A 72,089-nucleotide genomic window follows, 5' to 3' on the forward strand; every position below is an offset into this window, starting at 1 on the left:
AAAGCTACACAGAGAAACCCTGTCTCGAAAAACCAAAAAAAAAAAACCAAAAAACAAGATTTTGCTTTAGGAAAGAGCTCCACACCAGTCAAATTTTCTTTTGTTTCCAGTCTTTATTTCCTTAACTGTTGAATGCAAGTGTACATGATTGGCATCTCACAACCTTGTCATTGCCATCATGATGTAATAGGATCAAGTATACAAAATTTTTACACACTTTGAGCTTCTTAAGTTGTTTATAAATTATAGATACCACTATTTTTACAAAACTAAGAATCCCATTAGTTTATTGAATACATAATGTCATTTGCTATAAAATTTACAAAAATCTCATAATGCTTGAGTGTTGTTTTCAGCCTACTCTCAAATTGATCAGATAAAACTTAAACACAAAAAAGTACCACAGAAGTGAGAGATACATTCAGGGAATCATCGGTGCTAGAGCCACTGAACTTAAGTATCCATCAAGGAGGGCAAGCTAAACTCTTCTTGCAAATTTTTAATGTGATAAAATATTCACAATATTAACCTTGCTATCCTAACCATTTTAAGTGTGCAGAATGGGGGTGTCAAATACATTCACTCCATTGTAAATCAATTATTATCATCCATTTCCATATCACCTTTCATCCTGTGGAAGCAAAGTTCTACATGCATTAAACAATAGCCTTATTCTTCTTGCAGGCCTCTGGGAATTACCATTCTACTTCTTGTGGTATAAGATTTTGATGATTCCCAGTCTTTCATATAAATGAAACTGAGACATGTTGGAGGGTCCTACCCTTCCAATTGGCATTTAGTTAGGAGTTCAGTGCTGTTAAGTGAGTAGACAGTGTGATAGTGTTGATGACATGTCTATAATATAAGCACTCTTTAATGCCAGTTAAACTGTTAAGGGCTGGCCTAATCTGATCTTTTGACTGACAGCTGTCAATCCCATATGTCTGGCTATGAGCAGGAAGATGTCAATTGAGCATATCAGACAGTTTTGATGACTATCCACACTGTTACTATGGTAACATGCACCTTTAGAAAACTACACTTCAGCTGCAAAGAAGATTCCAGTCTTGGCTGATTTTCACAACTTCTGCTTCTGGAGGCCTTGTTCATCTCATCACACTTGCTCTAGATGAACTGTACTGGCTTTGAAAGACTTTTCTATGGGCAACATGTGCTTTGATGTATTCTGATGACCCCACTCAAAGTGCAGCTAATTTCACTCAGCTTAGAAGAGGAGGCTCAACATGGACACAGAGCACTAGGGCCCTTCCACTGATTACTCAGTAGAAGGTTTTTGATTGGAGCTGTGTAATGGCTGTGATTGCTCTGGGTAAATTGGAAGAAGTGATGTGACTAGTGAAATGGAAAGCCTGTACTTACAAGCTATACTTCATCTGAAGGTAGAATCTAGCCACTCACTACACTTTCATGTCAGACAAGAGGACTCCTTGATGCTTCCTCTTGGTGCTTTAATGTAAAGGCCTTCAAAATAATCCGTACAAATGGAGCAGGTTCTTATTTGGATCATGTGCTAGTTTCAATTGGAATGGGCATCACAAGCTCATATATTTTCTATGCTTAGCCACTAGCTGGTAAATTGTTTGAAAAGGGTTAGAAGGGTTAGGAGGTGTGGCCATGTTGGAGGAGGTCTGCCCTTGTTAGAAGTGATATGTCACTGGGCATGGGCTTCAAAGTTTCAAAAGTCTACACCAAGCTCAGGCTCCCCACGCACTCTCATCCCCTCTTTGCCTGCTGCCTACTGAACAGGATACAATTCTTTTGGCTACTACTCCAGAGCCACGCCTGTCTGCTTCTGTTTCCTGCCATGCTGATCATGGACTAACTTCCAAAACTGTAAGCAAGGCATCAAGTAAATGCTTCCCCTTAGAAGAATCACCTTGATCATGGTATCTCTTTGTAACAATAGAACAGTGACTAAGACTGGTGGCTATGGGAGTAAAGATTGATCGTCAAAGTGACAGTATCTCGAGTGACTTAGGAGACAGACTTCTGGGATTATATGTGAAAGAGTTTCTGTATTCTAATAGAGATGGGAAGATTCACTGTACATGTAAACAACATTAATCCATAGGCTCAGGTCCAGACTGAATGAAAAAGAGAAAGAGCTGAGTAACAGCATCTTAATATTTTAGTTTTCAGCTATTACTCCAGTGTTATGTCTGCCTGATTGCCTTTGCCATGCTTGCCACCATGATGGTCATGGACAAACCCTCTGAAACTCTAAGCAAGCCTCCAATTAAGTGCTTTCTTCTATAAATTACCTTGATCATGGTGTATCTTGACAAAAATAGAAAAGTAAGTAAGACAATCATTGTCAATAGTTTTCAAATTTTTAGGATTGAAATTACTCTAGTTGTCTGATATCTACCTTTTGTATTTTTTATTTCAATTTGTATAGAAGTGTTTTTCTTTTCTTTAGTTTTCATCTATTTATGCCATTAGACTTTGTATTTTACCGTGTAAAACTGGCTCATGTTTTGTTTGTATCTGATTGGACAGTTTAGTCCATGTATATTTACTATAAATCTTGACAAGGAAAAGCTAAATTAGCTTGTATTATTAATACGTTTTTATGCTTTGCGGCATTTTTGTTCCTTGCTTCCTGAATTATGTGTTGTTACTTGCTGACATCTTCAATGATATGTTTGAATTTTTCATTTATCTTCTAATGTATCTTTAAAGCATCTTGTGTATGTGTGTGTGTGTGTGTGTCTGTCTGTCTGTCTTTCTGTCTGTCTGTCTGTCTCTCTCTCTGTATACACCACGAGGTTTAAATTTAAGTTCATATAACTTTACTACTAAAATTTGGAATTCTGCAGGTTCATTTCAAAACATAACAAATTTTGAAGTTTCATTTTCTTACAATCACTAATTTTACTCTTTAATACAATAAAACTATATACCTTCAAAATAACTTAAAAGTTGGACAGACCTCTGCAGCTAGCCAGCAGGTAAGAGACTTGAGGGTAAGCTGAACCACCTGCTCTGCTACTCACTGGACTCTTTTCCCACAAGACCCAATCTGACACCCAAACCCTCCTACCCTATCATCCTCCCCATGGACAGCCCTCCCCTGTAACATCAGCAGACCTTATAGGCATAATCACCCCCATACCAGTTGGAAGAACAGGTGAGTTACTGGCATCCCAGCTGAACTACCCCAACCTCCAGGCCCTAAGCTCCAAGGCACATCATGTGCCCCCTCTTCTTAGCCCCAGAAAAGAAACTGAGCCCTGTCCTCAACTCTGGTGGAACTCCACTGCTCTAATGTAGACCCCAGAAGCCAGGCAGCAGGTGAGAAACCTATTGGCAGGCCACACCAACACTGCTGCTACCCACAAGACAAACTCTGCTGCCCAAATCTACCTACCCTGTGGACAGCTCTTTACCACAACATCAGCAGACCCCATAGGCACAAGCAACACCTACATTAGTGGAAGAACAGCAGCACTTATAGGCACAAGCACTAGATATACCAGTTGGAAGAGAAGATGGGTAAGCACCAGTGTAAGAATACATTCAACAACATAAAGGGCAATATGCTACCATCAGAACCCAGTGGTCCTTCAACAGCAGGATGTGAGCATTCCAAAATAGATGAAGCAGAAGAAAATGACCTTAAAAATAACTAAGTGAAGATAATAGAGGTCCTTAAAGAGGAAATGAAAAAATTCCCTCAAAGAAATCAAGAAAAAGACAAATAAAAAATTGGAAAAAAAATCAATAAATCCCTTAAATAAAGCTAAGAAAAAGCATTCAAACAGGTAAAGGAAACAGTTCAAGACTTGAAAATTGAAATTGAGGGAATAAAGAAAACACAAACTGAGGGAACTCTGGAAATGGAAAATCTGGATAAATGAACAGGAACTACAGATACAAGCATATTTAGCAGAATACAGGAGATGGAAGAAAGAATCTCAGACCTTGAAGATATGATAGAGGAAACAGATATATCAGTGAAAGAAAATGTTAAATCCAAATGATAAAAATTATCCAGGAAATCTGGGACACTATGGGAAGATGAAACTTAAGAATAATAGGAATAGAAGAGGATGAATTCAAGCTCAAAGGCACAGAAAATATATTCAACAAAATCATAGACGAAAACTATCCAAACCTAGAGCTGGACATGCTTATGAAGGTACAAGAAACTTACAAAATACCAAATAGACTGAACAGAAAAAAGTCTCCTCACCACATAATAATCAAAACAATAAACATACAGAATAAAGAAAGAATATTAAAAGCTGAAAGGAAAAAGGCCAAGTAATATATAAAGGCAGACCCAAAAGAATTACACTGACTTCTCAATGGAGACTCTAAAGCCAGAAGGTCCTGATCAGATGTTTTACAGACACTAAGGGACCTTAGATGCCAGCCCAGAGTACTATACCCAACAAAATTTTCAATTATCATAGATTAAGAAAATAAGACATTTCATAACCAAACCACATTTAAACAGCACATAATCACAAACCCAGCCCTACAGAAAGTACTAGAAAGAAAATTCCAATCTATGAAACCTTTGAAAACACAGGCAATAGATAACTTCATACCAACAAAACTCAAAGAAGGAAAATACACACACACTACCACCACCACCAATAACAAGACTACAGCTACCCTGATGCCCAAACCACACAAAGATGCAACAAAGAAAGAGAATTACAGACTAACTTTCCTAATGAATATTGATGCAAAAAGACTCAATAAAATACTGACAAAATAGATCCAAGAACACATAAAAAATGTCATCAACCATGATCAAGTGTGCTTCATCCTCGAGATGCAGGGATGATTCAACATATGAAGATCTGTGAATGTAATGCACCTTATAAACAAATTGAAAGAAAGCCCCACATGATTATCTCATTAGGAGGTGAAAAATCTTTTGACAAAATCCAACACCCCTTCATGATAAAGGTCTTGGAGATATCAGGAATACAGGGAACATACCTAAACTTAATAAGGCAATTTGCAGCAAGCCAACAGCCAATATCAAAGTAAATGGGGAGAAATGCAAAGTGATTCCACTAAAATCAGGAACAAGACAAGGCTGTCTGCTCTCCCTGTATCTATTCAATATAGTACTCAAAGTTCTAGCTAGAGCAATAGGATAACAAAAGAAGATAAAAGGAATACAAATTGGAAAGAAGAAGTCAAACTTTTGCTGTTTGCAGATGATAGGAGAGTATATATAAATAACCCAAAAATTTCTACCAGGGAACTTCTATAGCTGATAAACTCCTTCAGTAATGTGGCAGGATACAAGATTAACTAAAAAAAATCAGTAGCACTTCTATATACCTGATAATCAGGCTAAGAATGAAATCAGAGAAATATTACCCTTTTTAATAGCCATAAATAATATAAAATGTCTTTGGGTAACCCTAACCAAGAAAGAGAAAGACCTATGTGACAAGAACTTTAAGTCTTTGAAGAAAGATATTGAAGAATATATCAGAAAATGGAAAGATCTTCCATGTTCATGGATAGGTAGGATTAACATAATAAAAATCACAATCTCACCAAAGCAAACTACAGATTCAATACAATACCCATCAAAATCCCAACATAATTCTTCACAAACCTCGGAACAATACTCAACTTCATATGGAAAAACCAAAAAACCCAGGATAGCTAAAATGTTCCTGTAAAATAAAGGAACTGCCAGAGGTATCATCATGCCTGACATCAAGCTCTACTATAGAGTTATAGTAATAAAAATGGCTTGGTTTTGACAGCAAAACAAACACATGGGTCAATGAAATCAAATCACAGACCTTGACATAAATCCACACATCTATGATAAACTGACTTTTGACAAAGAAGCCAAATCATACAATGGAAAAAGTAAAGCATCTTCAACAAATGGTGCTGGCATAACTGGATGTCAGCATGCAGAAGAATTCAAATAGGTTCATGTCTATCACTCTGCACAAAACTCAAGTCACTGTTGATCAAAGACCTCAACATAAATGTAGTTAAACTAAACCTAATAAAAGAGAAATTGGGAAGTAGCCTTGAAGGAATAGTGGTATTTTTACACAGTGGAGTACTACTCAGTGGTTAAAAAAAATGAAATTTACAGGCAAATGTATGAGACTAGAAAAAAAAATCATTCTGAGTGAGGTAACCCAGACCCAGAAATACAAACATTGTATGTATTGACTCTTAAGTGGATATTAGGAGAAAATTATAGGATAACAAACCTATAATCCACATCCCCAGAGAGGCTAGATAACAAATAGGGCCCAAAGACAGATGCATGGATTTCCTTGGGAATGGGAAATAGAAGAGATCTCCTGGGTAAAACTGGGGTTGGGGCAGAGGAAGATGGGGGGTGTGGGAAGTTGAGGGAGAGGGTTGGGTAGGCTGGGCTCAGGAGGTGGGTTTAAGGTGGGATGGAGGGGGAGAATAATGAAAAAAACATATTTTGATATGGGGGGCTATTTCTGGGTTAGGGAGAAACCTTGTGTCAGGGAAACACCCAGGAATTGAGGAGGATGACCCCAGCTAAGACTACTAGCAATACTGGAGAGGATGCCTGAACTGGCCATTCACTGTAATCAGATTGGTGACTGACTACCCTAATTGTCTTCAGAGACCCTTCATCCAGTAACTGATGGAAGCAGATACAGAGATCCTCAACCAACCACTGAACCAAGTTCTGGGAGTCCTCCTGAAGAAAGGGAGGTCATGGTGGTGGAACCCACAAAGACAGCTGACCTGAGCATGTGTGAGCTCATGGACTCTGGACCAACAGTTAGGAATCCTGCATGGGACCAACCTAGGCCTTCTGCATGTGTGTGACAGTTGTGTAGCTTGGTCTGTTTGTAAGGCTCTCAGCAGTGAAATCAGGGCCTGTCCCTGGCACTTAGCTGGCTTCTGGGAACCCGTTCCCTATGCTGGATTACCTTGCCCAGCCTTGATACAGGGCAGGAGCTCAGTTCTACCTCAACCTGATGTACCATGCCTTGTTCAAGCCCATGGGAGGCCTACCCCTTTCTGAATGAAGATGGAAGAGTAGTGGATGGGGAGGTGGGTAGACAGGAGTCCTGAGGGTTCAGGGGAGAAAACAGGAGAAGAAGATGGAGGGGAAACTGCAGTGGGTATGTAAAATAAATTTAATAAAATAAAAAATTAATAATAAAAACCTAAAAGTTGTTTTACATAATATAGTCCCTTAAATTATATAGAAAATGTAATTACCAAAGTAATGCTAGCAATAGCTTTTATAATTCTTCATACAATTATAAATTAGAGGTTGTGCAAAGACTAGATTGAACAGTAAAAATGGAGACCTCCAAGGGGTCCCTCCCCTTGGAGATTAAGGAATACTGCAGAAAATGGGGAGGAAGAATTGTAGGAACTTGATGAGTCAAGGACACTCAAGGACACAAGGAGAACACAGCCCACAGAATCAACTAAGCTGGGCTCATAGGGACTCAGAGACTGAAGTTGTAATCAGGGAGTCCACGTGTGTCTGTGCTAGGTACTCTGCATATATGTTATGGTTATTAGCTTGATGTATTTGGGGACTGCTAACAGTGGGAGTGGGGCTATCTCAGAGTCTTTTGCCTGTTCCTGGGACCCTTTTCCTCCCACTGGGTTGCCTTGCCCAGCCTTGATGAGCCCTGTGCCTAGTCTTAGTGTAACACTATAACTTGCTATGCTGTGTGCAGTTGATATCCCTGGGAGTCCTGCTCTTTTCTGAAGGGAAAAAGAGGAGGGGCAGATCTGGGGGAAAGGGAAGGCGAGGGAGGACTGGGAGGACTGGACGCTAACAGTGGTCAAGATATATTGTATGATAGAATAAAAAATAAACAAAGAGTGTCTCACTAACATTGTGATTACCTGAACAAACAGGTTGAACCAGGGTTTCTCAAACACATCGGTACAAATCTTTGCATTGGTGAAAGCTTTGTTAGAATGGGAGCAAAGACCAGTCCTGTATGCTAAATGAGACTCTAAGAATTTGATCTCTCTGGGCCAGAGACTCTATCTCTGAATTTTGTTAGCCAAAAGCCAAGTTTCTCCATTGTCAAAACAATACAACTAAAAAAGTTTATCACAGATTTTGCAAATGCTTTATAAAAGGTAAGAAAAATTACCTCATGCTAAGAATCATTGCATTAAATCAAAGGGATGATATTAAGAGTTGATTCAAAGAGAGGCTGGATTCAAATCAAAGAAGTTCCCTATAGATGACAGATTTTCTGTAGACTTTGTGGAAAATCTAAAAGCAAGTTTACCAAGTAGTACCCAATATATGTTTTCGATACATGTAAACATGGATATATATAAATCCTAAAGAATATAAACTGAAGTTTTTCTTACTTTTAGTTATACTGAAACATTTTGGGGTAAATGGTCTCCATGAGGGTCAGTGTTCAGCAAGCCAGCAGAGCAGATAGGAGTAGACACACATCTACTTAGAGGTAGCACCTTATATTCACTGTCGTAACTAGACTTTCTTTGCCAGAAACAAAGAAAGGGCATGTGTTGCTCTCTGCTGCCTTAAATGCATTTACACATCAAAGAAAAATGATACAGAAATGACTCAGTTCTAGATATAGACTTAAAATTCCATTATCAAAAATATATACACGCATAAAATCTTTTCATAGTCAAGCAGTTTCCTGTTTGTGTGCAGTTTGCTTGGACTAAGTAAACCTGACCTTGAAAACTGAAAATAAAAAAAAAAACCAACAACAAAATGCAACTGTATATTTAATGTAACAATCTAAACACACTTTGGAAATACTTCACACTAATATATGTGATGCCAAGAACTGCAAATAGCTTTATTTTTAATTACCTCATGATAACACAACAACCATGTACCCAACAAATTAATTCACAGATAGAAGAAAAATCCAGTATTAAACATCATTTGAAAAATTGCTGCTGAACAAATTTTGAAGTGACTAAAACCTAGGGCCCATGAGGTACATCTCTCTTCTACAGTTTTGTTTTCTTTTTGAATGCACAAGACCCAAAACAACTAATATTTTCATGCTTTTGTTTGGTTATTTACTTATTTGACAAAAATTAGTTCAATATTTAGACAAAGTTCAAAACAATGCCATTATTAAAATGAGTCATCTAAAAGCAACATATTCTTCTTGAATTTGATTTTCTCCTTGAATTTTATTCTTTTACAATAAAACTCCTTTGGAAATATTTTCCTGTTCAAATCTCCCAAAATATATTTTTAAATTTATGTTTTATTCAATTTTATTGAGGATACATGTAAATTATTACTAATATGTTTATTAATTATATACATCATCTAAATAACAAATATCAAATAATAAATAAATATAGGTTTTAGTTATAGATAGTTGGTGATAGAATTTCTTTTATAATTTTAATTATATCATTTTGCCCCTTACCTTTCTTACCTCTGGAATATTTCAAGTCTCCTCCATTCAATGCATTCCTTGACCCACTCTTTTTTTTTTTTTTTTTTTTTTTTTTTTTTTTTGGTTTTTTGAGACAGGGTTTCTCTGTGTAGCTTTGCGCCTTTCCTGGGACTCACTTGGTAGCCCAGGCTGGCCTCGAACTCACAGAGATCCGCCTGGCTCTGCCTCCCGAGTGCTGGGATTAAAGGCGTGCGCCACCACCGCCCGGCTTAGAGAGCTTTTTTTTTTTTTTTTTTTTTTTTTTTTTTTTTTTTGGTTTTTCGAGACAGGGTTTCTCTGTGTAGCTTTGCGCCTTTCCTGGAGCTCACTTGGTAGCCCAGGCTGGCCTCGAACTCACAGAGATCCACCTGGCTCTGCCTCCCGAGTGCTGGGATTAAAGGCGTGCGCCACCACGCTGGGCTCCCTTGACCCACTCTTAATTTGACAGCCTTTTTTCCCCTTGTGATTATTATTTTGTGGCATTAAAACATGGTCCTTTTAATGGAACACGTTTTAATGTGGCTTATTATTATTTCACAAACTCAAAGTAAGAGCAATAAATTACTTGCACTTTTGTAGACAAGATATTAGGCAAGATGCTTGAAATTTCAAAGATAGAACTAAATGGATTAATGAACTGATGAAGAAGATGTGTCTCTAACACACAATCTTTTAAATTAAAAACACCATCTTTCTAGTAGTCCAGTCTCTCCTGAGTTCTAGATAGTTTTTTTTAAAGCTATTTATAATTGAAAGCATTAGAGGACATAGTAGTGTCTTCATTTCCAGAATATTCTGCCCCATATGGAGGTGTAGAGACTCCTTTGACAGCCATGTTCCCACAAGGCAGGTAAGAAATGCCAGTACAGAACCACAAGAGTGCCTTGCTGAGGGATGTGTCTGCAGTAATTTTTTGATAGATGCTTTGTTTATCTAGGTTGCACAAAGCAAGCAGTACATGAAAATAACTTTTATGATTAAATTACTCCAATTTGCTTTTATTTACAGTTGTATACTTCCTGAGGATAGCATTTGAGCAGAATGCATTTTGACAGCTCAACAATGCGATTCCTGTGTTCAGTGCGTGATTACATATGGCTGTGCAGATCTATTACCTGTTTTATATGTCTTTCCTCACATCTGGCTATCCACTATTCACTATCCAGTAGATAATTAGTATCTTACTACACTTTTCTTTTTAAAATGGAGCAAGCTAAAGACAGCCATGGACACAGAAAGAGAACCTTGACAGCTTGGCTTATTTGAATTACAGTGGAGCAAGTTTTTAAGGTCAGGAAACATGTGCTTTTAAAAATCACTTCGATTTAAGTACTAGTAGATGGCAAGCAAAAGGTAAGAGCAAGCATTTTATAGTACTAAAATAGTTTATATTTAATTCCTGTTCCTTTCAACATCTTTTCAAGTTCCTTAGAAAATTTTATAATAAAAATACTCTAATCCCTCATACTGTCCAAAACACACCTGAAATAATATTAATGACTTTTGTGGGTTTTGGGGCTTGTTTTCCAAGCATCTGAGTCCTTTTGTTTTGAGCTAGAGGGAAAACCATACTCATTTACCATGAGGAGTGACTACCATGCCAGCTACTTGATGTTTGGCTTGCTGTATATAGTGCCAGAAAGAAGAAACCCATATCCTTTCTTTATTAAGCATTTTTGGAATACAGCCAGACTTCTCTGACTAAAGTACCCTTGATCAGGCCAGAATTTGGAAACAACCAAGTTTTCCTCTATTTGGAGGTTTCTCCTCTTGTCTCCCCCAATTGCAAAATATCCATCCTTTGTCACACTCCTTAGTTATTAGTTTGTAGCATGAATCTTAAAAGTTCTTACTAATAAAATCAAACCTGAGGCCAGTTATTGGAGTGAACACTGGAAGATCAGAGAGACAGAACAAGCCACAGCTAACCTCACCTGGCCAACTTGTCAGCTGATCTTGTTTCCTCAGACTGGAAGCCTCTGTGTCCTCATATCCAAATGGCTCTCAGCTGAACTGTGCTGCTCAAAATCTAAAAGCTTAACCAGCCAAATGCTTCTAGTTTCTGGTCTCCCTCCACACCTTATATATCTTTCTGTTTTTGCTATCACTCCCTTGGATTAAAGGCTCACTTCTTGGGATTAAAGGCATGTGTCACCATGCCTGGCCGTTTCCAATGTGGCCTTGAACTCACAGAGATCCAGAGGGATTTCTACCTCTGGAATGCTAGAATTAAAGGTGTGAGTGCCACCAATTTCTAGCCTTTGTATCTGGTGGCTGTTCTGTCTCTGACGCCAGATATAGGGTGCACAATATTTTGGAGAACACAATACCACATTAGTTTCTCTGCTACAATGTGCATTTATTACTAGACTAATACCTAGTTACTAATTGTTCAATCTATTTACCCATCAAAAAGGAGGAGAGGAGAGTTTGGGAACTGGGTTGAGCAGAGTATATTTATGGTAAGTGATCATCAAAAGTTGAGTCATTTTTCTGGGGCGGAAGATGTCCTGGTGAGATATTCAGAAGAGAGGGTCTCTGTAACCCCACTACTCACATATATCAATTGACTTGTGATGTCTGTATGCTGGGGAGCAGGACACACTCATGCCTAGTGGGAATACATGGTTTTTCCCTAATAATTTATGTTTCCTTGAATTCTCCTACATTTCTAAGTGACTAAATCGGAGTAAACACACCCATGATTGGGAGTAAATAGTCCTCAGAGGGATACAAAAAAAAAAAAAAAAAAAAAAAACAAAGTAAACTAATCACCAGGACAAAGTAAGGTACAGGTCAGGCACTGGCATTGCCCAGAGTGAGAATGCAGAGAACAGATTATCACCAGGAAAGCGTGGCTGCTCCCTCTAGTTCTTCATCTTCAGAGGATAACAGAAGAGTAACTATTATACCATGTGTCAGCCACTATTCATATGTAAGGATCTTTTCAGATTCATTCTGTAAAGAGGAAAGATGATAAATGCATCAGAAATTCATTTGCTGACAGTGAATCCACCTGCGGCAGGGCAGATTGAATGGCCCAGAGTTTCGGTCTGATGTATACATGTCACCCGGCCTCACCTTGTAAATAGTAAGGAACACCGGCATGTCATGCCATGCTTCTATCTCCTACACCTTTTAATTCTTCAGTGCACACAGCATTTGTCATGCTCTTAACTGGTAAGTTGGCATTTAGACCTTCAAAAAGACTAGGAATCAACAATGCATTGCTGAGACACACATGACTTACTTTGCTCATGCTACTGAACAGTTATTAATGAAGCCAAGTTTTAAATGCAGGCAGGAAGGAATCACCCGATTTTAAGGCATAATGAGTCTTTGGGACTTGGTTCAATGTGTTCTCAGTAAAGGCTCTTGATTGCCCTTAAGTAAGTCTACACACTGAAAGAGAGAGCACTGGGATGCCAAAACTATCCCTGACACCTGAAATCTAAGACTCATTCTAGTGATGACAAAAAGACAAAACAAAACAAAACAATTGTCCTATGATCCTTTGAAAGATCTAAACAGAGGTCCTGACAGTAAAAATATATCATTTTAATATTTACTCCCAGGATACACCAGCTATAAAGACAATATAGCTGAATAACACACACACACACACACACACACACACACACACACACACACACACACAAACAAACAACATATAAATGTGGTATATAACAATTTTATCCATTTCCTTGTAAGTGTTAATAGGGAGAGAATAAACATGGCTGAACAAGTACTCGTGCAGTAGGATGTTGATATCTTTGGGCATAAAATAAGGACTGATATGGCTATGTCGTATGATAGATTTATTTTTAACTTACTGAGAATTCTCCACACTGGTTTCCTTAGGGGCTGGACCAGTTTACAATCTCACCAACAGTGAGTGAGGGTTCCTTCCCCCCTGAAGGCCCCACAACATTTGTTTTTGTTTTTGTGTGTTTTAAACTTTGTTATCCTGACAGGAATAAGATGAGATCTCATAGCCATTTTGTTTTGCATTTTCCTAATTTCTAGGGATGATGACCATATTTGAGACATTAATTAATTAATTATATTTCTTCTTTTGGGAACTCTGTTCAGATCTCAAGCCCATCTTTTGAACAGGTCCTTTTTCTATTTTTGTTTGTTTGTTTGTTTGATTGGTGTTGACTCCTTGATTTTGAGATTTTCATATATTTTGGAAATTAATCTTGTTAGATGTGTAGCAAAGATTCTATCCCACAGCCACTTGAAATGTGTGACTTGGGTTTCCTCTTTATTTTATTGAATGCTTCTTTAGCTGTACAGAAGTTTTTCAGTTTTATGAAGTTCCTCCATTATTGGGCAAATGGTGTTTTATTTAAAAAATTCTCCCCCAAACCTTTCTCCTTTAGGGTACTGTCTTCTGGGATAATGTTTTTTTTTTTTTTTTTTTTTTCTAGAAGTTTCAATGTTTTATGTTTCAGGTTTAGGTTTTTGATCTATTTAGAGTTCATCTTTGTGCAAGGTGATAGATATAGGTTAAATATCATTCTTCTCAATGTGGCCATCTAGCTTCCCCAATAAAATTTGGTGATGATATACTGCCTTTTTATATTTATGCTCATATCCACAGAGAAGCACAGTCTCATCAAAGAAAGTCTTACAACAGACAGAGACCATTATGTGTAACCACAACCAATCAAAATGCAGAGAACCATTTTCAATTTGGTGCTCAGCCTCAACTGGTACAGCTCCCACCCAGTGCCTGCACTCAAGGCTCAAGGGTCACAGTGAGAGGGCAGGCAGAACAATTCTAAGAGCCATAGGAACAAGAAAGTCAGATGTAGGAAAAATCTCCTAGGGCTCTAAAAGTCCAAGCCAAGAACTGCAGGCTACTAAAGTATGTTAAGAAAACTGAAAATATCCTTTAACCAGGGAAGAGCAATGTTATTCCAAGTATCAGCCCTGAGATATATACATACAAGTAGTAATATTAGGCAGAATAAACACACACACACACACATTTAAAGAAATAGAGGTTGTGATTTTGAGAAGGAGCAAAGGAGTGCATGGGAAAGGTTGGAGGGAAGAAAGGGATGACGGAATTGATGTAATTATATTTTAATTTCAAAAGTATTTTTAAAAAGCATCCTATTCACAAATAAAACTTATAGGCTTATTTGAAAGGAATTTAAGCTACATTCATATGTAGTCCTAATTCCCAAGTACTTCATGTTTCAATCATATGAATACATATGAGGAAGGAAAAGAAGAAAAAATAAGGCAATGTATGACCAATAAGCAAGCATGCGCAGAACTATCTGTTAAAATATGAAATTTAGGAATATTTTTCACACCTAACACAAGGAGATTCATACATATTGTGTTTTTATTTATATGATGTTTAAATAAACAAGCAATAATACCCCAAAAGCTGGCAGTGTAACAGCAGGCAAAAAATAAGTACTTATAAACATATGGAGTTATCAAGATAGGACAGTGTAACACAGATTTCTGTATATGTATGGATTTAAATGTATGACCACAATTCAAAAATTAAATACTTAAGTGTCAGTTTAGTCATTTAATTACATGTCACTGGTATGCCCAAATATCTGCCACAAGAACTGTAGTTACAATTAGGAAAATAAAATACTTTGAAATAAAATATTAAAATAAGATAAAAATATATCAAATTTTGGAAACCATTGTCCCATTTGCCCCCCTTATTCTCTGGTTGTCTGATAATATGGTTAAGATCCCACAATTTGCTTTTGCTGGTCTCACAAGAAGCAATCGATTGGAAAACTTTGGAAATGTTATACCTTTGAATGACAGGTATTTTCTTACACAATGAGTGTATAACTGCCTATTACATATGCCCTGAAACCTACTTAAAGAGTCTGTGCAGTGATATTAAGCACATGGCCATCTCATAACAATGGGAATATCACCTAGCATGTTGTTTGTTCTCAATACATTTTAAGTCATAAGATTCAATAAGAATAATGAGGCTATAAAGATAACTGGAGGCAGAGCTACTGAGGGATCTTTATGAGTTCTTGAAAGACAAATCAAGTTGAAAACAAGACTGAGAAAGCCATAGTATTCATCACACCATACCTTACAGAACAGTCTGTGATACAGAACCAAGCTTGGGTATGCATACATATAAGCCTACAGTACTGGTTTGCCATTCTAGGATAGGGACTATCACAAGGAGAGCTGAAAGAATCTGATTGTCCCTAATCAACTCTGTTTATATTTATATTATCCTGACACGGATTGAAAGATCTGATAGTGTCAGAAACATTTCTTGTAAACTTTAGCCATGGTTAGTTCTCTTTCCCCAGGAATCTAATACTTGACATCCTTCCCATAAAATTCCAACTTCATTGTTATAGTTCCTACACTTGCCATGGCTTTATTAGGGCATTCAAATAAATACATGAAACTCTGTTCTGTACATTGAATAGACTGTTGCATTTTTCTTTCTATAAATTCTTTTGAACTTTTTAACTTTGCAATGATGTCCTGATTTTTTTAAACCTATCCATAAACTGACTTTACAAAGCAGAGCTCCTTGAATCCTAGCACTGCCTGCTTATAGGAACCATTAGTGGAACTCTTGAGAAGCTATTGTTTATTTCTTCTATTATGTGACTTCTTTCCTCACTAGGATGAAAGCTGTATGTAGACACAGATTTATTTCATTCAGAATACAATCTTAGTAATTGGAGAAGTATCTGGAATGTAGAAAAGATTCAGTAAATTAACTGGAGTGAAAAAATAGATTTTGAAAAATGTTGCTCTCCCCGAATCACACTTTGAAGTTTATGAGTGACCTCCTTGGCCCCCAAACCTGCTGATAGAAGAACATTCAGAACAATGGCACAATTTTCCTTGGACTTACCAAAAACTGCAATAAACTCATTTTCTTTCCCAGCCTTTGACCTTGACCCAATTACATCTTGACACAAAATTGTGACAGATGGCCATGTTTCTTTCCCATCCTTCATTATACTTTGTGATCCAAGATATTGATTTTTAAGCTTGTTTAACCTCACCCAGCACAATGGACCAGGACAGGAAAATAACATCATAGGATTGACCAAATGGGGATTTTCCTTGAAGACCTGTTGTGTTAAATGAGATAATCTGTTTGCACACCTGCCATCCTGGGAAGAAACTCATGGGTATAACACACAAAGTGAAACACTTTAATGACAATTGCTGTTTTTAGTAATTCCTGTTTCCACTTACACACAGGACTAAGATTATGTACTTTCAATTATGTAGCAGAAGATACTAAATATGAGATAGGCATATGTAGAAAAATTAAAATTGTTCAGACTTTCCCCTTGACATCTCCTTGTGGGTTTTGCTGAAATTTCTAGTGTAACCAGGGAATTCAACAAATGAAGTACACGACCAAACAAAATTCAGAGTCAGCTGTCTATTACTGAAATTCCCATCCTTAAAGGGAAAATTCATATATTCTGACATTTACTCATTTATTACATTATAAAATGTCTGTTTATGTATGCATGCATGAAGGTTTGATTGACCATGTATGAGTGTTCATGTGTGTCCATGTGCACATATATATTCATATGTACATTTATGCTTGTGTGTGTCCATGTGTATGGATATGTTCATGCATGTTTATGTTCATATCTGCATGTCTGTGTGTCCATGTGCATTCACACATATATATGTGTGTATGCTTATGTACAAATGTGTTTGTGTATGTGTGCTGATATATGTATGTATGTATTCATAAGTGCATGTGTATATATGACTGTGTGTCTATGAGCACATGTGAGTGTGATTTCCACTGAGGTCTTTCCATAAGTATAATTGTTTGCATTGAAAAGACTTGCAGGAACTTGTGACATAGATGCAGGAGCAAATGCAAGTGTACCTCTGATTGGGTGATCTGTGTTGAAAGTCACTGAGCTGAGCAATAGATGTGTTCTTCTTCTTATTCTCAAAGATTGGCTGCTGGGATCTTCAACATTCATTCTGAAGTGCTCAGCCAAGTTCATTCTGCAAGGTCCTGGTCTTGAAACACTAAGTTCATTTACCTTACACTCAATAGGTGGTCACTTAACAAACTCTAGAAAAACAAAATTAATATAGGAATTCCAAGTCTATTGAGTTTGAGACAGCAGCAAAAAGAGGCCCATGCCCAGCATAGGTGAGTTTTAGAAAACTCAAAATCAGAATGCTATCCAGCCTGATAGCAATTTGATTAGGCACCATAAACTATCATCTTCTATGTGAAAGAAAATGGGCAGGAACCCTGCTTTTTACCCACACCTTTTCCACAGCCCATTTTACATCATGTTTTCTTAAAACACTCAGAAAGGAGAAAGCATGTAAGCTTGCAATGAACCTGGACTGATCTGTTCTGCAAATCTATCATCTGTCCTCCCCAGGAAAACACAAAGGAGCCTCACTTTTTTAATTGAGAAGGTAATAGTACTATAATTTTCACTTTCACTCATTCACTTATTGGAGAGGGAATTCAGGAAGGACTTGGACATTCCATGGTTAATCAGGAAAGAGGAAAAAAACCCTTTTGGGGGGATTTTATCACCTTCTAATTAAGCATGGTGGGAGGGAGAGCTCCTACAGCAAGGCAGCAGGTTTGGAACACTGACAAGGTCAATTATCTCCTGATAAGCCCTGCACCAGCAAGGATTAATAATATGACTAATATTAATTGAATGTGAGTTCATTGAGTTTTATTTCTTATTTTAAAGTTCTCTTGGTAGGTGTGCACACCGTGGTGCATAGAGAATGATGGATGGAAATGACGGAGTCACTAATAAGCCCTTAGACCTTTTTGGCCTCCTGGGCACATGAGGATGCAAGTTTGATTGGCTTTCTTGATTTCAAGCCATCTCAGCTCTGCTAGAGACTGGCAGGGAACTAAAATGGGCTAGTTCAATAGTGAGAGTTCTACAAATAAAGAAACTCCAGAACTATGAATTTCACAATTCTAAAACAAACCTGGACTAAACCGAACAGCATGAGGTCTCTTAAGGCAAACTCGAAGTAGATGGTTTGGACAGAGAAAAATGGTATATATTCTGTGGCGTTGAACTGAGTCACCACAGAAATGTTGCCTATTTCATGCACATGAAAAATCTGCACATTTACCTTTATTTTGAATTTTTTTCTTTTACAAATATAGGGACATGTATTCGTGGGTAAAATTAATCACTTCTGAATTACTGGAGAAACAGAAGCTAAACTCCCAGTGAGAACTGAGATCTTGTAGTGACTTTACTGATTTGAGAATTAGAATGTTGTCATTTCTGTACAGTTTCTTTCTTATATATTAGATAACAGATATCTGGAAATCCGTGGCTTTTATTCACTGCTACAGTAAATTCACACCTCTTCTTGAAGAGATGGAAAGAGATGGAGAAAGTTACAAAATTCTAAAACATGCAAAATACCAATACAGTAATTCTTTGTTTTGGAAGCATCAAGTACATATTATAACATAAAGTTTTATTTTGTTGACCATTTGTATTTAAAAGGCTATTTTACTCAAATTGCTGTTACTCATAAAAAATGACAAGAAGAAAGCCATCAAAGGTATCTACAAGTATGGCAGGAATCCCAGAGGACCATGAAGAAATGTGAGGCCGGTTTCGAATCTCAGGGGAAACACTGACACAAGATTTTCAATACAATGTCAACCTCTAACTTAATTCATCTTTGAATTTTTCCTACCCATCACAGCTATGGAAAACATCCTCATTACCAAAACTAATCATTGCATTTTATTGCAAGTCCCATTTGGCAACTGGACTATGACTTTGTAATTCTCGTTTACACTGGTTTTTCTTTTCTAGGAGTAGAGTATTTGAGTACAGGGTCTGTTTGTTTATATTTTCATACTCAAGTATAAGGCAAAGCATAGACGGTATTAAGTAGCCAGTATTCCTACCATTCAGTACTTGTACTTTAGTGGAACTGAGAGAATACCATATGTGAATGACCTGGAGAGGTGTTTTTATTCACATGTGCCTTATAGCTTTATAGCATGAATGTCTAGTTCATGTCTCACATGCCCCATGTGGCAGAGGATATCTAAGAGTGTGTGTAACACAAAATCATGACTAATTTTCTTAAAACATTTCCTCCTCTTCCACTTCCTCCTCCTTTCTCAACCTTCCCTTCTTTTTCAACAACTGTAATTTAATTGTTTACCTCTCAATCATGAATTCATTAGCCTTTATTTCATGTTTTGATGTTAAAGTTTGGCTCTCCCAACTTTCAAGGACCATGTGAATCTAGCAAACCTAGTTCAGGTTGAGGATTAGATACAGAACTCCTATTCAAAACTCACACACAAAAGGTAAGTAACTGTGGGAAGGGTGGGAGAAGAAGTGAATTGCATAACAAAATAGGAAAGGGAGGAGACTCATTAGTGATGAGTAGAGCATAGCTAGCCTCCCCCAGAGGCACCTGAAGTTAAGAGCAGTGGACACGACTCGGGACAAGGCAGTGCCATCTGTAAGCTTATATGTGGACACTTTATACCAGAATCAATGACAGTTACTCAGAAATGCTGATGAGAAAGCTCATGGTTATGGGAAATTTAAATGAATCTAGGTCATTGAAGATATTCTGTTTTGTTCATTTTCTCTTTGTTATTGTGATGTGTCATCTACTGTGATGATTCAGTATCTTCCACAGATGGTTGATGTTCAGGACTTAATAACACTAGCTCTGATAATTCTGCCCAGTGATTGGCCTTCTTACTTCCCTTCTCTGTGATGGGGTTGACACCCACATTAACCATGGAGTGACAACACCCATGAGTGGAATATGAAAGGCTCAATGACAGTCCATCAGGAGGATGTACCCTTCCAATTTTAATTGTGGACACTGTGCTATGATTTTCAAACCAAAATAAGTAGAACATGTTCTGCCCAAACATGATGTCCTTTCACTGCTGTCTTTAAGATCTGACATTATTTTTCTGTTGAACACACAGCCTATATATTAATTTTACACATTTTATTGTGAATACAGTTTATATTCATTTGAATATTGTGGCCATATATTTGACTTCTGCTCTCTATTAATCTGGTTCTATGAGTATACAGGATTTGGGGTTCTAGCAATTCAAATAGAAATCCTTCTATTGCCAAAAGAGAAAAAAAAAAGATACATTGGGATCAGTCACAATGCTTACATTTAGAAACATAAATGCTGACAATGAATTTCACTTTTTGCTTTATTTTTATATAATAGTCCTTATAGAATGGCTCTGCACCCTATTCTCTCTATTCTGTTTGATACTGTGGATCTAACTGACATTATGGGAAAGCAGACTATTCTATTTTTTGACTTGTTATTTGAAACGTGATGATTTATCTTGCAAATGGTCAAATTTCTTTTTCCTGCAAAATATACTATTCATTTTGAAGTTCCTCTCCTCAGAAGGGGATCAAAGACCTATCTCTTGTTATCCACAGTCCTCTCATGCTATTGTTTTATTCCTCCCCTCTGCAGCAATTCACATATAGACTTCATATGTTGGTAGGTAGATCATTGTTTACTTTGAATGGTATGCAAAATATTGACTTTTAATCACATAGTATCAACTTCTGATGGATGTTTTGTGGATAAATTGGATGAATTATCTGTGGATCATTAATCTTTAAATTTTATTATTAGCCTATATTTAGATTTCAGAAAAGAAACTATGCAAAACAACTAAAGGAAACAGATGTAGGGGTAGGAAGCTCATCTGGAATCTGAGTTCCTTTAATTAGAATAACTGTGCCCAAACAACTAACATGAGCCATACAAGTATGTTAGTGAGTCCTTAAGAGTAAATTGTGAGGGATGACCTAAAGTTCAATGGTAGAGACTTCCCTACTTTGGGTAAGACCCAAATTGAATCACTAGAAAAATAATCACATGCAGAAAAAAAGAGTCTTAATTTATGTAGGATGAATTCACAGTTTTGCAGTCACCAGCAGAGAAGTCAGAGAAATGAGGCTGAGCCCTGTATATATGTCTCTCTCCTACCCCAAGCTGTACTTCCAGCAGGTGGCTATTGGTCACCAGCTTCCTGAGAACAACTTGCTTACTGCTACTGGAGTCACAGATATTTTTCAGATATTAATACATCAACAATGAATGTGACATACTACACCAATGAACTGATCACATTCAGGCCCACATGGACATTAAAAGATGGAAAATCTTTTATTGGCAAATTTTATAGCCAAGATAGCCTATAGACTATGAGAGTGTAATGGGAAAGCAAAGGCTTACTTCCCATTGTGGGGGGGACACACTTAGGACACATTTAATTTATGCTACCCAGAACACATTTTTCATGTCTATGGTTTGCTTCATTTGCAGTGTTGTAACTTATACAGTCAACCAAGGAGCAGGAAAGCTTCTGAACAACTATAGTTGCCACACTTGTGTGCCAACAGCCATGGATCTCCTATAATACAAATATCAGCTCTTCTCTTCTGCATTCTAGGAGCTGGGAAGGAATGACTGACAATACAATAAAGCAATAACCTGACCCTTTCTATTTTTGTAAAGCAGTGGTTCCTTACATCACGGGAACAGCCCCCTTGGTTATTCATGTTGGGATATAGAGAAAGGAAGCCGATCAGAAGCAATGAGGAGCTGACACAAACTGGGAGTGGCTGATGTCATTAGGCTGAACAGGAAGACAGTGGACATGCTAACATGAGACAGTGGTGTAAAGAATGCAAATCCAGGGTCATTAATAAAGGTGTATGGTTGGGACTATCTAAAACCTTGATTTTACCTATAGCAATGACCAAAACAGCACAAAAAAAAGTGAAAATTTGATCATATATACCCATTGAAAGCAGCAATTACTTACCACCAGTGTTTGTCTATTTGTTTACAACTGATGTGTTCAGAGCAATGTCAACTGTTACCCCCATCCCACTCCATCCCACCCCCACCCCACCACCCAAAAGTAGCAGCATAGACATGAAACCACCCAAATAGAAGTCTTAAAAATTGGGATACAGTTGTTGAAGTGTAGCCCTCTACAATTGAGGGCTTCCTGAAGGGGTGCAGGGAGAGAAAGACTCAGTTTTCTTTAAGGGGCTGGCTACTGGGAGTTTGACCATGCTCTGGTGAGTATGTAGGCAACACAAATTGGACTTGTGTTTTTTATCCTCACTTCTTGTTCTTTTTGTGTGTGGGGGGGAAATCACAGGGGTAGGGGGCAGACCAGGGAGGACTGAGAGGTGAGTGTGATCTAGGTGCATGATGAGAAATTCCCACATAATTAAAAAAATCTCATGAAAAAATAATAAAAAACAATGAAAATTGAGTTATCAGTGGGTAAGAAAATTCTTTTGACTCTGGATGGCAGGTGATGACTTGCTGATGGATATCAGATGCTGTATGGTAAGGGTAAGATTCAGTGCAGTGAAGGTATGTGTCTGTAAGTAGCAGGCCACATAGAGGATCCACAGCAAATGCATGACTAAAGAGCATTCTTTAGAAGCAGGGTGTGGTAAAGAGTGTTGCTGCCTTACACTAGCTTCCTTGTTTGCATGCCACTGTTTGCGTGTTCTGCACTAATAGTGACTAACCAATGGGAGAAATGGCACTCTCTCAACATTTCAGTCAAGGGACTGTTGTGTTACAATCCATGTAACCTCCCAAAAATTGTCCTTGGGTTGAAAAGACTGAGAATCTCTGCTGTCTATAAGAAGTATGAGGATTACAGGTGAAGACATGCTGCCCAGGGTCCCATATCAATCTGGGTCTGTTACCTATTCTCACTGTTCCTGACACAATAAGTGTAGGAATTTGTTTCTGCAGCCCATATTAACAGTTTTCATTAGAATTTTTGGCTTATGCCTCCAAACACCTCTTCAATATTTTGATTTTCAGAAGTGTACAAGACACATTAATATGTAAGATGGATAAAGTTTGAAATTATCATCAAATACTATTTTAATTTAGCAAAGACCATTGAAAAAAGGAACACACATCAGACAAGATCATACAAGAACAGAATGTACATGGGTCAGAGAGAGGAAAATCACCACATACTTACTGAGTAAAATTCTTACTTTGCACAATGGAGAAATTAGTGTGAAAAATATTGAGACCATGAGGACAGAGGCACCACACATGTAAGAATTGTGGTTTGTATCATTCTAAAGTTGCAATTTTTCCCAAAATACTAATTTATAAATAACTTTCTTGAACCCTCCTGGAATCCATGTGATTCCCTGTCTATAATACTGGGACAAGAGTAATAAACATGTGGTTCATTAGGAGAGTTTGGAATTGTGATTTTTATGTTAGAAGCTCAGTTCACAATCAGTCAGGTTCTATCATACCCCCTCCCTCTCCTAATCTTCAAGAAGCTTCTGAATTTATCCTCACTACAAGGATTATTTCATCAAACTGCTTCCCAGCAGCTGTGAGCTCAGAGGCATGAAGAAAGAGGAAGTATTCATCTTTTTCCTCATTACCCCACATCCTTACTGCCCATGTAGTGCAAGTGCAAGCATTAAGAAGTGAAACAATTTGCAAACAGATGAAAATTCCACCAAATAAGATGCCACCTTCTTGAGTACACATTTCCTTTCCTTAGTGAGACATCTCAGAATTTTATGGAAGGCAAAATACTACTAGCTCTTTGTAACTCCTTAAAACTAAAAATAATAATAATAATAATAAAAACCACAGTGTTTCTTTAATGTCACCATCTGAATTATAAGCAGAGAGTTGGCACATTGCTCATTTTGTTCATTCTAATTACAATTGCCTTGTCACTGAGATGCCAGCCTGACGAAGAACAAATCAGGTAGAGAATCCCCAGGGGCCGCTTAGTAGCAGGAAGGCTGTCTCCAGCGGAATCAACGTGACAATTTCTTCTCTCCCTCTTCAAAGTTGAGAGTCCCTCTGGACAAATTCACATTTGATTATTTTCACTAGGCTTTCTGTCTTCAACTGCTTGATTAGCATCTCACTCACCTAAGAAATTAGACTAAAGTTTGTGACCATTAAAAGGAAACCAAAAGATGTGCATGGGTGCCTGCTCATGCATGCACACCCAAGAAAAACCATTTTCTTAACACTTTCAATGAAGGCTGCTCTATGACAGCTGCTGTGTGGGGCTTGTGCTTGCCTGTGTGCTTCTGTTTATGCTGTAAGCTGGTAGTCTTCTAAATTCCTCCGAAATATGAAATCAGAAGTTTGGAAAATATGAGCAAATGTATGGTAGTAGGCTCCTAAGAGCCTTGTTTTCATACCTTCAACTTTCCTACATCTGTGCTTAGAGATAAGACCAATGTGCCTACTGCTACTAAAATGCTTATTATTAATCTGAATTCTCTCTGGTAAAACACATGTTTGTAGAATAATGCAGTTAGCTTGAGAAGAGAATAATTAGAACCTATAACTGATACGCCAAGCACAGTTTCTCTGTTAAATAAAAACATTAAAAGAAAATTTTCAGGATATTTAATTTTAGGCATACCTCCAAAGATTGGTTCTGAACCGTTAGTGACCTAAGACAAGAGCAGAAAAAAATACATAAGGAACCAGACATATACATTGGAATCTATCATCTCTTCTCTTCCCTGAAGACTTCTGTGGCTACTCTCCTGGTAGCAAACATTCTATCTATCCCATGACTACATTAAAAGCAGATACCTGTAGGTTATAGTTTTGACTTTTAATAATCATCTGGGGTGACAGAATCTTATGATAATGACATCTATGTCATAGTGTCCCACTAGCTCACCTAGAGTAGAAAGTGACTTACCACATGTGTGTACTTCCTGTGTAGTGTCCAAGTAATAACTGTTTCTAAACACTTTTTATTTGAAATGCCGAACTCTCTGTGTAGCAATTACACAGCAAATACTTGCTGGTATAGATTTACTTAATGGAGAAACTGTTTTCAAGTTCCTTTTGCCCTGGAAGCAAGTTTCATTTGTCAACACAGGGACTGTCTTCCTTTAGAATTCTAACTTATTTCCAAAGAGCATTATTAGTCTTTTCAAGGATATTGGCCATGGATGACTAGTTCTCCCATGGGGCAGCAGATTTCTCGGTGCTGGCTCCAGCTCAGGCGAGGTGAAGTGATTCAGCGCTGTTTCCGTCCAGTGCACTGTTGATGGCCCAGCTCCGCCACTCATGGCCACCTGAGCTGCTCAAGCTGAAAGAATACACCTTTCCCTAGAACTAGAAGGTCAACCAACAAGAACAGAATTATATCAGGCAGTACAAAGATTAAATACCATAGCTTTGGGCCGTCATACCAAAAAATAGGTTCATATTCTCCTTCATGCTTCAAGAAGATCAGTAAATTGAGTTATCAGCCACTCATGTGCCTGGTTCCTTTGTGTTCAGGGACTGTAGAGGGGTAAGTGAGTCCCTATGTGTGACATCTGTGTCATGCACAAAGCCAGCATTTCACAGCACACCCCCCGCCCCTGCCATCATCCAGTTCTTACATACTTTCCACTTCCTCATCTGTTCTCTGATACTTGGAGTGGTTTTATAGAAATGCCTCTTCCATGATGAGCACATTATGACTCATTCAAGGGTCTGGAGCTAACCCATCTACTAGAACTGTCCTCTATGATGAGAGGTCCACTCTTTCTCAACTTTTTATCTTCATAGTGTTAACAGCAAAACAATTAATACATGAAATAATAAGTGATAGAGTGATGTTACATGCTGGGTATGATATCAGATGTAACCATCATTTAGGAACTCCCAATTATAAAGGATATGTTTTCTTTTTTTGTTGTTGTTAAGAAATTTTTTATTTATTTTACACACCAATCACAAGTATCCCTCTTCCTTCCTCCCGTCCCTCTAGCATTCCCCACAACACCCCCCCCATTCCTTCATACAAGAAGGTAAAGTCCCCCATGGTGAGTCAGCAGAGCCTGGTACATTCAGTAGAGGCAAGTCCAAATCCCTCCTCGCTGCCTCAAGGCTGTACCAGGTGTCCCACCACAGGTAGTGGGCTCCAAAAAGCTAGCTTACGCACAAGGGATGAATCCTGATCCTACTGCCAGGAGGCCCCTAAAGCAGATCAAGCTACACAACTGTCTCACTTATGCAGAGGGCCTAGTCCAGTCCCGTGGATGCTCCATAGGTGTTGGTCTAAATTTCATAAGTTCCCACTATTTTGGTTTGGTTGTCTCTGTAGGCTTCCCCATCATGATCTTGATGCCCCAAGCTCATAGAATCCCTATTCTCTCTCTTCAACTGGACTGACTCCTGGAGCTTGGCCTGGTGTTTGGCTGTGAATCTCTCCATCTGCTTCCATAAGTTACTGGATAAAGGCTCTATGATGCTAGTTAAGGTATTCACTGATCTGATTACTGGGGTAAGCTAGTTCAGGCACCCTCTCCACTACTGCTAGTAGTATAAGCTGTGGTCATCCTTGTGGATTCCTGGCAACTTCCCTAGCACCTGGTTTCCCCTATCCACACAGTGTCTCCCTCTATCACCGTATCTCTTTCATTGCTCTCCCACTCCATCCTTGTTCCAGCTCAACCATTCCATTCCCTTATGTTCTCATCCCCTTTCTCCTACTCTCCATTGCCCCTCCCCAATCCCAGTTTACTCATGGAGATCTTGTTAGATAGCTTCTCTGGAGTTGTGGGTTGTAGTCTGGTTATCTGTACAAAGGATACATTTTCAATAAGACAGGGGCAAACCTTCAGGTGACTGCAGGGCGGTGATGAGTCAATGCAGAACCCATCCTCAGCAGGACCAGATGTCTTCTCAAGTCTAATGAGGGCAGGAGTTGGTTTTGTTTTCACTACTTTGCTTTACTTTCCCTCTTTGTCCTGACACTCTATCAGAGAAAGTGCTCTTTCTTCTCATCCTCCTGCTCAATAACACTGGCTTCCTTTTGCTCCTCAAGTAATAGCGTTTGAACCTTGAAATTTGAGCCCTCTTAACTTTTTACTTCCAAGGCCATTGCTCAATTACATTCAATGCTAATCCCATCTATCATTTTCCTATTATACTTTGCTCACATATGCTATCCTTCAAGCAAAGTCTTTTGTTTTTTCTCTTTGACTGCTAAAAACCAACTCTCCAGATTCACATAAAATGATTTCTGCACTCTTAGAGGTTGAGAGGTGGACCCTTTGCCATGTGGCTTAATCAATTGCATGTGTTCATGTGTGTGCATGACTGTACAGTACTTGAAGAGACACTCATTATCTCAGCCATAGGATATTGAACATGAGTGATTTCTGTATTTGTTTATGGTGGAGGGAAGAGCATGTTGTTGCATGCATGTAGAGGTCAGAGAATAGCTTGCCTTCTACCAGATGGGTCATAGAGACAAAAACAGATTATCAGGCTTGGAGGGAAGTACCTTACCTGCTGGGACATGCTCCAGGCCCTGATAAAAGTTAGTTTTTAAATCATCCTTAATATCTCAAGTATGATGTGCTAGAAATTTTGTACTTTGATGTATGAATACTTTAGGAATAAGGACTAAAATAAGTTATTTATCTAACAGTAAAGCATGGCATTTGTACTAGTTCATTTTCTGCTGCTATGATGCAGGGACACTTGGCTCAGTCTGGGAGGAAGGGACTGGACCTCCCTGGACTGAGTCTACCAGGTTGATCGCAGTCCTTGGGGGAGGACTTGTCCTGGAGGAGGTGGGAATGGAGGGTAGGCTGGGGGTAAGGGGAGGGGGTGGGAGGGTGGAGAATAGGGGAACCCATGGCTGATATGTAGAACTTAATGGTATTGTAAAATAAATAAATATATATATGATACCATAACCAAAAGCAACTTGAGGAAGAAAGGGTTTGTGTTGCCTTGTGTTTTCAGATGGTTAGAGTCCATAATGATGGGAAAGTCATGGCCGAAACAGGCACTTCCCTGATCACATACTGCTTCACACATACAACACAGTAAAGGTAGCAGCTGAGACTCAGACGGGTTTGAAACTCTCAAACCCCATCTGCACTGATTTCTCCAGCAAGGCTGTACCTCTTAAAGTCTCCATAACCTCCTCAAACAGGACCACCAACCAGGGACCATGTGCTTCAATACATGAGCATGCAGGGCCCATTCTAATTCTCATTTAAACTTCTGTAGAAGCTCATTTGTGCTTCTGGTTCCAGGTTGGCAGGAGTTAGCTCCTACAGAGGAAGTTCCATCTCTTAACCACATCCTGGTTTCCTAACCAGTGGTTCACAAACCACGACTTTGTGCAGTGGGAAGAGAAATAGAATATGCTTCAAATGTTGCCCCTGCCCAGTGACAACCTACAGAAAAAGCCCCAGGAGAAGTATAAAATGCAAGAGTGCAGCTTTTTATAAAACCACTATTATCTATGTCCCACCCTCCACCCCCACCCACAGAGGCTCAAACAGACAAAGCTGACCTAGAACTTTCTAGATTCATAATGGTATGGTTAACTTCTGATCTTCTGGCCTCTACCTGCCAAATTCTGGTATTGCAAGTGTGTCCACTGTGACTATAATCCTCAGTTAGGTTTGTGATGACTAGACTTCCTATAAGGAGGGATTAATTGGCACGAAAGAAATTATCTGTTGTTCAAATCATGCTTTCTTATATATCTTAAATGCTAGATTATGCAGTTTAGTCTTCCTGAGTTTAGACAATAATAGTCATGTATAGAGAACAGTGAACACCTCTGCCGTCAATCATGGCTGCAAAGGAACCTTTTTTATGTATTCAATGAAATCATCTAATTATGAGCAGCAAGTTTACTTAAAAGGTCACTTGCTCAACAATGTTCATAGCAGCATTATTTGAAATAGCCAGAACCTGGAAACAACTCAGATGCACCTCAAATGAAGAATGGATAAGGAAAATGTGGTACATGCACACAATGGAGTATTACTCAGCCTAAAAACCAATGACATTGTGAAATGTGTGGGCAAATGGATGGAACTAGAAAGAATCATCTCGAGTGAGGTAACCCAGACCCAAAAAGACAAACATGGTATGTACTCACTCTTTTTTTTTTTTTTGGTTTTTCGCGACAGGGTTTCTCTGTGTAGCTTTGCGTCTTTCCTGGGACTCACTTGGTAGCCCAGGCTGGCCTCGAACTCACAGAGATCCGCCTGCCTCTGCCTCCCGAGTGGCAACTCACTCTTAAATAGATATTAGACACAAAGCAAAGAATAACCAGGCTACAATCCATAATCCCAGAGAAGCTAGGTAAAAAGGAGGACCCTAAGATGGACACACATGGAGGGCCCCAGGAAGGGAAAATAGTTAAGATCTCTTGGGTAAACTGGGAGTGGGGGTAGAAGGGAAGTGGTGAGATAACATGGTAGAGGGAACCATTAGGGGGTTAGGGAGAAACCTGGTGCTAGGGAAATCCCCAGAAATCCCCAAGAATGATACCAGCTAAGACTCATAGCAATAATGGAAAGGGTGCCTGAACTTACCTTTTACTATAATCAGATTAATGACTAGCCTAATCGTCATCATAGAATGTACATCCAGTAACTGATGGAAGCAGATGCAGTGATCCACAACCAAACACTGGGCTGAGCACTTAGACTTCAGTTGAAGAGAGGAAGGAAGGATCACAAGAGCAAGTGAGGTCAAGATCATGATGGGGGAAACCACAGAGACACCAAACCCAAGCTGGTGGGAGTTCATTGACTCTGGCCTGTCAGCTGGGGAACAGACATGGGACTGAACTAGGCCTCTGAATGTGGGTGACAGTTATGTGGCTATATTTGTTTGGGGATCCCCTGGCAGTGAGACTGGGACTTATCCTGGGTGCATGAAGTGTCATTTTTGGTATGCATTCCCTAGAGTGGGATACCTTGCTCAGCCTTGACAAAGGGAGGAGGGTCTTGGTCCTGCCTCAACTTAGTATGACACACTTTATTGACTCCCCAAGGGAGGCCTAACATCTCTGAGGAGTGGATAGGGGGTAGGATTGGGGAGGTAGGAGAAGGGGAGGGAGGAGGAACTGGAATTGATATGTAAAATGTAAAAAAAAAGTTTTTAAAAATTAAATAAATATTTTTAATTAAATAAATTAAAAAAGAAAAACTATGGGACAACTGAAGTATAATAGAGATCAATTGACTAAAAACTTTCAAACGGGATGCTGAATTGGTTCAGTGTTTAGGAGTATTTGTTGCAGAGGACCTGTTTCAATACTTAGGAACCTCATCTCATGGTGGCTCACAATCACCATAACTTATAACTCAGTTCTTGGGATGAGATGACTGTTTCTGACCTCTGGGTGCTCTAGGCATATATGATACGTATACAAAACATAAAAGGAAAATGTTCATACAGAGAGAGTGGGGAGAGGAAGGGAGAGGGAGAGAGAGGGGGAGAGAGAACACATTTCAGAAGATTAGTTCTTTTCCATATACCACAACATCAAATATGAAGATCAGATCATGCTGTATAATTTCCCACAATCTTAAGAGATTGAAGATGTCAACATCTTTTAAGAAAGGCACTAAGGGGCTGGAGAGATGGCTCAGTGGTTAAGAGAACTTGTTTATGCAGAGGACTCAGGTTCAATTTCCACCATCTATATGGTGGCTCACAACCATTTGTAATTTCAGTTCCAAGGGAACCAAAGTTCTTCTCTGGACTCTGGGATACCAGGCATGCATGTACATACAGACATAAATTCAGGTAAAATACTAATATACATAAAATAAAAATAATAAGTCCAATAGAAAAGCATAGATATGAAAATAGTACTAAAAATGTTGAAACTAATCCAAAGCACATGCAAGTTTCCCAAAGCATTCTTAAAGATGAACCAATGTTGCTTCAAACAATGTTCAAATAATATGTACATTATAGGAAGAAGAGCAGAAATTAAGAGTACTATAATGATAGTGAAAAAAGAGGCCATGACTCTGAAAAACAGCAAGGAAGAATAAATATATGGGAGCATTTGAATGGAAGAAAGGCAAGGGAGAAATTATGTGATTACATTATAATTTCAAAAATTAAAAGGAAAAGATTTACAAGCAAAATTAATTAGAACACTGAACAGGAATAGAATGTTTTCTGTGCCAAAAATTGTTACTAGGATTAATTCAGAGACAGTAACACACATGAAGAAGGCTCAAGTTCTTCAGGACAATGAACACAGACAAGGTGGGGTGTTTGCTAACACACAGAGAATTTTCATAACATAAACTTTAATTCAGACTAAGAAAACAGACTTCCTGTGGGAATGATCCCTGGTCTAGTAGCAGAAACCTCGAAAATGTGTTACAATAATGTACAGGGTCCGGTTGAACTAGATCAAATGATTAACGGCATTCCATCTGCTTCCTAAATAGTCCCGCCTTCCACTAATTCCTCTGAAATTTTGCCATTTCAGTCAAGCTGAGATTTATTAGCAGCCACTTACTGTGATTTACTTTCTGAATGATTTGCGTGCCTCTTTCCTGGGCTATTTGCATGCCTCTATTAGGGATGCAGCTATTTGGGGCATATCTGATTTATACTCATTTGACAAGTCTGCCCTTCTATTCACTTACCCCCATTTTGATTTATGGAAGGACAGAGCTATGTTCCTGGGGCTCATTCATTTCCTAGGAAATTAACTTTTTAAAACTGAAATCTTCCCATAGAGTTAAAAACTTAACAAATTAAACTCAATGCCCTTTTGGTTAGCTGCTACAAAGGTAGTCCCTGGAATCAGGCATTCTCCTTAGCAAAAGTTTGAACTAGATCAAAATTTTATGTAACATCTGGGAGCTCTATACAATGCCTTAGGCTGGCCTCGAACTCACAGAGATCTGCCTGGCTCTGTCTCCCGAGTGCTGGCACAAAAGGCATGTGCCACTGCCACCCAGCCTTGTCTTTCTTTGACCATGCCTTTCTGCTTCTGATAACAATGCAAGCAATATACATCTTTCCTCATTGAAGGCATTCCCAAACTTTGCTTCTGTATTCTTTTCCCCATTTGTGGAGGATCATTTTTCACTGGTTTGTCCTTAACTATCACAGGGAAAATGAACTAATGAAAATATGCCACTAGTGTGTGCATTGTGAGCTTCCATGAGACAGCTGGGATTTGAAATGGGACAGTTAAAGAAACAATGCCTCAATTATAACTTCATAATTTATAAGAGACCATTCCCACGTATTACCTAATTTTATCCTTTAAACATTCTTCAATTTAATTATTCCACATATTTTAGTTTTACGTATGGGAAAATTATGATCTAGGTGAGGAAAAAAGTAATAATTTTGAAGAAGACAGTGTAGACAACCTCATTATCCACCCATTCCTCTGCTTGTCACCGCTCTTCAGGTCTAGTGAATTTGGATTCCTTAAGAACTTAGGTGTCATAAGATATGTTTTCTTCTTGATTGGATAATTCTGTCTGTCTTTCAAATCAAAAGACCTAGAGACCTACTTATTGCCAGAAAGTAAACCTTGGAAGAGGAGGAGATGGAACCAGACTTAGAAGGGGCTGGATGAAATGGCAGTAGATTTTGGACTAGCTCATTGTCTCATTGTGGCTTTATTTCCACATGAAACCAGCCTCAGCCAAGCATTCTGAGTATCTCTCTCCAGTCAAATTCCACTTTTGTCTATTGCTGTTCTGTGACTATGTCCAGGTTATCAGAGGAAAAGCAGCAGCAGCACTCAACTAATTATACAATTACATATGAATTCACCTCCAGACACTAAAACTTTTCCTGGAGCCAAACAAGTAATGGCTAGATAGAATCTTATTTTGAAAAATCGTCTTACCTTGAGTGCCTGCAGCAGATCTTCACATGGTACTGAGGGTCATCATCTCAGTGCCATCAGTGAGAATCAATAGAAAAGGGAAGTTCTGGGATGCATCTGTAGTCTCTAACAACCTGATCAGATTTAGAAATTCATACCCAAGTGTCTACCATTTGGCAAGTTCAGTTTGATAAGTATAAGCCATTTCACATCTGCAAGGCACCCAAATACTCTCCTATGTAAATAAAGTATCTTTAAGAATAATTTGTAATATTGACTTTGTTATTGTCTTACTTTATGCTATATGTCTAGAAGAAAAGCTGACAAAATAGTGACAGTAGAAATAAAAAGAAAGACAGGAATCATGGAAGAAAGACCAAAAAGAAGAATAAAAGGGAGAAGAAAGAAAGGGAGGAGAGATGAAGGAAAGAATAAAAAGGAAGAAAGATAACAGTTTACAGAGTATTTCATTTAATTTATCTATATTAATTTTTATAAATATGTATTTTGTTTTGGGGGATTATAATTACACCATTTTTTCCTTTCCTTTCCTCCAAACTCTCCCATATGCCCCCTTACTTATTTTCAAGTTTATGGCCTTTTCTTCTTTAATTTTGGTTTTACACACAAACACACACACACACACACACACACACACACACACACACACACCACATATTCGTCATTACAAAAGCACAACCTGCTTAGTCTATATGATGGTTTATTAAGATTTAAAAGCATATTAATTCATAATAACATCCCAAATTGCCTTTGCTATTGTCCTGTGTTTCAGCCTACTTCCTACTCATGTAAAATACCACCATGGATAGGAAAAATTATAAACAAATGAAACATATTTGCCTTGTGGTTCTGGAGGATGAAGATTCAAGAAGAGACATTATGAATGTCTGTCATCTTGACTGAATCTGGTACCACCTAGAAGTCTGAAGTGCTCCTGTGTTCTTATGAGCACGATTCCAGTAAAGACTAAATGAGAAGATATACATCACATATGGGCAGTACCATTCTTCAGGCTGAGGGACAGAAATGAAATCTAAGAGAAAAATGGAAAACCAGCAAATTGTCACCACTTCCTGTCTCTGCTTCCTAACCAATCAGGATGCACACTGCTCTACCTCATCTTGTTTTCCCCCTGTGGTGGGATGAGCCTTGGCTACCATGAGGCAAAATAAGCCCTCAGCTCATTAACATGTTTCTGTCAGGTATTTTAGTGACAGAAAACCGGAAAGAGGCAAATGCAGGCTAACAGTGACATCTGACTGTGAATATGAGTTTGAGAGATCATAACCCCCTGCATGTGTGTGTTGTTTCATCTGTAACAGGGCTTGGAATCCATCCATAAATACTTAGTTTTGCAAATCGCCTAGTCTGTCTCAATCAGATCTGCAGCTACAGAAACCAACCAAACAATAATAGCTATGTCTATATTACAATAAAACTTGATTAATAAAATTATTGTTTGTAGCTTGCCTTCACCGCCAATGTATGCATCATGCACCTGTGTTCCAGAAGGTACTCATAGTAATATATTTTAAATGGCAGTAGACTATGTTCTATTTTTGCTATTTTCAAAATTTGTTATAATAAATTAATTAGAGAAGTTTAGTGAGTGCAGTATATTCCATAGAAATCCTAAACTTTGGTATAAAAATGTCTCATCAGAGTAATGCTAAACTCAAATATTTTCACTGAGAAAATGTTAACTAAGATTAACAAATTCCTGAGATACCTAATATCAGTAAAGGGATATATTTTTTTCTTTTTTTATTATTTTTTTAAATTCATTTTACATACCAAAGATCCCCCTCTTCCCTCCTCCTGCCCCTCCAGCTCCCCCCTCCCAACGCACCCCCCATTCCTTCCTATGGGGAGGTACATTTAGGAAAGGCAGATCGGAGCCCCTCCCCCCCGGACTCAAGGCTGTATGAAGTGTCTTATAATAGAAGTGAGCTGTGGATACTAGATGTAAAGCAAAGGATAACTAGACTATAACCCACAGCTCCAAAGAAGCTAGCTAACAAGAAGGACCCTAAGAGGGATGAATGGTTCGCCCTGGGAAGGGGAAATAGATGAGATCTCCATGAGAAAAGTGGAGATGAAGGGTGGGCAATGGAGGGTAGGGAATGGGGGATAAGAGCATAAGGGAACTCGATGGTTGAGCTGGGACAGAGGTGGAGTGGGAGAGCAATGAAAGGGATATTTTCAACATTCAATAATATTTTAGTTGGGCCCATACACACTTTTGATATATAGTCATAGACAAATGTCTACATCTACAAAGAATGCCTAGACTTCTCAGCTGTGTGCATGTGACTGCTCATCCAGTGCCTGTCCTTCAGGAGTCATTCCTAGACTACATCTCTGTCTCCTGCCAGACCCATTTTAATCTTCAAAGGTTAATCCAATTACAACTTTTCTTACAATGCACTGTTAGTACCTCTTCTGTCCATTCTTTTTTATATATTCCCTGTTCTGACATGAAGGTTTCAAATCTCTGCAATGTCTCATGTCCCCATGGTCTCCAAGAGGTCATATATATCTTTGTAGGTTGGTTCTACAAGCAACACAAGGAGCCCCAATACCACTTTAAGGAACTGTGAGAGTGGATTCTGCATGGGGTCTTCATACTACTACTTGTATTTATATAAGCATAGTAGAAATCTCTGAGGTGAGAATAGGGGCCCATGCACATTCATATAGCACCAAGTGGACTCAGTAAGGGTTTTGGTTGTTGTTGTTTAGAGAAAGACCACGGGAAGCTGGGAGAAAGAGGTACAAATAGTACAGGAGGATGGGGGAAGAACTGGAAATTCCAAAGGACAGTTTGTTCTTTTTAAGGACAATACAATTCTTACAATCAGAGCTGAAAGACCAAAGACAAAATTGTTTTCCAGAAATAGTTTGCAATGAGCAAAAACAAATGAACTAAATCTTTGTAGTAAAGGATGTAATTCGAACAGGTGCTTCCTCACAGGCATTTTGCAAAAGTGCAGTCTATTTGAAAATGCTTATTACAGTCGCTTAATCTCTCTCTCTTCATCCCTTAATAATTAAAGAATGCATCCATGGTGATGCTAACAGGACCCCATGCCTTAAGTGACCATCCCCATCTGCTCCTTTTTCCCCACCTGAAGCTCTCATCTTCCTTTCAGACCATTGCTTAGGACAGCTGGAAAGCTAAGAATGAGCTCATAAATATGAGTTTTTGCAATTCAGCCAGACAGTTGCAAACACTCTAATGGACTAGGGGTTTCTAACTCCTGGGGTATTGGCTTCCTTTCTTTTTATGAAGATGTGCTTTCATGTTGGACCTTCCTGCTGCTGCTTTGAAAGTATGCTGTGTGGTTTGCTCCTCCAGGATGTGGAGAAGGCAGATCTCACCCCCTAATTCTGAATGCCTGAATAATGAGGAGAGAAGTGTTAGCCCCATTTTCTACCTTATCAGCTTGACAACAAATATGTGTATTTTCTATGTGTATGGATTACACATATTATATGTTGATATGGCGAAAAACTAGATAAAGGTGCTAAGTTTAAAATTTCACAAAGTTTGTTACCAAAGCAAAGAGGAAAAAAAACAAAATGTCAATGTGTATTTTTGAATCTTATAAAGCAATGCTGTAGAAGGTGGAGGCAGGCTGTGTTTATGTGTGGAAGCAATGTCATGATGTAAAATATAAAAAGAAGATGAAGAGAGAACAGAAGGAAGTGAGCAAGTCTATGAGTGTTATATGTGTAAGAGTAGAAGATCTCCACCTGGAATAAACGTCATCTCTGTCAATCTTTAAGCAACAAGCTATGCTGACATGGATGAATATTTTAAGCATCTTTGAAATTTGCTATCCTCTTGTGTCATGATGTCATGTAGTATTATCAATAACTAGTGTTTAGTACCAAACTAGAAGATCCCCTGCCACATACTGTTCGTTGCCTACAAACAGCAACTTTACCAATTGCCATTTTTTCCTTGCTAAAGATCTCTAACCTTATTTAGTATTGGATGTTCATATACTCCTTGGCTTTTATTCCTGCCCTGTGATGAAATGCAATTAGTCTGAGCAATCATAACCATTTATTCTACTTGGAGATCACTCAAGGGCATATGACAGAGCCAAACTTCACCAATGACAGGGAAGGAGACTGCCACTGGGAAAGCAACTTGTCCAAGGTTACACATTTGTAGGCAGCTCAGCCAAGATTCAAACCCAGAAGCCTGATGCTATCGAGAAGCAAGATAGAATGAAGGTCCTTTTCTGACTCAAATTTTTCCAACCTTCAAGGTAAGGAAGAATGTTTTGGACAACTTGTTAATTCAGATTCTATTTTAATTTTAATTCTTAATGCCATACAATAAATTAGACAACACAAACTATGTCACCCGATAAGATTTTCTGATTTTTGCTTTGTGAACACAACAGCGAATGATCAGTTAACTTTGATCTGCAGTATGTAGTAGTGTTATTTAGTTTGGGTAATTACATTCATCTTTATTCTTTAGACTCATGGAGGTAAGGATATGGCTTTTAAATGGCTTATTTGGTGATGATGCTAGATTTCTGTCCTTCATTTAGGCAAAGCACATATCAAGTGATTATTAATTATGCATCTGTGTACCTGATATAATTGCTATGGTAATTTCATTATTTGTTCTGCATAGTAGTTTGTGTTCTGTTATCTGTGGTACCTAATGTTAGGAGTCCCTAGTCGCAGGTGACTATGACAGACTTGAAATACATTAATAATTTTATTTACCTTTCATTTATCCATATACAAATGCCCAGTGGAGCTGATGACTCTGTATGCAGCTTTGAAGTAGCTTATGCATACATAGATATGCAACAAGTCTGAGATACTGTTTTCTTGTTGATGTATAATTGTGGAATTGTATGGCCCATGAACTTCCCTTGAAACATTACATGATTCTAAGCTTTTATATCTATGGTAATAACGTGCCTTTTAGCTTTTCAACTCCCCAGATGTCTTTTTCTCTGAGTCAATGTCATCTCAATGTCATTCTTGTTTAGGACCTTGGCCCCATTGAATCCTGACAGACTGCAGACTGGCACTCTTGAGCTACCACAGGGCCCCCACGGCAGGAACCACCTTTTCAGAGACTGACTCATTCATTATTCTGAAAGATGAAGTACCCACCACCTCATTAGCAAAGCTGCAAGTTGAAAAACAGAAAACAGCTGGAGAAAAGGAAAAAAAGTCCTTTATGGATGAGGGAGTCACTAGGGTAGGACTAATTGGTTCTGCCCTGAAGGGATCTGGCTTCCTTTTCTTATCACCCAGGGCCATATTATCCCAGAAATGGTTCCCACAAGTTTCCAGGTTTTTGCTGTTGTAGCCAGGTAGCTCTTACCATTAGAGTCCTAATGGAATTCGTAGAAATGACAGATTGCTCAATAAATCACACACTGGTTTCTTCCATCTGAGTTAGAATTGACTGGCACAAATGATTGATTAACTTTGACAATACCATATGGGTTCCAATCATATTCCTTTGGTTCATACTTTTAAACAATTCCAATTACATTCTCCTTTAAGCTCCTGCATTGACTGGATTCTTCATTTGTCTTCTTTGTTTTCTTCCATAAGAGCATTGTAGGAAGAGGGATTGGAATGATTCTCTGTTCTAACATTTGAAAACCCAGTAATGTGGAAAATGCTTAACCTTGATGGTTCTCTTTCCTAGAGTGTAGAATACTTTGTTCCTGTACATTATCTTCCTCAAAAGACTATGGCTTTCAACAATGGTGCCATCACTATCATCAATGTAGCTTTTCCAAACATTTCCAGTTTCACCCACTTAGAGCGTGTTTTGGGCTACTTTTTGGTTAATGTTGTGTGTCATGTAGATTGAATTAAGTGATGCCCAGATAGCTGGTGGGGTCTTTCTGGAAATGTGCATAAGAGTGTAGGAAGGATATGTGTTTGAAGTAATTAGTTTCACTCTTAATCATTTTGCAGGGAAGTCACACAGCTGATCAATCAAGGCTCAAACAGAGATAAAGGAATTGTAATCTCTCTCGCCTTCTCTCTCTCTTCTTCTCTTCCTCCATCCTCACTCCATTGTTACCTTCTTTTTCCTCCCTCCTCCTTCATCTCTCCTTTGATTTCTCCTCTTCCTCATACTCCACTAGCAACTCTGGTTTCTCTCTGTTCTCACTTTGTAGATAAATCTCTCGGTGCTTTGGTACATAGGAGGTCCTAAGGCTCAGTCGTTTTGACTTGAATTAGGACTTACACCATACCTCAATGTCCTGTCAACATCCTCCACCAGCATCTCTATTCCTTAGACCAGAAGATTCAGACTTCTTGTTCTCCAGTTAGAGATGGAAGAATTCCTTAGCCTCTATCATCACATGAGCCAACTTCCTTCCCCATGAAATCTATTCAATGCTCCACTGTATATATTCTTCTGATTCAGTTTGTCTGCAGAATTCTGACACTGACTCTCCAGCACATATGTGTAAGATGTTCCAAAATTCTGATTTAACATTCACCTCTTAGAACTACAGGTCCCTTGATAGCAGGTAAGAACAAATCCTGGTTGTGAAACTTTCATAACATTTGTTTAGCAAAGCATAAAACCTATTTATTGTCACAGTAGGTGATGCCTTTTGGTTTATTATTATTATCATCATCATTATCATTCTTATTCTTTTTATTTGAACACCAGTCACAGTTTATGCTTTCAGAAGGGCTGGATTGTTGAGAGAGCTTGTAAAGATGCATTAAAGAGTCAAAATTTGGGGTTCTTTGTGAGACTCAAGGAAAGTAGGTGGCATTCACAGTGAAGGGACAATGAGAAGAACAGTATTTATCAGGGACTTTTTACCAAGGTAGCAAGTGCACTTTCTTTACTGCAGATTTATAGGGGGGTGGGGAACAACTCAAGACAAAGGAAGTTGGTCCCTCAGAATGAATTTTGTTGTTAGGATACAATTTTGATCTTAGAATTATAGCACAGAACCTAATAAGATAACCATTTGGAGTTCAGGATCACAAAGGTTGACTTCGGAGGAATGAACCAAGACTAAGTCGATGTGGACAAGGGAGATAGGAGGGCATGTGGCTGGGTTTACCTTTGAGGACTCAGAGAAGAAGAAAAAACAAGCTTTGGCCAGAGTCATTAGCCTAAATTCCATTAGCTCAGAGAGCAAGAGCTAAAGGACAATGAAAGGCCAGGGGAAACACAGACTTGGCCTTGGCTGCTGCCTTCTCAGTATGAGCTCAAGCTAGATGCATCATAAAGCCTTCAGGCAGAATTCATCTCTGGGACTCTCAGCTGTGAGTTCTTGGGCAAAGTACATTCAGATTCACATGGTATAAAGTAAATGCTGTCTTCAGTGGATAAATACAAGTCTCCTGAGAACCTGGAATTTGTCCTTTAGAGATGTTTTCCTCCTATATACATGGGATATGGCAGATGTAGTTAGCTCCTACATATGCAATACTGTAGACTGGCAGGAATGAGGTCATGTTATAGCATCAGATTAAAAGAAGAAAAAAACATCTGGACTAGCACATAGGTCATTCTTAGGTGTTGATGAGGTGGACAGATCTGTAGCTGTTATGAGGGGATTTGCAACAAAGACCTGTCACCTGGTGAACTAGAGAGGAGCTGAAAGTCTGATGCACAGCATCCCAACCCTATCAATGATTTTAATCCTATCCCAAACAATCTGGTCTGTAATTTTGAGTTTCTGCATTTTTTTTCTGATTTTTTTTTTTTTAAGTCAGAGGGTGTTTGGATTCCCTCTGCTGGCTTCTAGCTTCTGCTCTGATGTTTTCCCCTAGTCACAGAGCAGTTCTGTGAAGAAGTCTGCCCTTTCTTATTAAATCCCACTCCAGGCACTGAAATTTACTGCATCATCAATTTGTTCTTCTCCAGGCATAAGTTTCATTCCAGGTCACTGTAACTTACTATTCCACTACACACACACACACACACACACACACACACACACACACAAAGTCCCTTTTCCCCATACATGAATTTGACTATATCTGTCCATTCCTTACTGACACTGTATTTTAAAGAATGTTTTGTAGATTTTATGGTAGCTAATATCACATTGTAGAGTTTAACATTCTGGGAAAAATCTAGTCCACTGTTTAGTGGAAGTGTTCATTGAGCACACTGTTAAAACACATATGTGTGAGCCTGCAACAGCAATTGGTGAAATGGGAGGCCATGAATTTGAAGGAACACAGGGAGAATTATATGGGAGGATTTAGAGGGGAAAAGAGAAGGGAGAAATGTTGTAATTATATTATAATCACAAATAATTATAGAAATCCGATTCTTCTTTTTATAAGGAAAGAACTGATAACCTAAGTCAATGTGTAGCTTAACTCTCCTGGGTAGTCAGCAACTGCTCAACTAATGCCCTTCCCTCCACTAGTTTTAAAATTACCACATATTTGCTTCTATTAGCTTCCATTTCATAGGATGGAGAGGACTTTGTTTAAATTTTTTCTAGCAAATACATAAATAGAGAAATAAATAAATTTTCCTAGCTACTAACTTAAAAAAAAACAAACCTCAATCTCTGTAACATGATACTCCATAATGTGAAGTATCTTTACCTCTATGAAAATCATGCCACTACTATACATGATGAACAACTTTGACTTATTTAAAGTGTTATATGGGACCTTCTTTATATGTGTTCACTACCCCATCATCGTGAGCATATACATCTGTGGTACTTCTGCTTTGCAGGTTTGATAGACTATTCTTTGATCCAAAGTGAAACAAACAACCAAACATGAGTGCAATGATTATTTTTTTCAGTACTTCTCTGAGCAGTTATATTAAAATCATCCTTGCCCTATAGGGTACATAGTAGTTTAATATTCTACTTCATAACATTTTTCCTTAGGTTGAGCCACTCTTATGTGGTTCACACTTATAATTTTGGCATTTACACAATAAGTAATGAAGTAACTAAGTTATGACCTGTTTGTCACACACACACACACACACACATACACACACACACACACACACACACACACACACACACAAAAGGAATGTAGGTACTGTGGGACAATAGCTCTCCACTAGATCTGTCACTGCTGGTCCTTGATTACACAGTAATGGTATTGTCTTCAATACTGAGACTGTTGCCTTGAGTTAGAAATTTGGAAAAACATATTCTCAATAAGAAATAAGAAACCAAAGCTGCTTTCGCAGTATCATAGTGGGACTCCGCTACATAGAAAAAAAATGCCATCTGAGTGATGTAGCATCGCCCCATTCTCTGTATTCACTCACCAGTGCTAAGCACCATTGATGCACAGTTTCTCAGCTGCACCCCTTTACCAGTTGCTTGCCACATCTAAAACTCTCAGTTAAGCTAATCTCAAGCATGCCCTGGAAGTTCTGAGGAGCCATCTTTATTTGATTACATGTTTGTAGGGATTCCCTCTTGTCCTGCAGAGGGTCTCTCTTGCTATCCCTGCTTCACACTTATTTGTCTGGGCACTGCATGAAGCTCTGTTCAGGCTATGCCCATTCTTCTCTGTCCTTCACTAGACTTCCTCTTCTGTTTTGTAATATAACTTACCTTGCAAGCACCCTATCTCTCCTTTCCTCCTTGTCTTGTTGAATTCTCCTAATTCCATTTCTGGCTTCTAAAGCTCCCATCAACTGCTTCAAGATCTGTCCTATTTTCTTTATTTCTTCCTTTCTTCCTCAAGAAGTGGAAACTATTTTTTAGCTTTGTTTTCATATAATACATTCTGATCATGTGTTATATGATCATAGTGCTAAGCACCATTGATGCACAGTCTCTCCCAGGTGCTCCCAGATCCTTTCCACTTCCCCACACATCCAAATCTATGCCTCTTCTTTCTCTCTCTCATTAGAAAACAGTCAAACAAATTAGGATTATAAAACAATGAATAAAAATGTACATGGAATGCACAAAAACTGGGTTGTTATCCCTATGTGGCACTTCGACTGGCTTCTGTGTTATGAGTTTGGTTTATTGCAATTCACTTTTTAATCCACTGAATGTGAGAGCTGCATCAGAGAATAGGCCACGTTGTCTTGTCTATGCAGCACACTACCATCTGGTAGGAAGAAGTTTAAACATCAATTGAGTGGTTCCCCAGTGCTTGAAAATGCCAATACTTTGGTTCAAATGTAAAGTCTTACAGTGAGAGCAGACCAGAGCTCAGCAAACAGCCTCTGCCAGCCTGAACCCTTCTGACCTGCTCTGTGGTGTGTTCCTCTGGTCCCTAGAGAACCCATAGAACTGTGAGGGGCAGAGTTTGAAAGTCACCAAAGAGAATTTACACTTTTAACGAGAACACAGAGCACTGAAAGGAGTTTGGATCACCATCCCATAGTCACAAGGCTGACATTTGCACAGGCAAGCCCATCAGTCAAGCCAGGAAGTAGGTTCAGTTAAGTGTGTCGAGTGTTGGCCATATTTTAGGTATTAATTACTTAGGCTTCATTTAAACATTAAAGAAAAGATTAAAGCATATATACTATCAGAAAATCACTAATAGTTATGAAAGGTTTTTTTTGTAATATATGCCTGTGAATACTACGATTTTAGGATGCTTGAAATATTAAACGGTTCTTGAGTAGTTGTTCTACCAAAGGCACTTGGAAAAAACTAGGAACATGGGGATTGGGGTCCATTTTGGAGTCCTCCCAGTTCACTACTTCTTCACTACAGTCATCTTCTCTACTTGGTATGATTCTTGCAAAGAGTCAATTAACAAAGTATGGATGCTGTCTTGTAAACAAAAATCAAATGGTGTCTGTAAGATCAACAAGCGTGTAGGGAATTCTGTGACTCTATCAAACTGAACTCTTGGAAATATTCTTTGTATGATTTATCTGAAGGTGTTGCACACATGACCCCATTGTGTCCATTATTACTAAATAGATCCCCACTTAAACAATGGAATTCAAAATAGTATTCTTAAAATTCTAAAGAATGAGGCTGCCATTTGTCCTTTGCTTGTGTATATTGGTTTACAACATTTGCTTTGATGCAGCAGGAGCTAGCCTTTCTTAGGTGCCCTCTCTGAGAAGGATAAGTCCTGAAAGTTTAAGAGCAGTGAATGTAGATCTTAGTTTGTGTTTAATGTTCATAATGTGTGACTAGCAATTAATAATTGATTTTTAGAAATGTCTTAATTAATGCCATGAACCATTTTCTGAAATGACATGGAACTGATAAAATCTAATCTTGAATGTGACTCAAAACCAGAAGTCAACTTAGGCTACTACCTATTTGAAGTTTAACACCTTTTTTTGTAATATACAAAGAAAAACAAACCCACTTCAATGTATGTGAGGCAAAGTAAAAATTGTATATTTAACAAGAGGCCCTTGCATGTTGAGTGCAATAAAATGAACTTCTACAATATCAATTACTGTGATAAGGAATAGCATTTTGCTTTCAATTCAATTGGTGTCTTTTTGGTATTAATCTTGCCTGATTTATTTTTATTATATTACCATGTGTTCACCTACTTCTTTTTTGGAATCTAGTTTTGTCAATATAAACATATCTTCCAATAACCTCTATCCATTGATTATTTCATCCTTTAAAAAATTCATAGATAATTTTAAAAAATGAAAACACAACATTTGCTCCTTTGAGTATGTCCATTAAATGTAAAGAAAAGAAGAACATGTGTTGGAGTGAGAGAGAGAGAGAGAGAGAGAAAGAGAGAGAGAGAGAGAGAGAGAGAGAGAGAGAGAGAGAGAGAGAGCTGTGTTGTAATTTAAAAAATACAACACATGTCTTTCTGGTTTTTTCACTTAATAGGAATACTCAAAGGAGCAAATGTGTGTGTGTGTGTGTGTATGTGTGTGTGTGTGTGTGTGTGTATTCTCATACACACATATATATGCATACACAGATACTATATATGTAAATACATCATAAGAAATCAAAGGGATATTGTGAAAGAAGGAAGGTCTATAAAAGGAAGGATGATAGGAAATGAGAGAAAATGGGTAGAAGGAAGAAAAAGTATTGTAAATGTTGTCTTATAAGACAGAAGATACTACTTCTGCAGTATCCCTACATCCCACTTTACACACTTTCTATTGGAACCCACCTCATTTCTTTGTTATTGATAGGTTCTTGATCTAAGAATGTTAGAGTGGGCCTATTTCAGAAAGCCCACCTATTTTATTCCCACTGACACCTATTTAGATGGCTATATTTCTGATGATGCTAGAGAAATTCATAGCATGTTCTCTTTTTCTTTTTCTATTTTTTATTATTAAGAAATTTTATTATTAAGAAAAAGGACATGTGGACCAATGGAATAGAAATGAAGACCCTGACATTAATCCACACACCTATGAACATCTGATTTTTGATGAAGAAGTCAAAATCAAACCATGGAAAAAAGAAAGCATCTTCAACAAATGGTGCTGGCATAACTGGATGTCAACATAGCACTTTAGACAAAATTGAGAGCTACCTGTATGTTCTTGAAGAAACCTCCAAAGAGCTGTTTAGTCAGACACGAAGCTAAATGATCTAAATTGACCCTTTTAATTCTAATTCTATCATCCTGATTTCATTGGTATTGTTAAAATGGACATTTTTTTGTCTATTCACTGCAATAGTCCGATGCTTTTCTAAGTTTTGACTTAAAAGTTTCTATGAATTGTGATTCCATTTCATTTGTGCAGACTGAAGTTCAAGGGAAGACACATGAAGCACACTTCAGAAACTGTGGTAAAATTATAATAGCAGCATATCAAAGCTCTGACCACCCACATAATGAGTCTCTGGTTCTCTGAAACCATAGCACTATACAAGTGTCAATGTCAACACAAGGCTGAGATCTAATTAGGGTGCATTCAGCTGCTCTGATTATGTGTTCTTGTTGGGTGACAAATCCCTTCATTTCCCAATATTTCTATGAGTGTCCACCAATTTGTTTTTGAGCCTGAGGCATATTTTAAATACATATAATTTTACGAACTGTTACTAGGTAAATATCCACTGACATGCACTCAGCTTCTGGCTCCAAATGACACTGTGAAGCCTGTTTAATGAATCCGAACTCAATCAATTAATATTTTTAGATGCTGATTTGACTTGTTTGTTTACTTTGCTTAAAGACAATTGATTAAGGGAATGTCTAGCTGATTTGGTTTTACTGAGATCTGCACACTGCATCTCATTTGCAAAGACTAAATGAATCAGGGAACCAATTACGAAGAGGCAATGGATGGTGGATCTCAATGTTGTCACAACTTTCTATGTTGCGCAAGTAAAGTCACCTGGCCCTTTAGGCTCCTCTGCCCTCTGCATTTTTGTGCCCTATAGATCTTCTCTAATGGATGTATAGAATAAAGTGACAGGTTTTTACCTTGTTGAAGTGTTTGTAATAAGAATCATAAAACATGGAGAAAAAATATTACTTTATGGCAGATCATCAGGAGTTTTATTAAGAGAGAAACTTACTTTTTAAAAGAAAATCTTTTAATATGATATAATCTAGACAGTGGCCAGATTACATGTATGTTCCTTAGAATGCTCAGTATCCAAGCCCTTGTTATACTCCTCCTTTGTTCATTTAAAAAGGAAATGAAATTAAAATACCTAATTTTGTTCCTCAGATATGAGAAGGACAGAGGCTTTAGAAAAGATACCTAAACATTACAATGAGAAATGTGTGGCTGATTTTGAAGTTCTTTGCATTGTTCTTACAAACAATGTAAGAACTTGGTGTTTCTACACCAATTTTTCCTCCCTCTCTTCTTCCTTCTACCCAGAAATATATTTGGGTAAAAGAAAACACAAGTAGGATGTTTTAAGATCCTAGTTAAGCAAAAGGATTAATGCTTTTTTGGATAAGAACAGCTAACACAGAGGTTAACCTGGAGGTTATCATGGTCCTTAAAACAAACAAACAAACAGACCTCATACTTTAGGCATTTCACAAAATTTTAAGTGAGCACTAGGCATCTATTGGTTACCTGCAGCCAATTGTGTAGCAGCTACAACTTCGGCTCTTACACCTTTTTGAGAAGTCCCAGCAAGCAGAGACAAATTCTCAAGAACCATCATTTTCAGATGAGTCCAGTGAAGCATGTCCATTTAGTTGTTTTCCCAAATCACATGACAGAGTCAGGACACAAACACAGAAACCTGGCCTTGTTTTTAGACTACGGATCACGATCTGCTCAAACCTTTCTAGATAACCATGTGGAAACAACTGGGAAAGACTGAGAACCAAAAGTCTATATCTGAGTGCATATAAACAAAAATATCATACCATGTTTGGTCCAAGTGACAAACATCTCAGAAGTTACTAACTGGGTTACCTCACCATGCTTTCTGCTCCTGACATGGTCTGTGTTCTCTTGACTTGAATGGGCATGGAAGAATTTAACAGTTAAAGGTGTTTGAGTTCAGTTCACAAGGTAAACTGAGAAGAATTTGAGTTCTCAAGATTACCAGCCTTTCCTCATTGTTCAGGACCTATATTTCTGCAAATAAAAGTAAGGAGCCCTGTGAAGGGGTTTCAGAGTTAACAAATCCTAATTGTATGCTCTTCCTCTAAAGCCACAAGTTATTTCAGGTCATGGAGTTTAGGTCAGTGGCATCTTAAGCTCTCCTTATCTTCAGAAGATAGAGACTGGCACAATTCAATAGCTGTAATATATTGAATCTCATTCATGGTGGTTTTTTTTTTTTTTTGTTGTTGTTGTTGGTTTTGGTAGGGAGGGAGTTGTTTGTTTGTCATGGAATAAGAATGACTCTGCACTAGTATAGACATAGAGGACCAGGTCTCCACTGTTTTGGTTGCTCTGCATTAGATGACCTGTATAATTTGTGTTAAACACACACACACACACACACACACACACACACACACACACACATACACACACACGAGAAAGAGAGAGGGAGGGGGAGGGGGGAGGGGGAGAGAGAGAGAGAGAGAGAGAGAGAGAGAGAGAGAGAGAGAGAGAGAGAGAGAGAGAGAGAGGAGGGATTTTTTTTTTCTGGGCCATAGGAACATGTATAACACAATGGAGGCATACCTTGAAGGAACTTACAATTTTTTTTCTTCTCTGGTAATACACATCCTGACTGCATTTTCCCATCCCTACTCTCCTCCCAGCCACTTCTGTCCTTGCTTCCACCCCTGATCTTTTCTGAAAAGGGCAAGCCTCCCAGGGATGTCAACCAAACATGAGATATCAAGTTGTAATAATGCTAGGCACTTCCGCTCATATTAAGGCTGGGTGAGGTAACCCAGTAGGAGGAAAAGGGTCCTAAAAGTAGGCAAAAGAGTCAGGGACAGGCCCTTCTCTCACTGTGTGGAGTCCCACAAATGCAATGGAAACTCTCAAGAATCTAGGAAGTTAACCCTAGCTAAGGCTCCTAGTAATAACCAGGCAATATTTCCAGTGAAGGGATTGGGCCACCAAGCCTGCCAAAAAATCTTGGGACCTACAATTTTTCCTGCCTGCAAGATATATTAGGTCAGGAGCCTAGTAAAATCATCATCAGAGAGGCTTCATGCAACAATTTATGGAAACAGTTACAGAGACCCACAGCAAGCATTAGGCAGAGCTTGGGAAATCCTGTGGAAGTGGGGAGAGGAAGGAGCCAAGAGGATCAAGGACACCACAAGAAAACCCACAGAATCAACTGACCTGGGCTCACAGGGGCTCACAGAGACTGAACCATCAATCAGGGATCCTGCATGAGTCTGATCTAGGAACTCTGCATATATGTTGAGGTTGTGTACCTTGAGAGATTGCTTTTTAACTTATATCTGAAATGAATTCCTCTGTGCCCATACTAAGTGCTGAGCACTCACTGAGTACCCACACATGAGCGTGAACATATAAAGGATGGAAACTGGTTTTCTTGCAGCACAAGTCCATGAGAATGCATGTATTCATTTTATACATGCACTTTGTTTTTTGGCTTGGGCTGCCTGAAGTTCTGTGTCTATTCTGTGTGTTTGTTTTACTCTATCTTTAAATACAGATACTATTGCTAAGAAATGAACACTTCTGTTGCTTTTACACATCTATACAGATTTAACATTGAGGCTTAACTTGTCAAAATTATCTTTGCTACTAAGGGCTAGAAAACCAGAAAATTGTGCCTCTGCTAAAATCCATTGTGAGGAATAAGTATACAGATTATTTTCATATTTTCCGCCATTAACTTATATGCAGCTTCTATGTTATTTTACTTTGATGCTTCTCTCTGTAGTTTAACTAGTAAACTTACATTGTTTTATGACATTTCTAATCTTGTGATTTGGATATATATATTATATATATATATATATATATATATATATATATATATATATAAAATATGGCTTATATATCTTTGTAAAACCTTCCAATTTAGTGCTGCTTAATGTTTTTATGCCTGTGATGTATCTTTCTTCTTTGTGGTCTTCTAAATATCCAGGGTGTCCCCTTAATCTCTGTGCACATTTGATCATGCTCCCATTCTTCCATGAACTTGGGTATCATGATCCAATCATGTAGCACAGCTGTACCCTTTCCTAAGCAGTGTATGCTGCAGACATATTTTTTTTTTTCAGATATTGGACGTGGTGCTTTTCTCTAGCTCCAATGGATGTTCTTAAATCAAACCTAGCAGATAGAAGAAACAAGACAGGAGAAGAGGCTCACTATTCTAGTGGAGTGAGTGTAATGGGCATTTTGCAGCCATATTCATTGAAGTCTGAAGTCAGCAGGATTGATGCAGTTTGTGTCTCAGTCACAGTAGATACATTCTACTGTGCTGGCGCAACCATTCTAAATCCTATAGGCTGGGAAAAACGCATCAATGGATAGACAGACATGTTTATTATTCCCAATAAGTGCTCTGGGTCTGACAATTCTTCTTAGTTTAATGTATGAATTTCATTTCATAACAGCAACGAGATTCTCCAGGCTGTGCATTTGTTAGGGATTATTGCACTTCTTCTGTGGTTTAAGTCATTCTGCCTTTAGTCTTATGCCATGTAACATGACCCAAGGCACCTTATAAATAGCAGAACAATGCACAGCCTGTCATGTGTTATGGCTTGAATAGCCTTGTAAAGGGACATGGATTACAAAGGTATGATAGTAACTATCCAGCAGGAGTGGTAATTTAAATGCCTGAGTTGGATAATCTGTATGATTAGTATCTTTATATTTTGGTCTTTTATGCTTTGTTCTACTTAGAATTCTCAATTACTGAAAGCGCTGCTCAACAATACACTGTGCTAATAGGGTTGAAGATAATTCAAGTTCTCATTTAATATTTTAGACTTCCCATTGTTTTGTTTACCAATTAGCTGTCAAAGGTTAGGGTAGAAATAGTTATCTTAAGCAGCAGCTTCACTCATTCAAGGATCTCAGTATCCATTCTAAGAATCCTCTCAAAGTGGAATTCTCAAGGGCCATGCAAAAGTAATACTGTTTCAGTACCATATGGAAAGAGCAAGAGAGCACTTCTCATGTTTGGGGCTTAGAGTTAAAAAAGAATAACATACTGTTAGGTATGTGATGTTGTATAAACCAATATCTTACTGTATCAACCTTTTTCCTAACACATACAGTTTCCAAATGTACACAATCTTGGTTGCTTTGTGTTTTGAAGACAATAATGCACAAAATTTTAAATATAAAGATTCTTCCTGGGATAAATTAGTTCAAAGGGTAAATTTTTAGGATCAAGTTTCTAAATTTATATTCCACTTATATTAGCTGATGTTTACAAAACAAAACAGAGTTTACTTTGCAGCAGTTTTCTCCATTAAGTCAAAGGAAAAACTATTTGCTTAGTGTGTATACTTTGAAGTATATCATAGCTGTATATTTACTATGCATGTAATATTCTTGTGTCATAACCATGGATGGTTCCAGAAGACAACCCACATTGGGTCTTATGTCCACTGTCTCCATAACACTTTATTGTCACTCCATTTTTGTCTGCATAATTATTTTGTCCAGTTAGAATTCTCCCTCCAGCATTCCAGTTGGATAATTAAGCTCATCTATCACGGATAGGTTACCATGGATCCTATCGTGGATGCCCATTGTTAGAGTGCTTTACACAGAATTTTCTCAAGTTACAGAAAAATGTATCATGTTCTAATCTCTCCTCATTGGTAAAAGTCTGGCTGGTATGCCAACATGAAAAATAAATGCCATTCAACCTCTGATTCTGAATTTCTGTGGAGACTCCCACTCAATGCATCACTTTCTTTCATTCACTTTTAATTCTAGACAGGAGTTTCTACAAAGCACATATCTAATTGTAGCCTGTGTGCTAAATGATGAGATTCTGTGGTGACTGAGAACCGTTCTTCACAGCAGTTTATAGATTAAGTTCTGCCGTGCTCCACTCAATGAAAGAAGAAAGCCTGATAACATTGACAATGGTCTTCATTAAAATCCATGTAATGGATCTCATATTGCATTTTGTAGCATTTTGTAGAGCTGTCCTTTTTATTTTATCCAGATAAGAATGGTTACTTTTCCACAAAAGAACAGGATTGAAGGAATATAATAAAAATGGCAAGTACCTCAGTATTAATTTATTATTTCACCCTAGTACTGTCTAGTCCATCATCTATATTACCAGTTGAAATTTTCTATTTTTCTTTTCCTTTTATTCCTCTTTGCAATTGAAAGCCTGCTGTGTATGAAAACCAGACCTAGTTACTTATCTTAGCAACTACAGTAAGTCTTCACAGAGAAAATACTATACTGATTCAGGTAAAACTAATGATTGCCAAGTTTTCTTCCATAGACTATTTAGCTTCCAGCTGAAAAAAGATTTCTACCTTCTGGCCTCTGTTCCCCTCTTCATTAAAGCTCTCTCTATTTCAAAGTCACTGTTTCTCTCTATTGTTTCTCTATTTTTCTGATTGACAATCAATGATAACATCGTTGTTGAGATCAGTCGACGTTTCATTGTACAATTAGATACACTGGGACACTGAGCTACTTTTTATGCTTTAACATGACCAATTAATATTTTAGCTACCTTTTCTAGTGAACCCATGAGATAAGATGTTTAAAATGGTAGCATTTTTTTTCCTGTGACCATGCATTTTGCATTTCCTTGGTATATGTATGAGCTATGCATATAATAAAAATGCAAGATATATTTGCTCATTTCTACAGCACAATTAGGTGGTTTTCTTAATTGTTTCAAGCCACAAAATAACCGGATCATAATGGGAGATTACTAAATGTTAAATGATCCTGGATCACTCCCAGAATCTCCTGTGATTAAAACTGAGAATCAGTGAGGTGAGGCAGCTGTTTCATTACTGAAGTCTCCCTTCAGAAAGTGCACAATGACAGCCCAAGTTTCTTTTTCTGCATATATATATTTGAATGTTCAGAAAAGATAAGAAAGCCTGAAGAAGAACAGATGTGTTAGAAGTATGAAATGGATTAACATCAAAGCCCCCTGGGAAAAATCTGAAACATGAAATGCAGGCTCCTGACTGACAGGAGCTATTCAGACAGTGTTCAAAGCCTGGCAGTGCATTGAGGACTCTCTCTTCCTGAGCTGTGAGAGGTCTGTGTGGCAGATAGAGATGCTGGGAAAAAAACCCTCTCTGAACTTCAGGAAATGCAGCTGCTGTGTGAGCCGATGTGCTGGAGATGGGGAAGGCAAGCCATTTTTTTTTTTTTTAGGACATGAAACGGCTCAATCTATTTCATAGATAGGCAGAGAAACAAACCCCAGACGTTTTTGATATGAAGGATGGTGGGAAGAGCTGTCTGCATAAAACCCTGCTTACCTCCCATAATAACTCAAAATTGCAGTATTTATGAGTCATTCCTCAGGTCTTTGTGGGCCTGAAACAGAGACCCCAGCATCTCTCTGTGTCCTGCTTTGGCCCCATAAACTCTAAAGAGTCATTGAGAGCGTGTTATTCATCACAATTTAACAGCACAAGTCAACAACTGAAAATCACCTTATCTTTCTCGACAGTTTCAAACAAGAAACTTCTGAATTATAAAATTTTTAGAAATGGTCTATCTTGTTTTCAGAATAAAAGTTAGGTCATTTTTCAAAACTGATAAGCCTAGTCAATGACTGTGTAGCTCTGTAAGCCTTGCATATTATTTGATAGGACGAACAGGGAATAAATTGGGAGACACACCTTAAAATCAGTGGAAAGCTCTAATTAATCATGCAATCCATCCACCATTGTCAGTTTCAGATCTGTGCTGCCATTTCACTTTGTATCCATGCTTTATATAGTAACATCACACGTCTTTCTGTTGTGACCATGAAGCAATCTTTTGATTTCTTTCTCCAAACCTTACTGAAATAAATAACAAATTTAAGTTCTGTTGTCTTGTGTGTAAGAGCCTTCAGAACTATGATATGACCATTTTGACAAAGGTGAACTTAACCTTGATGAAGAGTCCAAAGGCCTTAAAATCATATTGGGCAGATAATATGATTCTACTTTTCATAATTGACTCCCAGAATGCTGAATGGAGATGGAAACAGTAGCAGAAATTATGGTCACCACAATTCATTTCTTACCAGCTGTCATATTCAAGGAAAACAACACTCATATTCCAAATCTTCACACACAATTTGGAATATTAATGCACCCATTGAGTCAACAAACATTTATTTGAAATCTGATGTTGTAGGCAATGCTGTGGAACCTTAAGAGAGGACAAGAAGCTTTCATTGTGATTGATGAAGTTCACAACTTGTAATTATCTGTCTAAATCAACCATGTTGCTCTTGTCACATTCTGCTTTTCCATCATAGGACCATCTTTCCTTTTTATATGACCTGTCTCTTCACCAAGTTTTAATTACATTGAGGTAAATAATGTGTGGCAGGAAATGGCCTACAGAGTCAGAGGCATACATGTGCTCAAACCTTAGATGGCTTCACTTGTTCTCTTAAAATATTAACATGGTAATGTCATTGCCACTGACTGATTTTTTTAATGTTCCCAGTATATATTATGATAATTTTTTAAGTAAGTTAATCTATATGAGAAACTCACCATAGAACTCAGACACAAATGCTCAAGGAAATCTGGCTGAGTATGGACACTAGAGATTCTCTCTACTCAGTCTATAAGGAGGACATAGACATTCCTCCCTACTAAGACAGCTAATTAGTATAAGCACAGTGGTTTATTTTGATATGAAGATAACTAAGTTGTTGGATCACTTTATCAAAGCAACAAACGTTTCTTAATCATGTAAAAAGTATGGTGAGCTGGTGTTACCACTGTCTGTGTGGTGAAGCTGGGAGTCACATGGAAGCATAGGTCTGAATTTTGCTGTTGTGTATGTTTCCCAGAAATGTCATTGTTACATTTGCTTCCAAGTTAAGTGTTTCATTTCACTGAAGTGTGCTTTTAAAAATACAAATGTTTCTGAGATAGTTGGAAAGGTAATCTATTAACCTTTTCTTTTAATATTTTATCACAGACATCATGCAAATTTTAAAAACCACTCATTCATCACTAGGATAAAAGGATCATCTTATTCATCTCTGCCCTTACAGCATACAGAAAACTGCGCAGAAGACTTACTTACTTAAATAGCTCATAGTGTGTTACATGAGCAGAAGGATGAAAACTGTTCTAGCATCATTTCAGTGCACATGGAATTACAGATTCCTGTTGTTGATAGATGATTTCTTGGTCGGGCTATGGCAATCTACAGGAGAAAATGGTGGGTTCATCTATGTAATGGTCAAGGAGCTAGTTCCTCCTCTGAGCCACATAAGTTCTTTTCTACAATGGCAATATAATGCTTGGAGGACCTGCCAAGAAGGCTTCAAATGTTCATTTCCTTCAGGGCAAAGAATAACCTCCCTTCACTCCAGGAGTAAAAACCCTAAATATGAGTTATCTAACTGTAGACATTTTCTGAGTGTTAAACATAGAGGTGCAAAGAATACTTATTTAAATTTGAAGGAAAAATTCATAATAATAAAGCATTGATATAATCAAAGTGTTTCCGTCTTGCATACAGTTGGCTGTCTGCATGGTGCTGTGGTGTAGTATTTGCCTGGTGTCTTTTAAATTGTCCCTGAATCATCCACAAACTTGTACTTTATCTGAGAGCTTATTTTTTTGAAGAAGAAAAAGCTACACTTTTTCTGAACATGGTCAGAGATGCCTGGGAAGTGAGATTAAAATGTCCTTGCCATTAATATAGTAGAAAAGCATGGTCAAAACCATACAAAATAGCACAGTGAGAGCTACTAAGAACTTCTACATTTTAGTTCTTTCTGTGATGAGATTCACATGGCAGAAATTATCACTGACATTTTTTAATACATTGATTCAGAGAAACATTGATCTACTAATATTTTCTTTGAAAAAGCACTATTACTGAATTGATTAAAATAAGCACAGAGACAAAGGAAAATAACACCAGAGGTGGGAAGTGATGACTATATAGATCCAGCAGGAGAGAAACACAGGAATAAATGGAAGAGATTTAAATAACACAGTTTTAACTCAGAAGTTGCAATGGTAAGCATTTCCATCATTTAGATGGAGAAAATAATACAGATTGTTTGGAAGAGATAACAAGCAGATATGTAAATAGACGTAGAGCTACCTTGAGAGAGGCCCAAGTGTGGGACATGGAGTAAAGCACCCAGACATGGACCCAGTACAGCAACATCAGCAGAAAATATCAATGTCTCCTTGAACTTGAAGTTCAAAGTGGGTTCACAGCCAAAGTTGGTTCTAAGAGAGAAAAGTAATTTAAATCAGCACATAAAATTTTTATGTTGTTGTGGACGTTGTTATGAGACATGACAGAAGCAGAATGCTAGACAGTGTACTAATTCAATGAGGAGGCTCCAGACACTGAATGCAGCATGCATTACTGGTCATCTGCTTCAAGAAGGGCCAGCTTCATCTTCTGCAATAGATTTAGCCAGGAATTCAAAATTAAAGGCATTCTGTGCAGAATCCACTCAGACAGTTAAAGCACTTAGCAAAAGTCTCTCACAACAACCTTCTAGGGAACACCTATTGACAAGTGCTATATTCACAAAGTAATTAGCATGGAATTCACTAAGGCTGTGACAATTTTATCTTTAGTTAAAGATTATGTCATTTATATCCATGCATATGTGTATTTTTGATCACTTTTCCATTGAACTTGATAATTAGTGAAACAGAGTGTATGTCTCTCACAGGAGTGCATGTAGAAATATAAAAGGGACAATATTGAAGAATGTACATGGAGAAGTGGAAGTGACAGGGATAAAGGGCGCTGGGTAGGGCAGTAAGGAGCTATGTTAAATTTTACTCTATTGTATTTGCTTTTAGAGAAGTTTATACAGCCATTCATAAAGATTATTCCCCAGGTTAGATGGTTTGAGATGGTTAAGGGAGGCTGTTGAAGGGGCTTCGGTCATTTAAGAAAACCATCCAACCTCAGATTTTTCCTGCTGGTGGGTCCAGATGCATGAGCAGTATGATGTTACTGGAGGAAGAAGTAGAAAGCCAATGGAAACATCCAGAAGGTCTCAGCATCATTATGACAAGGCAGAACTGACATCACTTTCACTATTCCTTCACATATCATTCCTGGACCAAAGCAAAGCTGTAAAAGTGAACACCATGATTCTTGATTCTGTAATCTTCCTTAGATTCTGAGCCAGATGTGTGAGAAGGCAGAAGCCCCCTCTGCAAAGATCACTTCTCAGAGAATACTGGGTAAGAAAGGCCTTAGTTGTCTATTCGATGGTTGGTGTTTTATTCCCATTATTGATTTCTTCCACTCTTTTTTTTTTCCTTTGGGAAGTGATAACATACATTTTTACTGTTGGTGTCTTCTACAAATCAATTTGTTATTTTTTTTTTGAGATGTAATTTCAACATTTTTCCTTCCTTCAGACCCTTCTATCTTTTCCCCCTTCCCCACGCTCCTTTAAACTTCCACCTTCTTTGCTCATTATCTTTCATGCACATATGAATTAGCATATACATACATAATCCTAAATGTCACCTTTCTTGTCTATATAATGCTACCTGAATATATGCTTTCAGGGCTGACCATTTGTCTTTAGACAACCATGTGGTGTGTTCTTCTCTGAGAACAACTTGAGTATGAACACAAGTGAGATTTTAAAGTAGACTGAATTTTCTAATCCATTGACTGGTACTTCATTAATGCTCCAAATCTGTCATGAGTTTTGAAACCCTTCCCTTCCTCCAGAGGTCCTCTATCATGGCATGTCCAATTAGTCTTCAATTAAATAAGAAATGATTGAACATGGCCCATTCATAAAACTACCTCTCCCTGTCACTTTCCAAAAACAGGATTTTACTATGCATATATTATATCATAATATATAAATATAAATACATATCAACAAATACCTGTGTTGTGGTATGAGATCTGTTACATCACATACACTTACTTGCTTAAAGAAATGTACTAGAAATCAATTTGAACTTTCATGATGAAAAATCAGCAAGAGTGCTGCAATATAGTCAAGGCATCTAGACCTTTGTAAAACTTGCAAAGGAGGAAAGAGCCAAGATTTGTACTGGCAGTTTCTCAGCACATGCATGGGCACCAACTCATAGAAGAAACTTGTGAGGTGCACAGAAGCTTGATTCTTCAGTGAATTCATGGCTCCAGAATAAGACACCGGTTCTGGTTCTCTACAGACCAATTTGTCTCATTTATGCTGATCATACCCCAAAAGCATGGTGTGCCTTTGTTTATAAACAAGTAACAATTCAAAAACCAGCCGACTAACCAAATAGTTAACACTTATTGATATTTTTTATGGCACACATTATTTTAAATTGTAACTTCAACCCTAAACAAATATTTGAAAAAAAAGTATCACTGTTCTCTAAAGATGTAAACAATAACAGAAAGGAAAAGTTAATTTTCTCAATGCTTATACAAATGATGGTGATACATAAGTATTTAAGCCATGTCTGACTCCAAAGTTCATGGTCCTAATAACTGTGGTAAGTGCTTAACTATGGAAAGTGTTTCCACATTCATTATTTTATTTGAGCCTATAAAACTTTACGAGAGGGGTAGAGCAAGCATCCGCTCACTTTACAAGCAATGAAATGGAGGGTTAGATATGCATAGGGCTGGTAAGCAGCATGCCAGTACCTTAAGTCTGGACCTGTGGCTTCAGTGCACAAGTTGCCTGTTATGAGTTACAGGAAGTCCTGTGATACTAGATAGTGGAGACAACATGCCTGTGACACTCTATGAAGGGCAGCATAAAGTTCCATTAATTTTTATACATTAAGCCTGGTAGGCATCCTTAAAAGAATATAGGAAGATTGAAACAATTTCTTTCCTTTCCTGGAGTTTCTATTATCAGACAAATCCATTTGGTAACTCCACCTTGCAAATCGGCTGTGAACTGAAAGCAAAAGCAATGTGTATGAATGCTCATTTCCTTCTAGCTTTGACTTGGAAAATTCTTCAATTTACTTTAGACTGGATAAAATCTATACTCTGGCACCAGCAGGTTGCAGTGAGTTAGTGGGATATGATAATCACTTACAAAATAGCAACACAAAGCAAACAGTGTGTACTGAGTGCTACAGGTACTTAATGAGTATGAATGAGGAGAGCCTTCTTAAGCCCACTTTGAGAAAAAATGCTGAGTGGAGTGTTCAAGCATTGGATCCCCTTTAGGTGAAGAGACTGTGTGACTTTAGTAATATGTGCAGGTTTCATACCTGAATATCTTGGAAAATATTTCCAAGCTACATTCTTCTATGGCTTCTCAAGTGTTTTAAGTTAAAAACAGCTGCTTTTTCCCTGCTCATGCTTAAACTGTACCATTTGGGATAAAATTTGAGTCTGTATGTCAGACCTCTGGAATCCCTTATGAACACATACCAACTCCTGGAATGAGCACTGTTCTATTTAACTGGGATAGAATCTTTGTGTGTACCCATGGTTCACCTTCTGGGCTAGTCTAAGAACCGTCTACAGGTCAGAAAGGAAGTACAGGAAGTCACATAGACTGGAGTACACAACAGTGGGATCCCTGCGTGGCTGGAAGTTATGATAAGCATTTTTGGTATCCTGGAAGAGGGAAAGGGAGAATAAAGTAGGGAGAGAAGAACTTACAGTCTATGGGTGCTGATCGAATGGTAATTCCTTTTCCAGCTCTTGCTTGGCTTCCTTTGACCGACTTTCCTAGTGAGAATAGCATTCACTTGGGAAGCACACACCCCCAGCAGAGGCCAATCATCTCTGTGCATTCTGTTATTGGTACTTTGGGGAGCAGGGTGTGAGACTGCAGGCCTGTATCCCCACATCATCAAGCATTGAAGAGTTTTTCTCGAAGTCTTCTCTGTTCCAGTCAACATCATGAGCACAGTGGCCCTGAGGTACTAGGAAACTCATGCCTCCTCTTAAAGGCTTCCCTTACCTAAACACTGCTGAGGGATGGCTGGAGGATTCTTAATTAGGCACGAGAAACTGAGTTCCCTAGTGCCCATGTACAAAATCTGGTTGAGACTACACAGAACCTTGTAACCAAATCCCTGTGTAAGGCTGAGGACCACTGTTGCTTTCTAGACAGCCTGCCTACTTGAATCTGTCAGCTCCAGGCTCAGTGAATGATTCTGTTTCAAAAAGAATAAGGGAGAAAGTTGAGATGACACCGATCTCTGGCCTCCCCACACGCACAGGTACCTACACATATGTACATACACCACACACATAATACATGAATATACGACACACATACATACAATACATGTATATACTATATACAACACAAACACAGCATACAAACACACACACACACACACATACACACACACTATATGCCAAACATCCCACATGTAATACATGAATACACCATTTACCACACAGATATAGAGCACATATATACATCATGCATATCGCCCAACACGTGAATACATGAATACACCATATACCAACACACACACACACACACTATATATATATATATATATACACAACACACACATGCAAAGACAGTTGTTTTAGAATAATTCTGTTGAGTATTTGGGTGAAAAACATTGTGGATAGGACCCCTGATGGGCACCTGTGTGTAATGCTACAGGTTCAAATGCTGCCTGACTCACATAGTTTTCCAGAGACATTAAACTGCAGTATCGCCTGCCAGAGCTTAACCATCAGGTCCTAGCCACTCCCCTTTCCTGTATTCGTCATTCTCTTCCTTAGGTTTTTGGTTCAAAGCATCTAAGCATCCGTTAATTATTCATGGTAGAGCTTCATCTGATGTAGGTGAAGGCACACTGCAGACTCCTCTTCAACACCTGCCATTCTCAGTGTGGAACAGAAAGTAACTGATAGTATCTCCATATAGAAAAAAATTAAAAATTTAAGCCACTTTGAATAACATCTCCATTTCTAACCCAAGACGTCATGTAGGAAGCCCATTAATAGTAAGGGTTTGCTCTTGTGCATAATTTTGCACTTCTAAAACACTTCCCCATATTTAATCGTATTTGATCCTCATGACAACCATGCACAAAATGTAGGGCAAATGTTAGCTTGAGGGACAATGTGGAGGGGCGGAGAGTGCTCTGAATCAGAGTCTGGAGACCTGATTATGTCAGTAATTAGCAGAGCGACCACAGGCAAGACCTTAACCCTCTCTGGACAGGTTTTTGCTCGTCCTAGCACGAGGGGGTGTGCTTGTAGAATTTCAAAGTTTGTTTCAAGTAGTAAAATCTAGTCAGACCTAAAACACAGAGATGAGAGTAGACCAGGTGGGTGATAAATTATGCAGGGTGGTTGAGAACAGAAGCAGAATCTGGATTATGACTAACACCCGGTGAATGAAGAAAAGTGCTGTATGATACAGCATTGGCAGAGTGGCTTGTACACTACTCACAGAGGACATACTGTACTATGGGCCAGCAGTTCTTAAATAACCATTCTGGTATGTTGTGCTCTCAGGTTACAGATGGGAAAGCTGAGATTTCATGAGTTTGGGTAATTTAGCTTGAGTAAGTAGGTACTATAGGAGCTTCTGACATTTAAATGTCATGGGTTATTCCATCACCACCCACAAGTGGATTCTTGTCCACTTCTCAACAGTGTCAGTAATATTATGGCATATTAAATGTTTAATGTGTTTGGGTTGAAGTTTTTACTCTTTCTTAGGTCACATTTCTTCATCTATAAAATTGATATTTTCACTTAAAGTTGTAGCAAAGATTAAAAGTGATGAAGAATTTCATTTTTAAAAATCAAAGTGTGCAAAATATATTAGTTTTCTTCTGTTCTTCCTCCAAGGTCCTTCTTCCAGTTAAGGAAAGCCAACTTTACATTTCTATCTTTTTACGACCAAATCATGCTGTCTATACATACAGACAGTTAAAGCTGCAAAATTGGTTTGAATGTATGGTGAATTTAATCAATATTTATATTTATTTATTTGTTAGTTAGTTTGTCATCTGAAAAAGAAATTCATTTATATTATCAGAAAATAGAATACTTAATAATACACTTAACCAACATTCAATTTGTGTAATATCTCTATAATGTAATTATAAAGCAATGATGAAAGCAAGTGAGAATTATACAAGTAAATGGAAGATGTCCTTATTCATGGCTTGGAGGAACTATCACTGTGTGTATTGCTGTGATATCCAAAATGTTGAGGAGATAGGGTTCAGGATGCCATGCATATATAACAGAGTCCTTAAGTGTTCAAGTCCCTATTACAAAGTAGCAAAGTGTTTGCATATGACCTAAGAGCTTGCAGACACTTCAAGTGTCCTCTAGGTTGCTTATAGTACTAACATAACACACATGTAATCTAAATAGCGGACTCAATGTTATTTAGAAAACAATAATAAGAACAAACTCCGTATCTCTTCAACAGAAATACAATTTTTTTTTAAATATTCTTTAACTTAGTTTCAGTAAATCTGTGAATGTAAAAGTGTGGAAATGTAAAACAGGCTATGTTCGCTTTAATAGAAAAATTCCTAAAATTGTAGAATTTTCTCATGCCAGGAAGCCAGGAAACTGGGTGTGTATATTTAGCAATCTGGGTGACTTAGCTCACAGCAAGTGGCATTTGTATAGCTGTAATTTTCATTTCATTTTTCAGCTGAGATGCCTTGATCAGGCTGAACACACTGTGAGGAGTTCTTTTTTCCAGGGAGAGGCAAATTGGCTTTGCAGAGTGGCCTCATTGTTAGTACAAAAGCTCCCACTAACTTGGGGTCAATTCACATGTGCTTCCTAATTCCTCAGAGTTTGGTCAGTTTATTAAAACTGATAAACTTGTGTTTCTATTTCTTTATCTTCCTCCCTTTCTTTCTTTTCCTTTCTATCTTTCTTGCTTTCTTTCCAAAGTTAAACAAAGTATATTTCAAAAATATTCTTACATGACGTGTTATTTTAGATTTTCTCATAGAAACCAAAATATGGTTTCAGCTGTACAAACCCAAAGAATGTGAAATACAGAATGTGAAACATGATGGTATTCCAAAACCTTTCCTTTCCTCATACCTTCTCCCTCCTTTGCTGGAAAAAGCTTCTGGTACCAACTGGATTCTAGTAGTGTTTTACAGAGAATGGTGAGTAGTCTCTTGAGACTAGAAGTGTACAGCACAGGTTTGTGCAGTTTCTCACTTGTGACCAGATCCTTCAGCACATTCCATTCCATAGAACTTTTACACAACCTCTAGTGTGATGATGATGATGATTGAAAGTGAATGTTTTTGGTAGCCTGTACCCAAACCAGTATTCTTTGCCACTAGTCTTGGCTTTACATCAGGACAGTCATTTACAAAGGGGAAACAAGTGTCTGGTCAATAGCATCCCAGTACTGGGGTCTTCTGGCTTATGAATTTGTCTTTTTCTTATTCAGTTTGGGTTCTGATATTGGATAGGGAGTGCTATGGGAAAGCTACCTGCTGCTTATGGACTCAGAATTGTTTTAATCATATTTACCTTTTCTCTAATGCCCTTTCAACCCTATTTTTTTTTTAACAATGATCCTGTATGTTCACACACACATGAGTGTGTAACAAGTGCTCAAGGAAACATTACTATATTCATTTTCATTGTGCTCATATGTGAGTCATCACTATTGAAATGTAACTATAACATGGGACAAGTAGAACATGTTGCAAGTAACAAGGAAATCATATAATAATTATATTCTTAGCTTAAATAAGACTAGCAAAAGTTTAATTAAGACTTTTAATTAATAGTTGAAAGATTAATCAATCAATAATTACAGCAATGATGATGGGATATAACTGTGCTTAATTAGAGGGGGCTGATTAATGATCAGAATAAACTTTTTAGATTCCCTGTCTTGAAAAAAATCATAAATGATGGATTTTTGTTCCTACAATTAAAATGAAATGCCAGAATTGCATGTGTAAGTCCTTAGCAACTAGGGCACAAAAGAAAAGCATTTGATTGAAATAAAGGAATATGTCCTATTGTTCAGCTTGCATTTTATTATGGTGCTAATTTGTACAAGTTTGAGATTAATGGAAGAAAATATGCATCTCAGGAAGTCTATGGAACAGGCAAGAAAAAATAGAAATTGCCTGAGACATTTTTCTTTGGGAGCTCATTTCTCAGCAGTGATCTTTCCATTTCCAAGGTCAAGATAAGTCTGTGAATTCAAATGGCATTCTTATCAGTTCATCATAGGAACATATGAGATGAAGAATCTGATACCTTAAGGACAAGGTCCTTGTTTACAGGCTGATGACCCTCCTGACTTCTACCTGATCTATTCTAATCAAATCCAAGTAGCTGCTGGGACCAATGCCAATTCCTTCTCAATATGATTTGGTTTTCTTTGGAGACCTGGTAGGAGTTCTCATCTCAGTGTCATATAACTAATAAGGATAAATCCCAAAATGTAGTGTGCATGCATGCTCTAGAATGATGGCATTTCAAAGAAGGCAGCACCACACTTGGGAAAGAGACCAAAGGCAGCCTAGTGCACCAATGCACACATTAGCATAAAAAGCTGTACAGAAAGACAACGTATTTTTAAAAGCCACAAGAAAATCTGTTTGCCTCCAAATTGGGAAATGGCTGGTGCTAAATTTACCCGTGGACTTCACTCATTTCATGTTTTCTTTCCTCCAATTCCTATGCACTTTTTCTACTAGAAGGAATCTCACCCACAATGAACCTTTTACATACAGAAGGTCTTAACTAAGTAACTCATGAGCTCAGTTTATATGTATATTATTCACTACATGTTCCCAAATATACACCATTTTATGGGGTAAATGCAAATGAAGAGAAAGGCCATGAAGACCCAATTAGGAGCTTCTGTTAAACTTGGGTGTGTAGGTAGTAGAAATGAGATGAAACCACAGCATTCATTTTTGGACCACTTGATTTTACTATATACATTAACAACTTTTTACCTGCATTTGAAAACCAATCTTATGTTTCCATAGATTATACTTACCAGTGCATGTGAACTTCGGATTTTGAGTGTTAACTGTCCAGGAATATCACCGTGTTAACAAGCACACATCTCCCTTAAGTTTGCTCCTTAATCACAATTTTAATTTTTCTCAGGTGATCAATACTTCTAATCAACTGGTGACAAACTTTGTAATTCTCACTGTCCCCTCAAGTAGGACGGCTCAATAGAATGATTAGCAGGACTCAGGAAAATGATAGATTATGACAGCTTTTTATAACTGCCAGCTGTATGGTTGAACACAGCCTTCAACTCCACCTTCACAGAATAGTTGAACTTCAGCCATCAACTCTCTAAGCCTACAAACACCACTCTTTAGGAATGACCTACCCCATTGTGAAACTACCTAGAGACCACAGTGAATAGCCCTGTTAACATAACCTCAGGTATCAATATAATATAGAAGTCACAAAGAATTTGATTCTCAAGAAGCTAAAAAAACAATCAAATATTTTAGAATGCCACACTTTAAGATTAAGAAGCTAATAAGTGCCGTTGTGTTTTATTATGTTAAATTTAAGTGATAGTACTGTATCAAATTTTTGTTACCAAGAACCATATACAAATTTACTCTTCTGAACTCAAGGGTAATACTACCCGTATATTTAGGAGAGAGGACTGTCAATGTTTGCTCTGTGGTCAGAATTTTCATAACTGTGAGAATTTATTTAGGGTTCTGCTGGACAGTTACAATTTGTTAGAAAGAAAAGCTACCTTACATAATGGACAGTCTATTATTATAATTCAACATAAATTCTGTTCATACTTAAAGTAGGTTTGCTGTCTTACCTTTCTGTTTTGGTGTATATTGTGTTGTTGCTTCATAAACGTATATCTCTCTAGAACCCAGGGCTATTTCATATTCCCATTGGAATCAACACAGGAGGGAAGAAGACAGGAAGCACTCTGTCCTGCTGAGTCAATGATCATTTGCTGTGTGTATTGGATGCAAGAGAAGCCAAACAGGCTAGCATGTGGATCATGAAGCAAGCACCTGGTTCTATTCTATTATCTATCAGTTTCTAGCTGGAGAACTTACTGTTTTGGAGAAAGAGAATAAAGGCAGTACAATGTAGTTTTGCACACATAAACAAAGCTTATCCTTACAGAAGGACAACCTCACCAAGTATTTTGTGTGCTGGAACTCTCAGAAAATTAGGAACTCTGTGTCACAAATAAGAATAGCACCTGCCATGGCTTTCTCTCGAGATTATTTTGGTGTCTGAAAATGCCTTCAAAATTGAGCAATTATCTTACGATATGACTAAACTCAAAAGTGAGAATTGGAAATGCAACATAGGTAACAGTTGGTATGGTCTTCAAACCTGCTGCTGACCCTTTGAGGCACATGTATTGCCTCCTAGCAAATGTTGTGCCTCTGCAAACCTTCATAGGTATGCCTGCATTATTCCTACTAAATTGTGCAAGAAGTTTTCAGAAGCATATTGTGTGCCTGCATTATTCCTACTAAATTGTGCAAGAAGTTTTCAGAAGCATATTGTGATGTCCTTTGGCATTAGTCTCAGAGGATGTGAGCCGGAAATGAAAATATATATAATGCCATGAACAAGAAATGAAGTATCCTCTATCAGGACAATGAGAATAAGGAAGCTGTCATGAGCAGGGCAGCTTCTTTGCTGGCTGTCTGATTTCTGGAGCTATGCTATGGACTTAGCTAGCATGTGTGTCTGATTACAGGACAATTCCTACCAGAAGGACTTATGCCCGGTTAAATGCTAGGAACATGAATTCCGACCTAGGGCAAGCTGAGAGCTTGCTTTAGAAAGTGATGTTTGCCTTGTCTTGAAAGGCAAAGCCAGGATTGTGTAAGCATTTTAGACATAAGCCCTGATGTGTGAATGTGCATCAAGGCTGACACAACAAGGCATTGCGTATCAGAGCCGTGTGTGCACAGAACAGCACACAACACAACTAAGTAACGCACAGAAGACTTTAGTGTGGTGGCAGGGGAGCAGTTTGGTGACATCTTAATTTGGAAATTGCATCCCTACTCTGAATCCAATATGTTACATAAAACAGACAACAGACATGGCAGATAAGGAGTTAGTATGTGTCAGAAGCCATAACACTGGAATATTACTCTTTCCTAAAAGAAAAAAAAAAAGCCACACTACACACAAGTGTGGTAAATGCACCAATTTAACTCTAGCAATAATTCCAAAGATAACATTTTTCTGTGACCTTTATTTAATGTAAGAGGAAATGGTAACTGAGAGGCTAAACTGGACCTCCCCAAATGGGCACAGCTTGCGTGACTCGATTGTTTAGTTTTCTTTCCTTCTTTTTATGGCCAAAATTTGCCCAGTGTCCAAATAAAAATCAGAAAAGGGTCAGGCATTTGCTTTATGGACAGTAGTTTCAGAAGTATAACCCCTTGGTATTACCCAGACTCTAGAGCGCCCCCTAAAGCACAGCTCTTAAGAATGTGATAGTCAGTCTGTGACCTTCTAAGCAACCGGTGGAACCTTTTGAGATGGAAACTGGAGGAATAAAGCTGGGTCATCCGCAGCTTGCTTTTGAAGTATACAATGGAACCCTGGACTCTTCCTCTCTCTGTTTCCCTGAGTTCTGGAAGCGAGCAATGTCTTTGTCACCTGTTTGGTGCCATAGTGTTCTACCCAAAGGCAACAGAGCCAAGTGAGCATGCACTGGGACCTTTGACACTGAGAAACAGAATATACATACGTTCATTCAGTGTCTAATACTTTATAACAGTGACAGTAATAAATTCAGCTTTGAGATCTAAGGAAGGTCTAAAGGAATCACAGTCAGCCGGAAGAGGAGGAGTCTGGTTTCTGTCTAGTGAATCTAAGACTTCTGCAGGGCATTACTAGATATTTATGTCATAAAGTTTTTCTTGAAATCTGGACTATGGATACTCATGAACTTTGCTAGAAAGAGGAAAGAACTTGTTTACATAGGAACATTTAGGTAAGTGGAGGATGCTGTGCACACTTCCAGGCTTGAGGCAATGTTCCGTTCCCCAGAGTTCTGGATGGCAAGTATGCCATGGGCTTTCCTTCCAGAACACAGCTATCAGGAATCTTCTTACATAGCCCACCACAGTGAGAGTGAAAACCAATCCTGGCAGCTTGGAGTTGTGGAAAGCATCACTGAAAACTCTCCATAGCTTGGGAAACATGATGGTTAATTGGATGATGGGATTCAAAATGCGGACATGAAAACATCTATGGTTCTAATAAAGTACAGTGTCATTCACTAAAGACCATAAAAATACAACTGTATAAAGGATGACTGGAAAATATCTTCAAATTTTTTAAGCTCAAAATTAATAAAATATACTTAGGTATATCTAAGTAGATATTTATATGATAGGTGGAATAAACTGATTATAAGATAAAACAGGCCTATAGAATAATGTGCCATGTTTTAATCCTAAACCCAGATGAAGATAAGTCTAAATTTGCAAAGTTGAAAACTACATCCTTTATTTCTAAATTAGGCAGTCACTAAGGCTCTGTCACCAGGGCAAGTATTAATTTGACTGAGGTGTTCTTTCCAGAGCCTCCAGGATGACCCTGTCTGTGAAGGACATGACTGTGCTTCCTGGGAAGAGATTTGGTAAGATAAATACTTGTAAAATGAGTGAAGAACAGATGGGTCAGGAAGAAGGCTTGTGAAATAAGGGGGACAATGGGAATTGTGTTGCCTACCAAAGAGTTGATGGTTCATGCTGCCTGGTATTTTACTGCCTGATAATTTTGAATTATTAGGTGAATCATCATCACTGATTACAGCATGTTGGGAAGTGCCATACTGGTCATGTTGCTGGTAGATGCTGCTTTGAGGCCTGAGAAGACTGTGCTGAGATGTCACACCCCAATCTAGTCTCTTGTCTGTTTGTATCTTATGAAGATCCTCCTTCTGCATGAATGATAAACCTGTGCAGTATGTAGAGTATTGATAAGTTCCTCAGTGGTCCTGGAAGGTCAACGTATGACAGAGAGTTTGTGTAACAAGTAATTACAAAGTCAGCACTAAGTTAAAATGCAGGAAACAAGAGAGTTGTGTGTACCAGCATGGAATAGATCTATATGAGCTGGCTTATAAGGAATGAGGGGGTGGGTGTTGGGATAGCCAAACAGAAAACTGTTGTGAAAGCAGGTGGAAAGATTGGCAAGGTATCCTAGATAGCCACTGCCTCCTAGGTGGTGGAAGGATGCCATACTATGATGCTAACTAGCATGATAGAACTTCCTTAAGTATACTCTTAAGAAAGATAACTTTTAGAGTCACAGGAGGGATGACATCAGGATGGTTAGTTAAAAAGATAACAAAGTATTCTTGATGAATAAGAAAAGGATTTGGATTCGGGGAATTTTTCCTTGTTTCTAAATTCTAAGCACCCGATATTATTAATAACTCTATTGAAAGACAATTTTGCTGCTTAAGTTTTATTCATTAAGTGCAAGCATATGTTCTTCCTGTTAGCCCAGAATTTAGCATCAGACCCGAGCTAAAGGAAGATCAATAAATGTGCTTGGATCCAAGCTTTTGAGCTCATGTGAGCACTGCAGAGGTCAAAGTGTAGAAGAAGGCAAATTTCATCCTAACATTATAAAATTAAATTACTACACAAGTACATAAAATTTAGGGAGTCGCCATTTCTTCAGTTCTTAGATAAAATAAGAATTCCACTGAATAAAGTGCCGATTTTTCTGGCCTTTAAAGCCATTCATTTCTGCTATACTTACTGCTTGCACATAGCTAAAGCACAGCACATTAGTTGACTGCCTGATTAGCATAAAATGTGCTGCTGTGTCTTTGCAATTCTGGTAAAAGAGATGGGTGATATTCAGAGGCTTTAAGGTTCGGCATAAGTTACAATTTCTAGATGGAGGGAATTCCAAACAGTTTCTTTATATTCTAAAATAATCCATTGGCATGAAGATCATAGTTATGGCCATTGGATTATATGTACTTTGACAAGAAAATTGTGCAATTATCATTTAATTTTTGCAGCTTTGAACTTTCATTTAATATATTTTGAACCCATCAGAACATTTGCAATGTGAGAAGAGTGATATCCACATAGCATCTCTTTCCACATGTGAGCTTCAGCTTTTGTAATTACTGTCACTTGTCAGAGGCAAGATGCATCATTCTGAAATCTAAAATCAAAAGAAAACAAATAAAAACAGGGTGTCTTGAGGAAAGAAGATACATATCCCTGTTTTTTGGGTTGGGCAAACTTAGAATGCATTATACACACCTGCAGTTCATAATCCTTTTGCTTTGTGTACAAATAGAAAAATAATATATGAATCTGGAGATTCCTCTGTCATTGTACCTATTTAGCTTTTGAGAAAAATCTCTTCCGGCTGGGAACCAATAAGACAAGGATGCATTAGTGGGTGTAAAATTACCCATTACTGTGGAGAAAGTATAAATGAACAACTACATCTAAAAGCTGACTAATTTAGAAAAACTGCCTATAGAATGTTCCAGATTTTATTTTCTTTCTGCTACCTCCACCCTACTCTTTAAAACATTTTCAGTTGTCCCATAAGTAGGTCAAGCTACACAACTGTCACACTTATGTCGAAGGCCTAAGTTGGTTCCATACAGGCACCCTACCTGTCAGTCTAGGGTATGTGAGCTCCTATGAGTCCAAGTTAGTTGTTTCGGTGGGTTCCATTATGATGACCTTGGAGCCTGTGGCTTGTATAATTCTTCCTCCCTCTTTTCAACAGGATTCCCTGATCTCAGCCCAGTACTTTGTTGTGGATCTCAGCATTTGTTTCCATCAGTTACTGGATGAAGGCCCTGATGACAGTTTGGGGTTCTTATCAATTTGATTACAGGAGATGGCCAGTTCAGGAGGACCTGTCTCTAATGCTTTGGCTGGTTTTGGGGAAACTATTCCTCATACTGAGTTGCCTTGCCCAGCCTTAGTACAAGGGGAAGAGCTTAGTCCTATCTCAACTTGAAAGGCCATGCTTTGTAGACACCCTTTGGAGGTCTGCCCCTTTCTGAACAGAAACAGGAGTGGATTGGAGGGGATAGAGGTGGAGGGAGGGGATGGGAGGAGGGGAGTAATGGAAACTACATTTAGGATTTAAAATAGATAAATAAATTTAATTAATAAAAATGTAAGAAAAAATCAGCTGAACACCTTGTGTAGACTCCAGGAGACCAAAGCCTAGCATGGAGAGGGGAGTAGGGCACACAGTCTGAACCACAGCCATTGAGTCCTTGGCATTCAGTTACTGGGAGAAGAAAATGTGGTTTCTTTCCAAGATTACAGCATTTACATAAGTCAACCATACTCCAGTGTGATACCACATATCCAATAATATTTGGGCAGCACAAATTGGTCTTGATGTGGGGAAAAGGCACAAGTTTGGTGGGTAGGGAAAGAGAAGATGGGTATGAGAAGAGTTTTGGAGAGGAGGATAAGTGTAGTAGAAAAAGAATCTAATAAAAATTATTAGTGGGAAGGTCATTCAATAGCCAGGATCATGGTATACAAGCCATACAAATAAAAACAAAAGTACGAATGAGTCTTGATGTAGGAATGAGTGTAAGAATGTAGGCTGAGGTTAAGCAGGCTGAAAATGATCTATATCTTGTGTGAATAGGGTGAAATAGGAGCAAAACACCATGGGTGTAGTAAACATGATAGAACAGCTAAGCAAGTCACTTTTAGTGTACAATCTTTGTTCCCTAAGAAACAGAATTTGAGCAAGGTTCCTTCAAGACCTAACATGTAAAGATATAGCTTACATTTCTAGAAGCCAGAAAGTGTAGGTCTTGATCACAGAAGCCTGGATTATATTCCAAGGTGTAGATGATAATGAACACAGCCCATCATCAGATGATCCTGAGATGAGAGATTATTCTAGATGACCAAACTTAATCCCAAGATATCCTCTTTCAGCCAGAGATCTGTTTCAGCTACAATCAGACAGAAGAGAGAGGATGAGGGCATGGGCATTGAGAAGCAGCTGACTTGATATCTCAAGCAAGAAAAGGGAGAAGAAGATCACACAATAAAGATTATCAGATGTAGTGGGTAGCCATTCCAGCTTGGATCTGGAAGTTCCAACCCCCATTGAGACTCTGGCAACTGTCATGCCTACGAGGCGGGGCGAGGGGAGGCGCCTGGGGACCCGAGAGCTGGATGGGCCAGTGATCGCTCTGTGCACTCTCTCGGTGCCGGGACGCGGAAAGGTAAAAGGTGGATTGTGCAGAGCTCCGGAGAACACCACTGGATTGCAATACACCTTCCCCAGACCCTGCGACCTACCCATTACTTAATTTGTGAGTTACGCCATTAAATAAATATCCTTTTAACTACGTGGAGTGGCCAAAATAATTTCACCAATAATCAGAACCTCTAGAAACCAGAAAAGGTGAGTAAGCCTTCCCAGAATGTTA

Source organism: Peromyscus leucopus, chromosome 19, assembly GCF_004664715.2.
Source record: "Peromyscus leucopus breed LL Stock chromosome 19, UCI_PerLeu_2.1, whole genome shotgun sequence".
NCBI classification, from domain to species: Eukaryota; Metazoa; Chordata; class Mammalia; order Rodentia; family Cricetidae; genus Peromyscus; species Peromyscus leucopus.